The sequence below is a fragment of the Puccinia triticina genome, chromosome 8A (assembly GCF_026914185.1).
Source record: "Puccinia triticina chromosome 8A, complete sequence".
In the NCBI taxonomy this organism is placed as follows: Eukaryota; Fungi; Basidiomycota; class Pucciniomycetes; order Pucciniales; family Pucciniaceae; genus Puccinia; species Puccinia triticina.
In genome coordinates, this window is record NC_070565.1 from 672,777 (window position 1) to 733,724 (window position 60,948).

At 47.2% G+C, this 60,948-nt stretch overlaps 7 protein-coding genes across 7 annotated transcripts; all 7 read left to right on the forward strand.

Annotated features, from left to right (window-relative positions):
* Window positions 1–21,038: 21,038 nt before the first annotated feature.
* Window positions 21,039–22,390, forward strand: PtA15_8A74 (uncharacterized protein; the record flags this gene model as incomplete). Its single annotated transcript, XM_053172211.1, has 3 exons — window positions 21,039–21,126; window positions 21,207–21,360; window positions 21,457–22,390. The coding sequence occupies 3 exons, from the start codon at window positions 21,039–21,041 to the stop codon at window positions 22,388–22,390; spliced, it is 1,176 nt and encodes a 391-aa protein (XP_053022728.1).
* A 3,743-nt stretch (window positions 22,391–26,133) lies between these two features.
* On the forward strand, window positions 26,134–27,042 carry PtA15_8A75 (uncharacterized protein; the record flags this gene model as incomplete). Its single annotated transcript, XM_053172222.1, has 4 exons — window positions 26,134–26,406; window positions 26,493–26,642; window positions 26,731–26,930; window positions 26,997–27,042. The coding sequence occupies 4 exons, from the start codon at window positions 26,134–26,136 to the stop codon at window positions 27,040–27,042; spliced, it is 669 nt and encodes a 222-aa protein (XP_053022729.1).
* A 1,413-nt stretch (window positions 27,043–28,455) lies between these two features.
* Window positions 28,456–31,022, forward strand: PtA15_8A76 (uncharacterized protein; the record flags this gene model as incomplete). Its single annotated transcript, XM_053172233.1, has 7 exons — window positions 28,456–28,507; window positions 28,571–29,314; window positions 29,394–29,661; window positions 29,738–30,075; window positions 30,151–30,251; window positions 30,334–30,701; window positions 30,785–31,022. 7 exons carry the CDS (start codon window positions 28,456–28,458, stop codon window positions 31,020–31,022), a joined length of 2,109 nt encoding a protein of 702 aa, XP_053022730.1.
* An 899-nt stretch (window positions 31,023–31,921) lies between these two features.
* Window positions 31,922–32,242, forward strand: PtA15_8A77 (uncharacterized protein; the record flags this gene model as incomplete). The annotated part of the gene is made up of 1 exon (XM_053172244.1): window positions 31,922–32,242. The coding sequence occupies one exon, from the start codon at window positions 31,922–31,924 to the stop codon at window positions 32,240–32,242; it is 321 nt and encodes a 106-aa protein (XP_053022731.1).
* A 68-nt stretch (window positions 32,243–32,310) lies between these two features.
* PtA15_8A78 (uncharacterized protein) lies at window positions 32,311–33,682 on the forward strand (the record flags this gene model as incomplete). Its single annotated transcript, XM_053172249.1, has 6 exons — window positions 32,311–32,649; window positions 32,729–32,801; window positions 32,888–33,031; window positions 33,116–33,214; window positions 33,335–33,508; window positions 33,585–33,682. 6 exons carry the CDS (start codon window positions 32,311–32,313, stop codon window positions 33,680–33,682), a joined length of 927 nt encoding a protein of 308 aa, XP_053022732.1.
* A 1,816-nt stretch (window positions 33,683–35,498) lies between these two features.
* Window positions 35,499–36,732, forward strand: PtA15_8A79 (uncharacterized protein; the record flags this gene model as incomplete). The annotated part of the gene is made up of 4 exons (XM_053172250.1): window positions 35,499–35,759; window positions 35,852–36,143; window positions 36,235–36,300; window positions 36,365–36,732. The coding sequence occupies 4 exons, from the start codon at window positions 35,499–35,501 to the stop codon at window positions 36,730–36,732; spliced, it is 987 nt and encodes a 328-aa protein (XP_053022733.1).
* Window positions 36,733–49,803: 13,071 nt separating this feature from the next.
* Window positions 49,804–50,340, forward strand: PtA15_8A80 (uncharacterized protein; the record flags this gene model as incomplete). The annotated part of the gene is made up of 3 exons (XM_053172252.1): window positions 49,804–49,842; window positions 49,929–50,057; window positions 50,146–50,340. The coding sequence occupies 3 exons, from the start codon at window positions 49,804–49,806 to the stop codon at window positions 50,338–50,340; spliced, it is 363 nt and encodes a 120-aa protein (XP_053022734.1).
* Window positions 50,341–60,948: the final 10,608 nt, after the last annotated feature.

Genomic DNA, 60,948 nt, shown 5'->3' on the forward strand with positions numbered 1-60,948 from the left:
GGTCGTTTGAAGCATTTTGATGCTGGGTGTGGTCCAACACATTTATCGACTGTACATTTTGGTTTGTCGGACTGTGAATGATGAGGCTTGTATGTATTACCGGCGAGTTTTAGATTATTTATCCCGTCGACGATCTTTCCGCTAGACGAGAATTTGAATTCGTCGTTCTCATCTTCATATTGTTTGAGAGAACGGATTACCGATTGTGTGTTTATCGGTTTAACGTTACGCAGGATATGTCTAATTTCGACTGAGTGTGAGGAGTGCATCGAGTGAAGTAATCTACGTCCCATGGTTGATTCGTCTACTGTTCCTCCGCGATTGAAGAAATCGTTCTTTAATTGAAGAAAATTATCAATGTGTGTTGAGATTGACGTTTTGTAATCTTGTTTGAAGTTTTCGATTTTGTTTTGAACAAGATATAATGTTGCCTCGTTGTCGGCTTGGTGGAATTCTTTAACTAGTTCCCATAGATGTGCGGGTCCTCGTTTGACTGATGGTACTAATTTACCCTGTCTTGGCTGTGCGTTCGGATTTTGTGCGAGTTCTTCTTCAGTAGGTTGGATCATTTCTTGAACAAGGGGAATCTCGACTTCCAATAATGACGTTCTGAATCGAGCTGAATTAGTTTCATCCATTCGAGAAAATAGAAACTCCATGATGCAGCCTCGATTGATGTCGTTGATTACCGGTTCAATAGATAAATCGGTGAAGTGGATGTCCAAGAGATAGTTTCCTAGGAAGATAGAATTTAGAGCTCCACCTATTTGACAATACCATGTCGCGTAGTTTTTGTCCGTTAGATCGTCTATGCCTTTGATTTTGTTTAGTTGGGCAGACATCGCAAATGCATGGGCCTGATCGGCTCCAAGCACAAGACCTCCTCGATTGATTGCATTTTTGGAGGCGGTCTTTTGAGCGTTTCGGATTCGAGTCTGTTCCGCTTGTTGAGCGTTCTGAGTTTGGTCGGCCATTGAGCTCTCGCTACCATGTAAATTCTGGGTGAATTCGACCAGACGATCTTTATGATGAAGATAATATCCTTGATGAACAACGACTCGGACGACAACGACGACTCTCAAACACACACACCTTTATGATGAAGATAATATCCTTGATGAACAACGACTCGGACAACAACGACGACTCTCAAACACACACACCTGCGATAGCGCAGGGATATTTTATGATGATTTTTGATTTGATTTGGATGATGGATTCGGGTGAAGGACGCGCACAAGAGATAATTGATTAGTCTCTTCTTCACGGGTCTTTGTGATGTAAACGTGTGTTTTTTTTTTTTTATTATTGATAATATAGATGAATGAGAAATGAAAAACAATAAAATGTATAAACTAGCGAACCTTTATGATGAAGATAATATCCTTGATGAACAACGACTCGGACGACAACGACGACTCTCAAACACACACACCTAAGATACGATGACATGAAAAATATAGAATAAAACAGTTAGAATTGAGTGATGACGAAAAGAAAAGGATGAATCATATAAGATAGAAAAAGAGCCTACCTGCGATAGCGCAGGGATATTTTATGATGATTTTTGATTTGATTTGGATGATGGATTCGGGTGAAGGACGCGCACAAGAGATAATTGATCTACGTATAGGAAAAATGATAAAGGGAAAAGAGAAAACAAAGAGGATAGAAAGAGTTGTTAGTTTTTTTGTTGTTGCTGTTGAGGTTGAAGGTGATTTTACTTACTAGTCTCTTCTTCACGGGTCTTTGTGATGTAAACGCGTGAAGAAAAGACTAGCAGTTGGTGCGGGTCGAGTCGGTTTTGTATGTGGGGGAATTTTCGGATAGGTTAGGTTTAACTCGATGATATTCAAGATGCGAGTGAGAATTGATTTGAAAGCTTCATATTCATAATTCGAATATGCATATAATTCAACAAATGACTTCGTGCCTGAAACCAATCCCTTGGTTCAGGCGCCTGGGGAAGAGCTTAAATATCAGGCTCCCTGACTATCTTTTTCCCCGGCGGTGGCTCCAGCTCCACTGTTGCATTTGCGCAGTTTGAGCAGACCCCGTCCTTTCCCCCTCCACCTTTGCACTTGCAATAGGCCCAAGGGGAACAAATTTTTTTTACTGCCCTGTTGCATTTGCACAGGTTTTTAACCCCCCCTCCGTCAATTACAATTGTTTTTGACCTGAGGCGGACATTCTCTGCAATTGCGCGCTGAGCTTTTTTTTTGCCCCCCTCCTGCCCTTGCAATTGCAACAGGCACGAGGGGGTTGAATCCTGCCCCTTTTCATTCCTGGTTCAGGAATTGGGGGGCAAGTCCGAGGCATTTATGTTCGGGGACTTTAAATTAATTTTCTTGTGGTATTAAGCGTAATATGCTGATACCTGAGAAAATTGGAGGTTGGACGCAAGTGCTTGCCATTTGCGCACAGGGGGCTAAATTTTAAGCCCCTTTTCAGAAAATTGCAGGGGAAACCCTTGATCCCAATTTCCACGAAAGTGTGGATTTAATATACTTAGATATATACATGATTTTTGATAATGAATAAAGAATGTATGTATAATGAATAAAATAATAAGGAGACATGTTTTGGATAAGAAATAGTACTAGAGGCTATTCCTAAATTCATTAACTCTTTGCTTAATTGAAATTTTGAATCAAAAATTGGACTACATGAAGTCATCCATGCTTGGAAGAAGCTTTAAATTTTGCATCCTTAGTGCATGTGTAAATTGAGAGCTGTGGTTTTGGCATTAGTAGGACAAGCAGATTCTATTTCTATTCTCCTCCTAACTAAGTTTCATCTGGGAAAAATAAAAATTGTGAAATATTAAAAAAAAAACTATGGGTTTTTCAGCTATGTGGCATAGGGCATGTGTCATTGAATATTGTGACCTTGGCATGATTTGAAAAAAGTGAGTTAGTCCCATGTAAGCAGGAAGAATAGATTCTATTATAAATATTGTGTTATTTGGTGGTTTTAAAACACAATTGGAAATTGAAGAAGAGATTTATTCATAAATAAATAAATCATTTCTCATTGCTGCATTAATATTATGTGAGATATTGACTGTGTGGGTTGGCAGGCCAGCATTGCAGCAAGCACTTGAAATAATATGATCCCATGTGGCCTGGAACCAATCAATCATCAGATCACACAGCTACATCATTCCAAAGCACAGAAGCATGGTTCTCACTGTCATGAAAGATTGAATCATTCCTTGGAATGACATTTCTATTTTGGTTAACTCTTGAGCAACAATTTCAAAGGGTCACTCCAAATAGTACCTACTTAATTTGGTTTTGAACCAATGGTACTCAGAGTGACACAAAATATCTCATTCATTTGAAAGCATTGAAAATAGTTTCATGGCATACAAATAATGAATAATGAATTTGGGAATGACTTAGCTATCTTCTGACGTCCCTCCTGTGTAAAATGGGGGCACTGAAAATAGTGCACACATTAAGATGAAAATCAGGTAAGAGAAGAACAGAAATATAATTTACCTGAGTGAGAATGGAATCTAGTCCTCCCAACACAGATATTCCACACCATTGCCAATACCCCAGCTTCTCAGTTAGACATGTGCCAAGTATCAAAATTCTAGATCTTCTTCAAGTATGTATGAATTGATGCCCTCCATTTTTTGTATCAAAAAATCAGGTAATAGAAGAGTTGGAATGATATCAACTTATCCTACTCATTCACATCTTCATTGATTCTTGCCCTGACCAAGATGTTGATTCACGGTCACCAAAAAAGCACTATTCAGCATACAACAGACATTTTTTCCACTCCTAATACTTAGCACATTCAGGATGTGTTTTACCAGCCTTGAAATGCTGTCTGGCAGTGGTTTTGAGTGAAGAGTTACAGCTTGGCCCATCATTGCAAAGTTGAACTGCTTGGACGAGCCGGTCCAAGCAATTCTCGGATATGGCCGTCCGACTTGCCTGTCTGAGCTGATGGGCACGTCTGGTGACTGCTTGAACAAGTCTGTTTGACATCTTGTTAGACGTCCATGACCAAGAACTGTTTAGACAGACCAGTCCGAGGACTAGAGATGGCCCTGACAAACCCGTTGCGGGTACCTGCTAGGGTTGAGAATTGGGCCGGGTTGGCCCATAGGCAACCCGCGCCAGAGCTCTCGGGTTGGTGCGGGTTGTGTTTTTTTTAGGTCCCACGCCTAAATGGGCTTGCCCAATGGGCACCTGAGTTTGGATAGCGGGTTTTGGGCAGCCCGTGGGCACCCATTAAATTTCAGTGTGACTGGCGACGAGTCAACACCCAAGCTTCAAAAAGCAATGTCCAAGGCTATCACCCCCAATTTTGCTCCTGTGGCTGCCCCGTCTATTGTCAAGACAGTGCTGACAGCACCAATGACATCTAGGGATGAAAGTGGGTCGGGTCGACCCGGCGGGTACCCGGCCCGTGTCGGGTCTGGGGCCGGGTTCGGGTCGACCTTTGTCACAAAAACCCATTTTCGACCCGACCCGCCTCAGACCCGCCAGATTTTTGGGTCGGGTTTGGGCAGCCATTTTGGCTGTCGGGTCGACCCGCCGACCCGTTTACAGACCCGCGCAGCAGGCGGGTACCCATGTAAAACACGTGGCCCCGCGCTCCCAGACTACATCAATTGCGCGGCCGGCGCTCCCACTGGGCCACCAATCATAGTTTGCGGGGCCGTGGCCCGTCAGCACTGAATATATGTACATATACTCAGGCTGCTGCTCTCAGCTACCGGCCCGTTACCCACGACTTCACCATGGCCAGGACCCGCTCTCAACAAGTACGCCCCCTCAAGCGCAAGAAGCACGTCCCCTCCTCAACCGAAGACGATACCGGGGCAACTAACAACGCCGAGGGCTCTATTGATCAAGACCACCAGTCACCTGCGGAAAGTGAGGCCGAAGACGACATCCAAGTCCTGGACCCCAGTCAGCCCCGTGAATCCCAAGAAAAAGCTCCCCGCTCGGCAAACGAAGCTTCCCAAACCGGAGAGAAAAGTTCGTCTCAAGGCCAAAAACCGCGTAAAACCACGAGCGAGATATGGAACCACTTCAAACCCAGTGGGGAAGGTTGGTTGTTACTTTCTCTATTCTCTGAATCAAAAATATTCTAATGTTTATTTATTTTTATTTTGTTTGAATGTTGAAACAGGTGAAGAGAAAAGAGGACAATGTCGGTACTGCCAAAAGCTCGTGCGGAACAAAACACCTTTGGCAACACCTCGAACGATGCACCTCTTATCGATCACGAAGCAGGCAGACTATGCTGCAAATCTCGAAGAATTCGACACCGGCCAATTGGGTGTTTTCTCAGCAGAAGTCCCGCGATCTTCTTGCGAAGATGGTCGTTACTGACGAACGTTCGTTCAAGTCGGTCGAGAGTAAGCTGTTCAGGGAATTTGTGGCGAGCTTACAACCTCAGTTCAAACTCTATAGTCGAATAACCGTCAAGAAAGACATCTTGGAGATGTATCACTCAACCAAAGCCAATATTGCCCTTGAGATTGTCGAAGCAAATCAAATCGCCTTAACAACTGACCTCTGGACGACTTCAAATCAAACCCCCTACATGGTGATCTCAGCGCATTTCCTCTCGTCCGACTGGACTCTGAAAAAGCAACTCATCTCGTTCAAGGAACTTCCGCCACCTCACACCGGATTGCTAATCGCTGAGCAGCTCTTCTCAGTGATTGTTGAATGGAAAGCTATCGACAAAGTCTCTTTTATTACTGCCGATAACGCCGCTGCAAACGATGTTGCCGTGGCTTGAGTCAAACAGTTACTTCAAGACAAAAGTCAATCCCCACCGATAATGGAAGGGAAGTTCTTCCATGTGCGATGCGCCGCACACATCATCAACCTGATCGTCAAAGATGGTTTGCATCAGCTCTCTCCCGCCATCAGCAAGATCCGAGACTCTGTCCGATATATCAGAAGTACCCCCTCCCGAAAGCGACAATTCAAAGAGGCTCTTGAGTTGACGAATATTGGAAATCTAGCCCAGCCAGTACTTGATGTGCCAACGCGCTGGAACTCGACATTTCATATGCTCAATTCGTCTATACCGTACCGAGAGGCCTTTGAGAATCTAGCCCTGCAAGATGCGAACTATAACAACTGTCCTGCTGCCGAAGAGTGGGAGGAGATCACGGCAATGAAAGATTTTCTTTCAATATTCAACACTGGTTAGTTGACATATTCATTTTATTTACTCTATCCATTTGAATAATGTACTCATTTTCAATTGTTTATTCTCAAACCCGCAGCAACATTGAAGCTGTGCATGACTCATTGTCCAACAGCCCACATGCTTTATGTGAATATAGTTAGAATAAAAAAGAAGCTGAACGATGTTCTTCAATCCGGACCGACTGAACTTTGCGATCTAGTGGAACCGATGCAAGAAAAGTACGACAAATATTGGAAAAACCCTGAAGAGTTGGCCGCAATCTTCCTCGTCTTCGATCCGCGATACAAGCTTTCGCTCATCAAGTTTCTGCTCCTCGAAAACTGTGATTCGGACACAGACAAATGTGAAGTTCCGAAAAAAATTGATGGCATAACAAAACGACTCTACGCCTTGTTCAACGAGTTTGCCTCCAACGCAAAACCAAAATCAAACACTTTGGATGCCTCTCAAGGCTCTCAATCGATCAACAATAGTACAACTTTAGATTCTAAAAATACGTTTGAAGACATCGAGGAAAGTCGCTTCAAGGAGTACCTTGCAAGCAAGATGACAAAGACTGTACCAACAGTCACGGCTACGGCAGAACTTGATCTCTATCTGCAAGAAGGCACGGTTGCCGTCGATACTCCGTTGTTCAATATCCTCGATTGGTGGAAAACAAACGCAGTCCGATTCCCAACCCTTTCAAAACTGGCGAGGTACTTCTTAATAGCACCGATGACATCAATAGCATCCGAGTCAGCCTTCTCAACTGGGGGAAGAGTGCTCAGCCCCTCTAGAAATCGGCTGAATCCCGAAACACTCGAAGCCCTTGTCTGCGGGCAAGATTGGATTAGAACCAACAAGGGCCTCTCTGACCAACAGCCCGAAGAATCTGAGCTTGACTCCGACTGATATAGTATAAGTTCTGATGTTTTTTTATCCAACCTCTTTCACATTCATTGAAAAAATATCGATATCGTGTTATATATACAGAATTACATTGAATAAATAAGACAGAATTACTAAATAAGACAGAATTACTAAATAAGAATGAGATTGATTGAATGATTTCCATGAGCTGTTGGCATGGAAATAAGCCATAAATATGGCTTGACCCGAATCCTGACCCGCGACCCGACCCGCCCCGACCCGGACCCGACTTCATCACAAGCAGGGTCGGGTTCGGGCAGTGCTAACCTGAATCCGACCCGCAATTATACCCGGGTCGGGTTTGGGCACTGTTTTCCGACCCGAACCCGACCCGGTTTCATCCCTAAATGACATCTTAGCTTTGGAATTGCCCTTCTCAACTGGTCTCCGAACTTGCCAAGACAGTGCTGACGGCACCAATGAAATCTGTGGCTTCGGAATCAGCCTTCTCAACTGGTGGTTGCATTCTGGATGAGTATAGAAGGCAGCTCAATATAACCAGTCAGGTTTACTAGAGTTGAAGTCGGAATCCTTGATCTTTGCTGAGCTCACAAATGCTTGTTTGTGGGTCTGACCCGAGTCCGACCCGAGTCCGACCCGAGTCCGACCCAATGAAATCATGAACCCGGCCCAACCCAACTGTTTTGAGTTGGGCCGTTCCAAGAGTCCCACGGATCTTGGCCCATCCATTTGTGTTCGGACCCTTGTTGGGCCAAGCAAAAATCAAGTGGGCTTTTTTGGGCCGGCCCAATTCTCAACCCTAGTACCTGCTATCCGCTGGCGGGTCCCCGCCCATGGTTGGCGGGTACCCGCCAGTGTGTGCGTGTTTGGGTGCGGATGCTGGATTTCTGGGAGAAATCAAGCAGGTACCCGGGTATTCTAGCGGGTACCCGCACTTGTTTGGGCAGGTGGCGGCTGCCACAACAACCGGAAGGACTGGGAAGGCCTTCCTTCCGGTCGAAGAGGTTCTGTAACCCCTTTGACTGGAAGGAAGGCCTTCCAGTTGAAGAGGTTACAAAAACTCTTTGACTGGAAAGGCCTTCCAGTCGAAGAGGTTTTGTAACCTCCTCAAAGGCCTTCCAGTCGAAGAGGTTACAAAACCTCTTTGAGCGGAAGGATTCCTTCCAGTTGAAGAGGTTTTGCAACCTCTTTGACTGGAAGGAATATTCCTTCCGGTCGATTTTGAGGGGCAGGTACCCGCCGGTACCCGCTCTGACTGCCCCAGGCGGTGCGGGTGCGGGTGCGGGTGTCAAACTTTTGGCAAAAAAGCTGGCGGGTACCTGCATCCAAACAGGTAGCCGGATTCACAGGGGCCATCTCTACCAAGGACTCATCAGAACTACTGGTCTGAGCAGTTAATTCAGGTAGTGCATGTCACAAAGACTTGCAATAAGAAGGGTGCTGAGGGGCTTGGAGGATGGAGGTAGCCAAGCAAGATCTCTGGGACCCCAAGGAGTTATAGGCTAGTCAGAGCAAAGAGAATATTGATTGGCGACAAGTTGCATCAGATGACGTTGGTTGATGGGCACCAAAAAAAAAATCTTACCAGCTAGCAGCAACTCAAACACTTGCGCACAACAGTTGAACCTCAGGTTGTTATGTGATGATTTGTTTTCTTAGTGGCAATAGGTGGCAATGGGGTTTGGAGTGTGTGGGCCAGTTTTGAAGTGTAGGCGCGTTGTGAAGTGGCAGTCATGAGAGTCTCAGAAGACGGAAGTTGCGCGGGATTGAAGTGAGTTTCAAACAAGAGGGATTTTCGGCATCTCGCAGGGATTCTCAGTCCACAACTGGGCTTGTGTGCACACGCAAGCCCAGTCTAACACTGGCTGGTTGGAGGTTACATAGGTGACAATAGGTCCTTGTCTTACAGTGTCTGTGTGGCGGAGCTTGTCTTTTACGTTACTTGTGGCGCTTTTACTTTACCTTACGGTGGATGATACTGTATTTTGCTTCTTTACCTGTGTATTTCTTGCGCCTCACGGCTACTCTGCAGTGCAGAGTTTGGAAGACCCACTGGCCTTATCGAGCTACCCCAAAGGATGCGCACAAAGCATGGCTCTCTGCTCACATTTTCTTTTTAACACCCAAACCTGATTTTTAAATAATTATCCAACACAAGACATCTGACTGCCTTCTTGCAAGTGCTAGCAGATGTTTTAGTGCATGTTTTTCTGAAACCTGACAGCTGAACAGTTATAGATCCGGCCCGCGTTTGAAATGTATTGTTGCGGGCGAGGCTGTACGGTAGGATGCCTTGTGCAGCTGTATGCACTGGGTTTAATGGCTTAAAATCCAGCTAAAACTACAGTAAAATAGGGCCTCTGTTAGCGCCACTACGCTAATGCTAAGTGTCCCTGTAGCGTAGCGGCCCATTGTTAGCTGTAGCATAGCGTAATGTTAGATTTTTTAGCTATGCTATGCAAAAGTTACTGTTGGCGGCCGGAATTATCCGGCTAACACACCAGGGCGGAATGTGTGGCACTCTCTATGCCAAGACGTATGTTTTTTGGGAAAGCTTATTGATTTCAACTGTGTGAACATGTGTGATTCAGGCTTCAAATATTTTGAACTTATGTTCAATTAAGGCTGATCATAGATCCACTCCATGGTGTACGCACTGGCAATGAAGTGGAGGGTACCTCCACTTGATGCTTGGTAAACTCCTGGATTCTACACTTACTGGTGTGTATCAGCCATCAAGTTGAGACGTCCTCCACTCAATGATTGGGGTGTACAGCCATTGAGTGGAGATACTCTCCACTTTATGACTGTTGAAAAACCATTGAGTGGAGGGTGTGTCCACTCAATTCACATATGCACATTACCAGCTATCAAGTGAAGACATCCTCCACTTGATGACTGGTGGTGAATGCCATTGAGTGGAGGGATTCTCCACTCAATGAATGGTGTGTACCGGACATTGAGTGGAGGGGTTCTCCACTAGGTGATTGGTGTCTACCAGCCATTGAGTGGAGACACCCTCCAATCAATGACAGGTCACTGGGCTGGGAATAACCCGCCTCAATTACCAGCACTACATGGGAGTCATTGAGCCTTGCCTTTCCATGTTTGACGGAGGCATACCTACTGGAGGACTTCCCGTGCGATCTGGGACTCTTGCAGATGTCCAAATAGACCCAAAAATTCTAGATTTTAACAGGGAAATCTAGCCTTTTGGGGTCCAGATCATTTCTGGGAGACCCGCAGATTCCAACGGGAAGCCCTCCACTGTACATCGCGCTGGGAGAGTCCTGCCTCAATGAACAGTACATACCGTCCATCCAGCTGCGCTTTTCCAAGCTAGGTGGCCAGTATATATATGCCTACCATGCTTGGAAAGGTTGGCTCAATGAACAGAATGTGCTGGTCATTGGGCTAGGGCTTCCCTTGCTTGAAGATCAGGTGCTGGCCATTGTCTTTGAGTTTGGAGACGTCGCAGATTGATGACTGGGGCATTATGGACGTCAAGCGCGGCCTCTCCCCACTTGATGACCAGTTTGTGCTGGCCATTGGGCTTGAGGAGGCCTAGATCAATGACCAGAACTTACTTGTCATTGATCTCGGGTTTTCCGAGCTCCGTAGGCAGCACATACTGGTCATTGGGGCTGGGAAAGCCAGGCTCAATGACCAGTATGCATTGTACTGTTGAGGGTGGGGGCTTTCCCAGCTTGATGATAGCAAGCAGTGTTTGGAAAGTCTGGGTACATCAGCACATTGCAAATGTCCTCCCTGATGTTTGGCTGAACATGACGGTGGACATTGCAAAAAAAAGCAACACTCCCCGGGGGGCACACGGGGATGCAGAGATGATCTCTGTTGTCCCTCTGCAGCCGCTGTTGACTTATGCCCACCTTGAAACTCCCTGATTTTTTTTGTGCTTTTCACCACATATTCATGGGTGCAAATGCTCCTCCTCCAATGTGAATTATGTTGATTAGTCTGGATAAAGCAGGTATTACTACAAAGTGCATCAGTGTTATCTAAGAAATGAGCTACTATGTACCATGTCATAATAGGTGCAGACTGATTCTTATGGAGGTTTGTCAAGAGTTTTCCAAGATTCTACAGAGCTCACTGATGTCATCTTGAAAAAAGCTCCACATCCCTCTGCGACAAAGATGAAGGAAAACAATGCCCAATAATTGGATGCTTTCTATCATCTTGGTTTCCTCCTCATCCCGCGTGGCAACAACCTCCAGAAGTTCTTGATCGACCAGCCCCGCCTCCACCCCTCGCTTGCCGACCTCATCCCTCCGCATCCTCTCCCCCGGACTAACTGTTGCCGCCAGGGAGGCACACGAACAACTTGGCGAAATCAGATTGATCAGATGGATCACATAAACCACACGTGCCTTCATCATCCGCTTCTGCCATCTCGTCTCAAAGGGCTACTCTGCATAAATTTTCCTCTTGTTCATTGCCTACATCCTCATGCACCTCACCTCCAGCCTGTCAATGATGCCTATGAATACTCTCGCCAGCTGCCGTTGTGGTGCTCCATTCCAAACCATAAGTGGTATTTTATTGCTTTCCTTTACATATATTCATCATTACATTGCCCATTTCCCCATAACCCTTCACAAATACCTCATTATTATTGCATATTCAGATTCTACGCCAAATTTCATCTATAGTCACTCATACATAGTACCCCCTTATCTTCAATGGTTCAATAGTTATAAAGGATATAAGACTTACAGAAAACCTACAGTCTTCATTAGTTACAATACTCATTTCATTAGTAACTTAGCTGAATCATTACATCACATTCTTTTCACAGATATTTTCTCACATACTAAACCCTTTACATACATTACTCATTATGTACTATGCCTATTGTACACATTACATCATTGGATCTGTGCTTACCTCTTTTCAGTAGTGCTCATCATTACAAGTTGTTACTATGTTCACACCATCTTCCCCATTTGTAAAGTCTTTTCTTCCCATAGCCAGAACCCTTCCCCATTTGTACAGTCTATATTCCCATAGCCAGAACCCTTCCCCATTTGTACAGTCTATATTCCCATAGCCAGAATTCCTCATTGTCTGTGCTCATCCCTCCTTCATATAAAGAACTGTCCTTCCCCCCTCACTTGTACCCCAGCAGACCCTAGAGCAGAGCAGAGAATTATATGCAGAGACCTATATGCATAATTTATAGAGAATTTTAGATACAGAAATTATAGTGCCCATTCTCATCAACCCATTGCCATTGAATCATTTCCAATTGCTTTTCCCCTTCAACTATTGCTCCAACCCTCTCACCTTCAGTAGGCAGTAGTCAGCTCATAGTACTAGCTCCTAAGATCAAGTAGAAATCAGTCACACCTTTTCTTTCTTTTTCTTAGTGTTACTCTCATCCCCTCAGCATTAGTCAGGAAGGCAGCCTCATCAGCACCCTTGCATAGCTTACATTAGTACTAGTGTTGCTATCCATTTCCCTTCCAAGCTCTATTCTCCCCATTGAGTAGTTCCACACCGTGCTATTCTTGTAGCATTTCTGTCTTGAGCCAAACCCACTCTGTTCAAGCATCTTTGTCATCTGGTGGAACAAGCCACTTGAGCTCTCAAAACTTGAAGACATTGTCTGATATCCTCCAGAGCAACCAACCTCCTTTGGTGCAAATTGCCCTGCCCAAAAACGCTGGGCAGGATTGTCTCAAGCCAGGGGGAAGGGAATAAGTGATTTCTTTTGCAGTGTAGCACCCACACTTGGCTCTTCTCAAAGATCCGGCTGGTTCCTTGCAAAACTCCCATCTATCCGGAAGACTCTCCAATTAACAAACCAACAACTTTACACTTGAATTTTTTGAACATGGGTATCATCCTGCCCGTGCACTTGAGTGAAGACTGTGGACCTGTCAAACTTGACATTGAGAGCTTGCCTCACTCCTCAGAATCTACACAGGCTTGGCTGAAGTTGCTGAGGTTGGATACCATAATTCTCAAATAATGAAGAGTTGATTTTGAACCCGCCAAGACTGGAGCTACGCTCAACCAAAGTAAGAAGAAATGCAAGCCCTTGGGTGTGAATGATCTTGAATTCCATCACATCAATAGCCAATCAGACAACACCCTTTTGTCAAGGAAGATTCTGAATGTTGGAAAAGTCAGATGTGCACTCATGGAGTCTGAGAAACTTTGAGGGATGAAATGGATTCACAACGTAAGTCATATCACCTTTCAGTTTGTGGATAACTGCGCCTAATCATGGCTTGGTTCACCAAAGGTTAATACCACATTAACTACAAATCCTCATATTACACATCAAGTATGATATCATGCAAGTCTGATATTTTCTCTCTACTGGGGCTTGTGGTCTCCCCAAGTTCCCAAGGCCGAGGGGGTATTGGCTCCAGACTCACCAACATGTGATCCGCAGACGGGACAGTGGACAGATCCCCTCCCTCCCACTTGCTGGTGCCCTGCGAGGGCAAACAAGCTGCCAATATGTGCAAGCCCTTGGCCCTGACCATCCTTGCGCTCTGAATTCAACAATCGCACACAATGCTCCTGTTTTTGCTCTCAGCTCTTGATCAGGCATTTGTATCAATCCTTAGCCCTGCAGAGGCTTTCAAGGCATGTTTGGGGACTACAAAGAACACTGACAATCAAGTTGCCCTAGACTGAACAAAAATTACTGTGAAAATCCATTCCCTCCACCCCGCCACCCTTCTTGCCCATACCCTTTTGTTCTGCCGAGGAGCCTCTACTTCAGGTGCGGTGAGTGAAAAGCCTGTTGCTTGCACCCTCCGGGCCACTGTTGAAGTACACTTGGGCAACCCCCCAACAGTGCAAAGCTATCTTGTCCTCTCTCCTGCTCCTCAGCACAAGCTGGAAAATGAAAAGTGCTCATGGCATTGGAATGTTTTCTGTTGAAGTGCACTACTTGTTTGGTAGTTGTTTTGCCTTCAATTTCTTTGTCAATATTTTGAAATTAGAAATTAGCCAAATATCAACAGGATAGTGTGCTCAAACAACCTCAAAGGTTGTTATAATAACACAAATTGTTGTTACATTTGCGTCCCTGATTCTATTCAAAAAGTGAACACATGAACTACTAACATTGGGCTGCTAGGATCTGCAGCGGCGCAGCCGCCTTGGCCTCTAGTAGCAATTAACACCATGTTGTTGCACAATGCCCATTGTCATGATGGTACCACTACCTGTAGGAAAAAATTGGGGGAAAAATTCAGGGAAAAGATGTGAAGATAATCAATTTACAAGACCAAAGGTTTTACCCATGCTGGGATGTGCATGAGCATTTCAGAATTCACTGTTCACCTTGGATTTCTCAGACCAGTTTCTGAAATTTGTTGCCTGCTGGTTCCAGGATCACTGAAATATTGATGAACCTGTTGATATCCACCGATCTACCCACTTTTTCTTGAGAAACTTGATTAATTTCACAACTGGCCATATTTTTTAGTCAGGTGGCGGTAAAACTATGGAAATTTTGCAATGTGTATTCTTGTATGCCAGGTGTGGTACAAAAAAAACAGCTGATGACACTTCAAACTTTAACTTTCATGAGTAGTCCATCCTTTGTTAAACATGGTAGGGAAAACAGCCCCCGGTATTGTTCACATTTCCCTGCATTGCAATGTGGAAAGTTATAAGTTACACAGCTTTTCCCAGCTTTGGAACTGTTTGATACTCAAAGAATAGACATTTGGTTTTAACATCACTTACCTCCCAATTTGTCACAGGAATAGGCATGACAGAAACATGTCGGAAGGATTCATCTACCACTTGGTTGAGACTTTGCAGTTGCTACATTTTACAAGTTTTTTGCACAATCTCATTTTACATGTGTTTTTAATGAATGAAATCAGCTCTCCAAAATATTCCTTATCACTTAGTCAAGGATATTTTTAGCATAAGTATAGTCAAATGCTTGGCACCACATCTTGTTCATTGAATTTAACATCCAGAATGTGATCAAGATGGACCAGAAAAACAATTTCACAAGAGAGATTTTCATGTTTTGGCGTTGAGGAAGATCAGTTGGAAACAACTTCATCTCAAGTTACGCTTGGATTGAGAAGAAAGTTGATCAAAGGTTTACAGTTGACACTGAACTCACATCAGACCATTTGACTGATAAAATTACAGTCTGGCACTCTCTAGAGAGTGCCACGCATTCCTCCCTGGTGACACTACTCAAAATAAGGAAAGCACAAAAAATCCAGTTTAGCATTAGTGTTTTTTTTAACAGCTGCTAAGGCTACATTTTTTTGTGTGTAGCATTAGCATCTAATGAAGATACAGTTGGCATATCTTTTGTCTTTTCTAACGCCTCCTGAGCATAAGAATGGGCAGAAACAGCCCAGTCTTTTCCCCATGCAACTAGGAAAGTGACCATTGGCAGAAATAACAGGCCAGTTTTTTTTAGGGAGTTGAAAAATCAACTCCCACAAATTAATTTATCGACTCCCAAAATGTGTTTACGTTGCGGGGACCGTCTCACGACGTCCACCCCGGGTCCGTGGGACCAAATTTTGACGCGCGCGGATTTTGGGAGTCGGAAAATTAATTCCGCTACCCAGAATGGGAGTTGGAATTTTAATTTCACAAAAAATGCCCAAAAATAAAGAAAAATTTAAACCTCCTCACTGGGGCGCCTAAAGCCCCCCAACCTTTTACAGCAGTCATAAAGTGCTCTTAAGAGCACATGGTGAGCTGCACGGCAGTAGCACACCCCAGGAAATGGGTGTGCTACTGTGGGTCTAATTTTGGGGATTTCCTACTAAGTAATTCCGCCAAAGCATTAGCTATGGTGCCCCAAAGCCCCCCAAAATTTTACAGTGGGCAGGAATACCGCTGGAAAGCACCTTGTGAGCTTCTTGGCAGTAGCACCCCCCAGGCAAGTCACGTGCAACTGGGGGCCTAATTTGGCGGATTTCCTACTAAGGATATCCGCCAGAACCAGCTACTGTGCTTCAAAGTGCACCAAATTTTTGATCATCAAGTTAAATAATCTGTACTAAAACATTTAGCTGCAAGGCAGTAGCCCACCAACAGAAATAATTTTGATTCAGCTGGGGCTTTTGGTCATATCTACGACTAATTGCCTCTGCCATAGTTATTAGTCCCTCCGCCACAGTTATTGGTCCCTCTGCAACAGTAATTTGTCCCTATGCCACAGTTAGTAGTCCCTCCGCCAAATTTAATAGTCCCCCACCGCAGTTATTAGTCCCTCCGCCACAGTTATTAGTCCCTCTGCCACAGTTATTAGTCCCTCCGCCACAGTTATTAGTCCCTCCGCCACAGTTATTAGTCCCTCAACCACAGTTAATAGTGTGTCTGCAACAGATATTAGTCCCTCTGCCACATTTAATAGGCAGAGGGACTAATAGCTGGTGGAGGGACCAATAACTGTGGCGGGGGGACTGATAACTGTGGCAGAGGGACTAATAACAGTGTCAGAGGCACTATTCAATTTGGCGGAGGGACTACCAACAATGGGCTGCTACGCTAAACTACGCTATTTTAGCCCTAAAGTTTAGCGTAGCGGCAAAAAGTGCCAACCTTTTTTGAATAGCGTTAGCGCGCTGTTAGCGCCGCTACGCTTAGCTGATTTTCAGAGGCGCTAACAGCATACCAATTTTTGTTTAGCGTTAGCGCTGCACTAAAGCCGCTACGCTACGCTGCATTGCACTAAGGCGCTTTTAGCAGAAAAAAGGCACTTTTTTGCCGCGAAAAACGCTTTAGCGCAGCATAGCGCGCGCTCTTTTGCGCCTTGCGTGCTTAGCGTTAGCGCAATTGCGCGCATCTGCGCTAACGCTACGCTAAAAGCTAAAATAGCTTTGCATTTTTTGCGCGTAGCGTTAGCGCAGATGCGCGCAATTGCGCTAACGCTACGCTAAAAAATAGTGCATTTGCGCTGCGCTACGCTACGCTAACAGATATGTTAGCGTAGCTGACTCACTGTTGGGACTACTAACTGTGGTAGAGGGACAAATTACTGTGGCAGAGGGACCAACAACTGTGGCAGAGGGACTAATAACTATGGTGGAGGCAATTAGTAGTAGATATGACCAAAAGCCCCAGCTGACTCAAAATTATTTCTGTTGGTGGGCTACTGCCTTGCAGCTAAATTTTTTAGTACAGATTATTTAACTTGATGATCAAAAATTTGGTGCACTTTGCAGCACAGTAGCTGGTTCTGGCGGATATCCTTAGTAGGAAATCCGCCAAATTAGGCCCCCAGTTGCACATGACTTGCCTGGGGTGTGATACTGCCAAGAAGCCCACAAGGTGATTTTGTAGCGTAGTGTAGCGTAGTGTAGCGTAGTGTAGCGTAGTGTAGCGTAGTGTAGCGTAGTGTAGCGTAGTGTGGCGTAGTGTAGCGTAGTGTAGCGTAGTGTAGCGTAGTGTAGCGTAGTGTAGCGTAGTGTAGCGTAGTGTAGCGTAGTGTAGCGTAGTGTAGCGTAGTGTAGCGTAGTGTAGCGTAGTGTAGCGTAGTGTAGCGTAGTGTAGCGTAGTGTAGCGTAGTGTAGCGTAGTGTAGCGTAGTGTAGCGTAGTGTAGCGTAGTGTAGCGTAGTGTAGCGTAGTGTAGCGTAGTGTAGCGTAGTGTAGCGTAGTGTAGCGTAGTGTAGCGTAGTGTAGCGTAGTGTAGCGTAGTGTAGCGTAGTGTAGCGTAGTGTAGCGTAGTGTAGCGTAGTGTAGCGTAGTGTAGCGTAGTGTAGCGTAGTGTAGCGTAGTGTAGCGTAGTGTAGCGTAGTGTAGCGTAGTGTAGCGTAGTGTAGCGTAGTGTAGCGTAGTGTAGCGTAGTGTAGCGTAGTGTAGCGTAGTGTAGCGTAGTGTAGCGTAGTGTAGCGTAGTGTAGCGTAGTGTAGCGTAGTGTAGCGTAGTGTAGCGTAGTGTAGCGTAGTGTAGCGTAGTGTAGCGTAGTGTAGCGTAGTGTAGCGTAGTGTAGCGTAGTGTAGCGTAGTGTAGCGTAGTGTAGCGTAGTGTAGCGTAGTGTAGCGTAGTGTAGCGTAGTGTAGCGTAGTGTAGCGTAGTGTAGCGTAGTGTAGCGTAGTGTAGCGTAGTGTAGCGTAGTGTAGCGTAGTGTAGCGTAGTGTAGCGTAGTGTAGCGTAGTGTAGCGTAGTGTAGCGTAGTGTAGCGTAGTGTAGCGTAGTGTAGCGTAGTGTAGTGTAGCGGCCTACCGTTGCTCTGGACTTGTTTCAAGAATACTGTGGAGTGTAGTGTACAGCAAAAGCAAAAAAGCTTGCGGGTGTGGGAGGCTGAAAATTGCCTGCTGCATTTCAGCCACACACCTGTACAGCTCCACTTTACAGGATGTCACATTGCCTCCAGGCAACTGGTTGAGCTTGAGTTGCAAACTTAGCTAAGTCCCTCAATTGGAGGCGCGCGAGCGCTGTTGCAAAGCAACCCTCCGAAGGAGGGACTTACGCCCTACCTCACAAAACAGTAGGCAGCAGAAGGGTGTTTTGGACGTTTTGTTATGTCTTGTTCTGTAGCAGCTACACAAATGTAATTGAGGCCAAGTGAGTGTTGCGAGGGACTAGGGGAGAAAACCAAAGTCCACCGTTGACAGACAAGTGACACTTTGGGAGTGAGATATATGTTCTGATTCACTAAGGATCAAACTCCAGGCGCCAATCTAGTGTAGACTAAATACAAGATTGGCTGTGTTTGGTTGAAGCATACAATGTACTAAATATAAGCATATATGTATCTCAACAGTGAGCTACCCCAAAAGATGCGCAAGAAGCATGGCTCTCTGCTCACATTTTTTATATATTTTTAACACCCAAACCTGATTTTTAAATAATTATCCAACACAAGACATCTGACTGCCTTCTTGCAAGTGCTAGCAGTTGTTTTAGTGCATGTTTTTCTGAAACCTGACAGCTGAACACCACCTCCTTGATAATCACACGCATTGGGTTGCACATTTGTATTGATCTGTCAGACTCAAGGGATGTTGTACATAAGACCATCTTTGGCATGTGTCAAAGTATGGATTTACCCAAGGACCTGTGTTAAGAGCGCTCACAAATTCCTGATTTCCCTTTTCAGATTCAAAGGTGGAAATAGAACACCACTGCCTCAGGGAGGTGGCCGGTGGAAGGGCGGATGTAGGCGGACAATTCTGTCTCCTCAGATTTTCAATACCTTTTACCTGAGTTGAGATATAAACAGTTGAATTTTTTGAAAATTTTCCCCAGCCAAATGGGATTTCTGCTGCCTACTGTTTTGTGAGGTAGGGCATAAGTCCCTCCTTCCAAGGGTCGCTTCGCGACAGCGCTCGCGCGCCTCCGATTGAGGGACTTAGCTAAGCTCGCTTGAGTTGCGCGTTGGGCCGACTATTGGGTGGGGCAGATGGTCCTGGCCAAGTGGCCACTGGAGGTAAAATTGCACCAGGATTCCAATGGTGCAACCCTCAATACCTCAATGTCAATAATGAAGGAAATAGCATTTTTCTCCCAATGATATTCCGTATGCAGCTTGGCATACAGGACCTATACAGGCTTGAAGGGCAGTGGCTGAGATTCCAAAATTGGGCCTGCCGGACCGCAAGCTTTTTCGCTTTTGCTGTACATAGCAAGGTGTGTCTGGCGCCGCTCGGCGCGCCGTCTGGTCCGATCGTGCCGCACGGAATCCGGATACACCAGGAATCCGACGCGCATGCATATCCAAGTTCCAACTCGCCCCGCTGTGGAATTGCATGGATTTTTTCCGAGCCAGTGACCCACAAGTCGGCCGATTTTACGGCCCAACGGGATCTCGATGCTGGCCTTGAAAAGGCCTGCCCTCAGCCACTTCCGACGGCACTGCCCACCATCCACCCCCCAAGGCATTCTCCATTCTCCTCCAGCGTCAGTCCTCCGTCAGTCAGGCATCACCCTGAAAAGCCCAGTCGCGGCCGCCGAACAGGCGTCCAGGCCGCCCGAGGATATTGTAAGAATCCATTCCATCCTTTTCTGGTCAGAGCGAGACGCTTGTGATGATAAACGAATAACATTAGATGACGAGTCTGAATGGTCATTGACCCTATGAGGATTCCAAATCGCTACCTTATCTACATTATCTGAACCGTCTTGCTCAGGCCTTCCTGTTCAAAGCTTTCCCTTTTCTCATACCATGAGTTGCTAACAATAGTCTTGACTCTCCATCTGCTTGTTTAGGTACCCGACTCGATATCGGTTCCGTCCCCTGTGATAGAGTTTATTGTCCCCTGTATAAACTTTGTACTGCTTTATCTCGCTAAATCTTTGTTGTTACTTGTTTTCCTATGTTAGTTATTATGTTGCACTCAATGTAGCAATGACGAGGGTTTTTATTTTCTTTCCTTTTTGAGACCTGGTGAGGTGATCAGGCAGTGGAAAAAGCCAAGGAGAGAAGACGCCATGCTCTGGTTATGGTCCAGCCGAGATATCTCGTGGCCCAATCGGCGGAGGTAGTAATAGTTCGTTTGGCCAAACACTCGTTCACTGAGTTGTGGCCAAGCAGCCTGGATCACAGCCAAGACGCTTGCGTTGGACTCTGGCGAATTCAATGCGATGATAGCCGTGAGTCCTAGGATTTGATGTCATGTTGGACGGTTACCTAGCATCAACTGCTGGGTATCGTTGGAAGCTGTTGTCCACCGCAGACAATCCATTTAAATGCGGCAGAGATATCTATACTCCGAAAACATGCTTCGCCGGTAGACCAAGAGAGTAGAAGCTCGAAGTTATGTCGAGTATGTAAAGAAATTGGCATAAGGCTTTGGGACTCTCAGGAAAGGATTATTAGAGAACGGATGCGGTGATGCAGTGACTGCCCCGGGTGGTGAACTGAAACCCTGCAGTTGTTGAGCTGCGATGTCCCCGTGGCACCCGCTCGGGTGAAGAGAGGCGTTTGCTGTACAAAAAAGCCTCCCAAGACGGAGAAACCGTGAAGACGAGCCATCGAGCGATTCACGGGGTACTGATGGAAGAAGAATTTGTATCGGTCAAGGAAGTTGTGGGATGGTTTCGATTAGCTCACCCAGATGGAGCACCAGAGAAAGAATATTATCGTGAGCAGACTTGTCCTCTTATAATTGACTTGGCAGGATGGGGATGCCGATTGGAAAATCTCTTCGCAACTCCGCTCCAGATATTTGTGCCACAGCCGCTGGACAAATTCGTCAACGAATATACATCCATCAGAGGGATACCGATACGGATGATAATAATCAGTTGGAAGAGGACTACTGGTTACAATTGAAAAGTATAATTCCGTACAAACTACGAGAAGTTATCTTAGCCAGGTTGTTCGAAAGGCTACGGTTATTATCGATCATGTTGAAACTATTTGATTCCGCTGAAAATAATCCAACCTCGTGGTACGAACCATTCTTAAACAGATTGATCGAGGTCGATGAGCTGTTGGAACAAATCAATTCATCAACACTGTCAATCTGGACCACATACACGCCCGAAAAAGGATCTCGAATTGACGACTGCGATGCAGAACATTTAACCCGTTTCAGAGCCCACAAGATTGAAGATCTTCTTGAAGACCTCATGGAACATCAACTTAGGGATCTGTTCCGCGAATGCGACACCCTTTTCACCGGCCTCCATGCCGCAATCTCCTCTGATAGCGTGTCCTCGACTGACTTCAACCCCGGCCACATCATCGCAGACATCACCAGACGCATCCCGCTGATCGTTGACCGCATCAATCTTATGCATGAATACCTTCAGAGATCTATATGGAGCGTTTCAAAAGATAACTGGAAAAGTCTAGCTAAGCATTTTGACAGCTCGTTGGTCACCTTAGTCGAACAGCCGATGCGCTTCGAATCTGAGGCAAAGTTTCTTCAAGCCGTCACAGCAGTCATCAAACTGGCTCGATTGTATCTCAGGAGACTTTCACGATCAGGCAATGATCGGCCCATATTTTTTTTCGGGCCGTCAATGGAACTGGAAGTTGATCGGTTGAAATCAGTCGTCTACTGTACCGATCAGGCTGACCGTTGGTTGCGGTTTTTGGCTGACGAAATCGCAAGTGAAGCAATCGATTTTCATGAGGCTGCGACTTTCTTAATCCATGTTATTCGCGGATGCTACCAATCCTCGGTCGTCTTGGAAAAGTATTGGGACTGTTTGCTCGAAAGTGACAATCCACAGCTGGATCGGGAAATGATTGCAGCCGCTCGTCAGTGGCTCAACTCTTGGACTCCCGCATTTACTGTCGCCGCTCGCATAGCGATGAAAGCCACTGGCCGTTTACGACCCGATCACTTCAATTTCGAACTTCGAGACGCTGACAACGACAACTTGCTTATGGAGTAATTCAAACCTTATGGCATCTCTTGTTTTCATTTCCCAGCCTCTCAACAGTACTTTCATTGGTAAGAAGATGCGAATTTTTTTGTGTTATGTACACCCTTTATGATCTTCCTTTGGGTTCTTTCGATTTTTATGTTTTTTCTCCTCATTTGTTTCTTCAAAAAGCAATATACCATCCATTGGGGAGAATTTCGCACAAAGCAGATGAGCAATCCTCAAACTTGAAACTTTAAACCACGCAAGAAAAATACAAAACTATTGCTCATGAGTATACAAACCAGGCCACCATGGTGGCTGTAGTTTTGGTACCACAGGTCAGTCAGTGTTGACCAAATGACAGTGGTCATTGCCGGCCAGCTTCCTTCGTAGACGCAACCGGCGATGGTCCACAGAATTCCCGTAAAGACCTATTATCCAGAAAGGCTCAACTCTTGGACTCCCGTATTTACTGTCGCGGTACCGGCCGTTTGCGCTCGGATCAGTTCAATTTCGAACTTCGAGACAACGGCAACGACAACTTGCTTATGGATTAATTCGAACCCTGAAGCATTTGTTTTCATGTCCCGGCCTCTCAACATTGTACCGTACTTCCATTGGTAGGAATATGTGAATTTTTTTGTGTTACACCCTTGATTCTTCCAAATAACTTGGGTTCTTTTGATTTGCACGTCTTTTCTTCTATTCAAAAAAACAAAGCATCATCCATTGGGGAAAATCTCGGACATACCAAAGAAGATGAGCAATGTTACTCTAAACCAACCAAGAAAAATACAAAACGTATTGCTCACGAGTATTTAAACCAGGCCACCATCGTTGATGCTGGCTGTAGCTTTGGTACTACAGGCCAGTCAGTTCTGACCAAGTGACAATCTTCATTGCCGGCCAGCCTCCTTCAGACGCAAGTGGCGATGGTCCACAGAACTCCCATAAAGACCTATTATCCAGAAAATTGCACAAGAGGCTATTTGTATCGAGACACCCTTCTCAGATTTTGATGGGACCGAGGAGTGCAGGCTAGCATGCTCAAAGAAGAAAAAAAAAGCAAGCCAAGACATGTCGCTACATATAGCCACTACTTTGCTACTTCATGGCGTCGGAAGTCCTTTATACTCCGTTTACACAAGCTCTTAATATTATATCGAATGTCCAGGCCATTTCATCATGATCACCCAGGATAAGACAACGTTTGACTCGGTCTTTTGTGCATCCACGATGATACAGTCTGTTGAAATACAAACGAGCTTGAAATGTACCCTCAACAGCATTTCCTCCCGATCCATGTCATTATTCTTCTAAATCTAGATGTCGCAGCGACCAACTGCGCTTGTCTTTTCAAATTTTATCTTGCACCAAATTCCACGGGTGTGGGCAGGCGTCTATGAATTGAGCTGTACTCAAATTATGGCGCAAATCTGGGAACAAGAAACGGGTCCATGGGCGCGACGTAGCCGCGAAATCCCTATTAACAGTAAGTGTTCCACGAAAGATGTGTCCAAACTGTTCCCCGCTGGTGACAGTGTGATTCAGGGGCCTCTAGCATTTCGCATCGTAGCACAGAAAAGTGTATTGAAAAAAGATGAGATGTCGGAGCTCACAATCAGACTCGAAGGAAGAGAGAAAAATTTCGGACCTGGCACACAAATCTCTCGTCGCAAGTGCAGCCAGATCATGGAAAGAGGGCTTCTTGCTGCGGACTTCGTCCCCTCCAGTGGCGGACTTTGACATCCTGCCGGAAAGGATTGGCCAGGCTCTGCCGGGTTTGCCAGACAATTCCAGGGGATATGAAGTCTCAATTTCCTTGGTAAACGCTGAGACGGTGTGGTAGCTGCCGTCCGCCCAGAACGGATAAGAGAGACGGCATCCTTCAATTCATTAAGTTTTATGGATTGATCAGAAAGTAAAGCCTCGATACATAACTTCGTCCAATCTGCAGAGCACAAAGGGAAACGTGACTCTTTGTTCAGCGTAGAAGCTCAGTCTTGCGCTGTATGCAATCCTCAGTACTTTAACCGCGAAGCCTCCTAGCATTGCTGCCAAAGTCGGGCTCATCATTCATGAAAGGTATAAGTAAGCGTACGGTTCCAGCCGTGCTACTACTCATCATCTCCCCAAACCCAGTGTCGATATACCCCCTTCCCATCTCACATCTTCCCAGACTCTAGCAGTTGCTCCAAAAAACTTCAGCCTTTGATAAATACACAATATGAACCAAGAGATCTTAGAGCCAACCGGAGAGGTTTTGTCCGACCTTGCGCATGCGGATGCTTTGGTTCTCCGGAGGATTTCGCAGAGGCCTTGCACCATCTAATGGAATCAGGTAAGCTACGCTTCCAGTATGTGTTTTTTTATAAATTCTATGGACGATTCTGATTTCACCTTTGGGAGAAGCTCGGGCTACTGCCCTCGCAAAGCGAAGAAAGCAGGTTCAAGAGCTACTGAACTCTTTTCCGAACACGACCGCTGCCACTTTGACATTGAGCAACGATGGCACAGCTTTGGAATGCACAATCTGTGAGGAGGAGCTCTCTCAAGTTGGGCAAACAGTCGTTCAGCTCCCATGTCATCCAGCACATCTTTTTCACCGAGGATGCATTCAAGTAAGCAACTCTTTTAGCCCTAGCATCCATAGTCCATTACTGATTTCAATACTTTTCGGATTTAGTCCTGGATAGAACTAAACACAAGCTGCCCCATGTGACGAGTTGTATTCCAACTACCACTACCCTCAAACTCGGAGCCCGCTGGTTGAATTGGCGGAGCGGCATTCTGTTTTTGTATCTCTTTCTAGTACGAACCTTTAGGGTACAATACTTTCTCATTTGGCTTTACATGGATTCTTAGAATAGTAGCAAGTAATGCAGATTGCCTTCGGTTAATATCGCGCAACAGCGCAAGGCACTCCTTTGACTTGATCCGCTTCCTGCGGTCTAGGCAGATCCAATGACAAGATGGAGAAGATGAATATGAAATTAGGCTCAGCCTTTGTCGTGAGGTAAGAGACCTTGTGTTGAGTTGAAGACGACATCTCTCTTCTAAAGTTTTTTTGTCATTAGATCACGTTTTACATATTCAAACGTGAATAAATGTTGAAATATACCCTCAACAGCATTGCCTCCCAAATTATTATATTTCTCTTTCAATCCCAGAGTTGATCACCAACTGCGCTTGAGGAAAGAGTCTTTCCTTCCAAAAGTTGTCTTGCATCTGAATTCACGGGGTGTGGATAGTGGCGTCTAAGGATGACCTGTAGAGACATTATGGCTAAGAACTGGGAACAGACGGCTCATTAAACAACAAGAAGCAGCTTCATGGGCGCGGCGGAACACCGAAGTCCATATCATCCTCAGAAGGATGTGTGCAAAGTTTTGCTCGCTCATACCACAATGAAGACTTATTACTTTAACTTGGCACACACGTCTCTCCTCCCAAGTGAGTTTATAAATGAGTGCCTCCTGCCGAGACTTTGTACCCTTGAGCGCCGGGCCTTTCCATCCAAGGAAAGGATGGGCCAGGCTCTGCAGACGAGTCCAGGAAATATATAGTCTCAATTACATTCGCGTCTTGCAGCTGCCGCCCGACCGTAGCGTATAGAGAAACCAGAGCCTTACGATCTATAGCTTTGGGGATTGATCAGAAATAAAATCCTGGAAGTAAAATTTCACTCAGTCTGCTGAGGACAAAGGGAAACTAGAATTCTTGTTCAAAGCAGGCGGCTTGACAGCGGAGAAAGGCATAGCAACCCGCAGATGGTCTGGAAACTAGGCTTCAAGTCCGCGCCTTTGTCGAGCAAGCTGAGCCTCGCGCTGTTGCAAGCAGCAGCAGTCCTCAGCAATTCAATTCAATCGCAAAGTCTCCCCTACGTGCTGCTGAAGTTGGGCTCAGCATTGATGTACGGTATAAATAAGCGTGCGGTTCCAGCCGTACTGCTACCAACCATCTCCCCCAACTCACAACCACTCTCGCCACCACCTCCCCATCCCATCCCCTCCCAGACCCTAGCAGCTACTCCAGAACTCTTAGTCCTTAATAACTAAACAATATGGATCGACAAGACCTGTTTGAGTTGGACGAAGAGGCTGAGTTGGAATTGGCGCCCGAAGGCGAGGCTCAGGTCTTGGCAGACGAGCACGACGAGTGGGCTATGCCCGCTGTCCCGGACGACTTCGACCTGGACACCACTTCTATGGAGAACCTCGAGGTGGGCGCGGCCTACCTAGTGGAATCAGGTGAGATGTCACCGGAGGAAGCCGAGGAGGTCTTGGCCAGTCTAAGGCAATCATGTAGGTCACGCTTAGATCATGTGTTGTTTTCACGGCTGATTCTGAGTTTACCTCCCGAAAAAGTTGCCTTGGCACAGCGCAGGAGGCATGTTCAGCAGGCACTGGACGCTCTTCCCCACCCGACCGCCCCCACTGCGACACCGAGCCAAGATGGCGAACCTGAGAGCTGCACAATCTGTCAAGAGGAACTCTTTCAAGTTGGCCGACCTGTTGTCCAGCTCCCATGCCATTCTTCCCACCTTTTCCACCAAGACTGCCTCCAAGTAAGCAAATCTTTTTATCCTCAATCTGGATTGTCAATGACTGATTCAAATTCTTTTCTATTGCAGCCCTGGATCGAGCAGAACTCAACATGCCCACTCTGTCGCGTTGTAGTCCAGCTATAAACGCGATCATCGGGCTCGGAACTCTCCTGTTGAACCGGAGCTCCTGGCATTCCTTCCTTGTATTTCCTTGTACTTGTATGAAATTTTAATGTACAATCGTTCTCAATCTGTATCTCCATTGGTCCTTAATAGCAAGGAATCTCAATCATTTTGCAACTCAAACGCGCGAGAGCGCAAGGCCACTTTTGTTTCTCCGCTTTCCGGGCTACATATATATCCATTGCCCATGTAGAGAAGATGAAGACATACATACAAAATGAGGCTGAGCCTCTGTTGAGATGGAAAACAGTCTTATGCCGTCCCAAAAGACCAGTAGCCTCTCTTTTATAATACCGTTACCATTAGATCACGTGCGCATGATGTTGCCGAGTTGGAGTCTTGAAGTCGGATGCTTGCCACGGTCGCGCCCCGCGCAGTCGCGCAGCCGCCTAGCTCAAACTCGGCGAGTCGGCTGGCGGGACCGGCGCTGCCCAAGCCAAATTTGAGGCCAGGGCTTGGGCTTAAGTTCAACCTGCTTCAACTCCGAGAACTAATTAGATAAACCAAAATTAAAGGCCAAACCTCAAGCGGGTACTTAACCTGCAGCGCCTGCCCAGAAGCAACAGGGCACCATCCCTGTTGCTCCTGGCTAATCAAGCTTAGCCTACTGAGAACACTGCAGCCCTGCTTCTTGATGGCGAGACATCTCAACCCGCAATGGCTTTTCAGGCGCGGAAAAAGACTTGGTTTCTATGTATATCCTGCAGTGCAGCCAACAGCCTGGCCGATTCCTACAAGCATCTGCGCGGTTCTCCTCAACAATCCTACTACAAACAGAGAAGACTTTATCTAAGTCTTCCAGAAGAGCCTGTCAGCCCTTGAGACAGTGATTCGACGGAGACATGTGTAGCCTCGCTCAAGGGCGGCTTACTGTCTGCCGTGTTCCTCTTGTTGGAATGACAAAGTAAATTCATCGAAGCATTTCGGGATAAACCCCAGCTGATTGGAAGAACGTTATTTCCCAGGACCAGAACGGATTATCGTGTTGGGTCAAGTTTGAGGGATGTGATCCATCGGTGGTGTTGAGCCGGAATCGCCCCCAGGCAGGTACCTCGGATACATCCAAATGTGCATCTTATCAGACAGACAGTGATATGATGTCTTTTTTGGAAGCTCGTGTTGGGAGCCATTGAACATTAGTGGAATATTGTGCCTACTCTGGGGGTAGTTTGAGGATCTGAAATCGTGCGACTGAGTCCGAGTATTTTAGGAGTTGAGTGAAAGTTTCTCGAAGCCAGGCCTTGCCGGGTGGCCCGTGCCTGGCGGGACGCGAGCGGGTAGCCCCGATGGGCGGCGCAAGAACGGCGGCGATCGAGCGCAGGAGAACAACAACCCACTCACGAACACCATCAACCAGACAAGGATGGCCAGGAGACCAACACCAGCATTCGCAAGCGGAGGATCCTTCCAGGCCTGTGAGTAAACTACCATGCACAGAAACAACAGAGGAAACTGCAGACTGACATCCTCAGCGCCAGTGGCAATCGACACCGAGGAGGACCAAAGCGAACCATCGGAGGGAGAAGCAGACGAAAACACCCCACCACCACCACCAGCAACAGCCACAGCACGGAAAACAGCCAAGAAAAAGAACGGGAAAACCAACAGAAACAAGAACTCAGCACTGACGACTGCCACCAGCACGAGCACGAGCAAACCAAAACAACAGCAGAACAACCCATCCAGCAAAACAGCCACGCCACCAACAGACAGGAAAGAACAACCAAAGCAGAACCATGCACTCAAGAGCCTCACCATCCCACCACCAGCCGAGCCGATCGAAACACTCCCACTCAACTCCGACTCCACTCCGATCACCTCCCCCTCCATCAGCACCACCACCAGCATCATCACCTCGCCAAGCACGACCGACTACGACGAGCAGGAGGAACTCCCCCAGCCCGACGAACCCACAGCCCAGCACGAGAAGCTGGACGAGAAAGCCGATCGGGCCAACCCAGCCGACCGTCCCTCCGACCCCAACCCTACACCCACCACCGCCCATCACCCCTCGATCCACTCTCATCCGACCAAAAGCCCCCAACCCTCCCCCTCGCCCACCCCCACCCACCAATCCCACCGTCTCCCTAACCCTGCCGACAAAAGCCAGAATGAGCCCGCCGAAATCAGCCAGTTCGGCGCCGATCACACGCCCGGGAAGAAGTGGCAGACCGTGCTCACCCGGGTCTTTTGGAGCCTGGTCATGGTCACCGGCTTCATCAGTCAGTCTCTCTCTCTCTCTCTCTCCCTCAAATCGACCATTTTTCTTCTTCTTCTGACTGGGCCTCTCTGTATTTTAAGCTTTGATGGCCCTCGGCCACCTCTACCTCATCATCCTCGTCTTCATCATCCAGCTCCTCGTCTTCCGTGAAGTCACGAATCTCTTCCAGGTCGGATACAAGGCCTCTGCCCGCGAACACGCTAAAGCCCTCCTCGCCCAAAACCATCCCCACCACCCGCACCACCATCACCACCAACAGGGGAGCGGCAGTCCGACGACGATCGTCAAAGAACGGAAGAAGGCCAAGGAGCCCGGCCACAAGAATCGATTCAATAAACTGATGAGTTGGTCAGTCCTCTCCTCTCCGACCCCTTACTCTAACGATATTCAACGAGCTCACGAAACGCGTTTTTTTAACCAAAAGGTATTTCTTCGGGGTGGCGAACTACTTCTTATACGGGGAATCGATCATCTACTACTTCAAACACATCGTGTTCATCGACGAGTATCTGCTGCCGTTTGCCCGGCACCACCGCTTCATAAGTCTGTTGATGTATCTGATCGGCTTCCTGGGCTTCGTCACCAACCTCGACCGCGGCCATCTGCGCAGACAGTTCGGTCTCTTCTCCTGGATCCATATGTCTCTCTTGCTCATCATCGTCTTCGGGCAGTTCATGGTCAATAATATCCTCGAGGGACTTATCTGGTTCTGGGTCCCCGCTTCCCTCGTCATCATGAACGACGTGGCCGCTTATGTCTTCGGTATCCTCCCTCCTCCCCCTGTCTTCTTCCCATATATATATATCCGCACTCACCTCCCTTACGTGTTTTTTTTAGGTATGATGTTTGGGAAACATCAGTTGATTAAACTCAGTCCGAAGAAAACCGTCGAAGGATTCGTCGGCGGGTTTTTCATGACCGTTATTTTCGGAGTCTTGGTAAACAAAAGAGCCCCCCGATTTGGTTTTAGGAAGGGCGGGTGAAATCTGACATGAATCTTTCTGTTTTGGGGGGTCAAAGTGGGGCAGTTTATTTATGGGGTGGAACTACATGATCTGTCCGGTGAAAGACCTGGGTATGACGGCGTTTTCGGAGGTGCGATGTGAGCCGAACAGTGTGTTTAAATGGCGGACGATCGAAGTGGGTCGACTGATTGGGGAGGCGATGGGGATGGGGGGGATGGGCACGGAGCTGGTGGGCCGGGTGGTGCCCACGACACTCGTCTGGGCACCCTTCCAACTCCACTGTCTCGTCCTCGCTACCTTCGCCGGCCTCGTCGCGCCCTTCGGCGGCTTCTTCGCCTCCGGATTCAAGCGCGCATTCAACGTTAAGGATTTCGGTCATACTATTCCTGGCCATGGGGGGCTCACCGACCGGTTCGATTGCCAGTTAAGCCCTTGCTCCACTCCCACCACATACATCAGCCTCCTTCTAAATCTCTTTTCATTTTTTTTTTGTGGTGGGGTGACAGGTTTATCATGGGCCTGTTCACATACTTCTATTATTCTTCGATGATCAAGGAGGACGACGACGGGATGATTATGCGCTCGATCTTCTCGAACAACAAGGGACTCAAGTTCTCTCCCCACTCCTTCCTCCAACTCATCCTCCTCCACCTCGACCTCCCCCAACAGCTCCAGCTCTTCCATCTCCTCCAGGCCCATCTCGCGTCCCGCTCCCCCATCCCTCCTCCTCCTACAACCTCCTAATCTCCCCCACCCCCTACCATTTGCTCACTGGTTTTGCTTTTATCTTCTTCTTTTAAAAAAAAATGTTGGGTCGAGTGCTACAACTTATATTTATTTACATATATCCCCTACCCCGATGCCTCCCTTTTCTTGAAGAGAGAAGAGACGCACACAAAGAAAAGAGAGAGTGTGTTTTGTGTGCGTGTGGTAAAACATTCGTTGATAAATTAGCCTGATTGTGTGGTGGGAGGGTCCGCGCCTGCCTGTGTAAGACTGCATATATCCATGTATCGGTCTCCCCGTGGCCCTCGCAAAAAGACGTTTCAATGTCCCTTGATCTTGGTATTCATCAACTCTTGAAATCTCGCTGAGGGAGAGTATCGTTTTGCTGCCTCCGGTGGATGAAAAAAGAGTCAAAGATCTCTGATCGAGAATCCGTCGCATCTTTTCATTGGCTGAAAAAAAAACGAAACTTGTTTTGATGTACTGACCGGTTTGGCTTGGTGGCTTGGGCCCTCTCTTCAGCTCTTCATGAAGAATTCACGAAGGGTTGAACTCTTGTTCGCGGTCTTGGAGCGTGTCAGATTTTTTTTTGTTATGTGCTGTTGACAGAGAATCAAGGGATATCATTCCAGCGGCAGAAGAAATAAATGATCGGACGCGCCAAGAACGTTTAAGTCTCCCCGACATTCTCATCATCCTTATCTTTGACTTACCAGCTCCCACAAACATGTTTTTCTCTTCTTATCCGAAAATTAACAAGTGGAATCCCCCATCATGATTAATCTAGACCACGGGTTTTCATTATTAGAAGGAGGATTGGACGACGAGATCAATGGACGAAAGGTCCAGAGTCGCGTTTCGAGATTGGTATCCTAGCGCTGGACCCGGAGGGTGTGCATATAGACACAAAAACACCGATGCAGCAGTCCATGGATCCTCAACTCCGCGCGCCTGCGTCGTCCAATCCATTCGTCTCCCGGGCCTCGTCTGCCTCTTCCCTGGCAATGGCATGGAACACCGAGCATTCCGACTTTCATTATACCACTGGCACAATGCTGTGCGCCTCGGGCAATGTGCTCTGTCAGGACGGCCTTGGTTTTATAAGTCCTGCTCGTCCGTCACCGGTCCCCCACCCACACACACACACACTCCCCCTGATTATAATCGGATCCAATCAAGACTCACCACCATTCCTTTTACGTCTTTGCCTTTTTTCCGCAAGTGAAGGCAAGCATTAAATTATCACCAACTCCAACTTTTACACCAACCGACTCTCACACATAAATATATATATAAATCCAGCGTGATGAAGCTATTCGCCGGAGTGATCGGGCCAGTGGTATGTCTAGCACGTCAGGTTGCGGGGGAAATGGGAGAGACGGCGGCGGCGCCGCGGAGCTCGTTCGAGAACCAGCTGGTGGCCCGGCAACTAGGCCTCGACTTCGGATGCGGACTGAACCTGAATGCCTTTGGCCGGGTGGCACCTCTCAAGGCGTCCGGCCAGGCGAACCTTTGTCTCCAATGTCGCTTCAACGTCCTCGGGATCATCTCCTTGGACTTCTCTTTCCTCAACTCTTTGACTTCGACCATCAACACCAATGGCGTCTCGGCCTCCGACGCGTCTGTCCTGCAGAGCCACTTGCAGGTTAGCTGTGCCTCCCTACCACTACCCTGTCACCGATCCTTCCTTATCCTTGGTCCTTTTTTTCTGATTGTGAATGTAGGGCCTGCTTCAAACCAAAGCCACTCAGCAAAGAACCAGTGCCGAATGCCAAGCAGCTTTTGCCAACGATAAACGTAGCGTCTGGCTTCCCCTTCCTGGATTCTGCGGCTTTGGACCACCCGATTTTAATCTGGCTTGATTTTGCTTTTTGTGCATGCAGGTTGCGCTTCGTCCAAGTTTGTTAATGGTCGATGCCAGGCAACAGCGATAGATTGTGTCAGGAATAACAAGAATGGACCGGTTTTGGCCCAAGCCTTTCAAAGTTTATTTCGGACTGGGGGGCCCTCATATTGCTCTATCTGCTGTAAATCCCCTTTTTCCATCCCCAAACAAGCGCTTAATCGAAGCTGATTTCATTTACTTTTTCTACTCGTTTTATTTTTCGAAGCGGGCGATAAGAGTTGTACTAATCCTAGCGCTAGGGCTCGACGAAGCTTGCCTGAAAAAAGCGCGGCATACAAGCCGAGATGTCCGAGTGGCTTGACAGGTAAGTGCCCCACTTATCATTCGCTGGCCGTTTTTTTTTTTCCTGAGAGAAAAGTAGGAATGAAGCGCGGGGAGTGGCTAGATTGAATCGTAATGCTTCGCCTTTTTTCTTACTTTGTAGCTTGCCCGATCTCAGCGGTGAAAGAGTTCATGCCCTCGACGCCATACGAATGTCTGGATACCCAGCAAGAGATCAACTCGTGCGGTGGATGCGTGACTCTCGGCAACGGAACTAACTGTGCACTCCTACGAGGCGCCGGGATGTCTGGGTGTTCTGATGGAAAGTGCACGATTTGTGAGTCTTTATTCCTGTGATCATCGCGTACGCAGATTTTTTGACTCGGTTTTCTTTTCTCATTTCCTGTTGGCAGTTTCTTGTGCTAGAGGATTCAAATACTCCAAGCGGGACCAGTCTTGCCGTAGAATGCACCCTCAACACCAATCATTATCAAGGTCTCATCACTCTTAAAGCCCTCCAACAATCACGCGTAATATGGGTTTCAAGCATCGTGAATTAGTTAATGGTCACTGAGGCTCCAGATAATCATTCTCATTTTGATCTTTAATGTTCTTTGGTTTTCATTACGCAACACAACCTCACATAATGCCCATCCATGAAAAACCTCAAGTCAAAAAAATGCTTTCCTCATGATATCTCACTCAATATGTTGTCTATATTTTAACATACTAGATGTATATAGTACTCTTTTTTTGCAAGCCATGCATGGACCTCGCCAAATCATTCTGGGCCCGGACGTCTAATTTTCTCCTAGCTAAACACAAAGTGCCAGGCGCTATAGACATCACTGACCTTCCGATGAACCAACTTGTGATAAGCTAATGTTTTCATCTAGCTCTGGAAATGAGACACACGTGTTGCCAGGTAGATCGCAGAATCTCAAGGTTGGTAAGATGCATGGGGTGGAAAATATCTAGACATTTCTATAACAGTGACAGCTGGTAAGTCTGGTAAGAAGCAGTCGCGTGCAGAACGGAAGCACATTTACTAGTTGCAGGGCGACGAGAGATCCGGCCGCGGTATCAGTGTCAGCGCAATGCTTCACTGGACTCGAGATAATAACTCTCCAATTGTGTCTGGTCAACCTTTGCAAACCCGGCCGGTATCATCGAGAGGCTTTGTCGGAGTCGAGAAAACACCACCTTGAGCTCTGAAATCCGGCAAGCATGTAATAAAGTCTAATAGATAAACCCTACATCGTTGGAGCAATGCGTGTGTACAGAAACTTGAATTCTAGTTCTCGAGGCGTCATCAGTTCTCTATCAACTCATGGATCAGAGTTGAGCCTGAGGATTGTGCTATGGAACCATGTCGGCGTTTCTTCACTAGTCAACAATGTCTCGTGACCCGTCTGGTTCAGCCTTGCTCGGCCTGTGGGTCTATGTGCTTTGGCTGGACATAACCTGCCCGACTATCTAGTTCCGGGAGAATGATACTTGCTCGTTGTAGCGTGACAAGCTGCCCTTCATACGGAAATGACACACGACGAGAAACACGCCCGAGTCGGCTCAGATAACGCTTGGTTTACTCGTGCTCTGGATCGTTGTTCCTGCTTACAAAATCCGAAAAGGGAAACGATAGCGTCTAACGAATGCTCTTTCGTGAAGAAGGAAGTACAGCCCAAATTATAGATTTTCCCTTGGGCGGAGAATTGTTTTGCCTTAGCTCGGACAAAGCACGACACTGGTCGAATTCAACCGGTCCCTTTCCGACCCACCGGGGCTCTCACACGTGAGGTAATATCGCCATGCTCGGATCGGGCAGATGTTCTGCCGAAAAGAATCACATCGCCGGTCGCGGGTCAGCTCGGAGCTTCGGGACGAGATTTTGTTTTACCTTTGCCTTGTGTAGATTGATTCGTGCTGCCGAATGTAGGTACATATATTATTATGAAGAAACCACCTTCGATACTCCCGATCAGACTGTTAGAGACTGACCAGTGTTAGTGTGGAAACATGTCTGGTAGGTTTTGCCATTGGATGGCCCATGTGCTTTGGTTCCGGTCTCTTCAGGCCCCACTTGCTCCTAACTCATGAGTCAAAAGATGGAATCGTCGATGAATAGACATCATCTTCACTTCAGAAGTTTCAAGACCATATGCCTCGATATCTTGCTTCGTAGCGTTTAGTATCCTCAACGTGTTTCATGTTCTTGTTTCGGTCAGTCGAGCTCACTTCCACCTCCAGGACCAAGTCACCGCTATAAATAGTCGGCATCCCCAGCCCTACACTCCGTCCATCAGCTACCTACATCGCACACATCCACAATGTCTGCTATGTATCGCCTCATCCTGGCAGTCTTAACTCTTGTGAACCTCTCACCCGCTACATTTGCCAACCTGGGCCGTGACCTGTACATTGGTGACAAAGATCTTTTCGGTGATCGTCTCTACTACCCATATAGAGATATGTCCAAGCACTTTTCGGACGAAGACACACACACTGTGCACGGCGCTCTCCCCCTGAACCCCGGTGATATACATCCTCCAGCCCCAGGCAAAAAAAGACTCATTGTTCTCGACAACGATGTGAGTCATCCTACCCCCTTCATGGATCTACATATCGATGAGTCACTGATCCCATTGGAATCCATGAATGTCACAACCATATTTTGTCAAAGGGGGTACTAGTACAAAGAAACGGACCCACGGCGGAACAGGCGGCAACTCTACTGAGAGCTTTGATCGCGAACCCCAACAACGAAGTGTGGGTGAACACTGCAAGAGGTCTTGCTGGTGTAGATAGTTACCTGAACATTCCCGGGCTCAACATAGCGGCGGAGCATGGGACGATACTGCGCGTATGGAGACCTAACACGGAAGGACAGGGGGGAGAACACGAGATCTTGGGCGCTTATCACCCTCAGGGCCCATCGATGCGAGATGCAATGAAGGGAATCGAACTCGAGTATGGTACGTTGGCCTCACAGGCTACAAACCGGTGGCAAGAAATCAAACCGACACAACTTTTGTATAAACCCATTTCCATTCGTTATTCTCACAGAACACATTGGCATGGAGGTGTTCGACGGCCCGCACAACCTTGCGGCATATAGGTACGAAGCACCATGTGAGCCAACAGTGCATACCAAACCTCCCTGGGGTATCTGCTGAATTGTTGATATTCATCACAGACCAAACTACGAACGCTCACGTGAAGGCTCGTGTACAGGGAATGCTGAGGGAAAATCAATTCAAAGAATTTGAGCTCCGATTGGAAGATGGGCGACGCTATGGCGAAGTCAAGCCTAAACGCGCCGATAAAGGAAATCTCCTCTACATGTTGGCCAGGAAGAAGCGGTACGACCGGGGATTCATAATGGGTGATCAGCCTGCTGATGAGGGCATGTTCCGAGCGGTGATTCCGGTGAATGGGAACAATAAATTCTTCCACACTGTTATTGTCAGTGATGAACCAAGCCAGGCAACGTCTGCGCAATACAAATTGCGAAATCCATGGGAGGTCCACAATTTCCTCGAAGAGTTGTCACGAAAGCCATAAACCTCGCAGCTTTTTCAGTGTTTATAGTGTACGGTTGGGTTGCAGACTCACGATTATTATTTTTCTTGGTAAATATTAAACGCATAGATACGCAATCACCAGTCTATATTGTCTCTCTCGCTTGAAGCTTGGATCGGTTGCTTTTCTTATCTCAATTTATTATCTCTTTACTTGGAAGCACTGTGAACTAGTGTGAACTTGAATGGTGCCAGCTGGAGTGCTACATAGGCAGTGCTCGAAACGCTGAGTCCAGTGCATAGTGGCCCCTGTGAGAGGCCTGAGTGGAGGAATTGTAGGCTGTTGGGATTGATGTGACGTAATCCTTTCGCCGATGCTTCTCTCGACGATCTTCGCCAATCATTGGACGACTTCCCGTCGAGTCTGGGAGCCTCCCAGATCTCAATTTACACACCCAAATTCTTAATTTTTGACAAAAAGAGAAGTGTTTTCCCAACCCTACAATTTATTGATTTCATGTGCACTGGTTGATTCTTTGATAGGTGTTTTAATTTAGGATTTAGAGGGGCATCTAGAGCTCTCTAAATGACGACGGGAAGTCATCCATTGCATTCGGTCATCAACGGTCATCCCCGAGCTTAACTAAGCCTCTCGATCGGAGGGTCGGGGGGGGGGGCCGACCCCGCGTCCCGAAGGGACGCTCCCCGAAGGAGGAGGGGACTTGTGTTAAGTTAGGGTCATCCCGGCCAATGATACTCGGCAGTCATCGGCTGTCCGTCCTCAACGATCGGGTAATCGCTCTCTCTCTCTCTCCGACCTATGGTCCCCCAATCCCTACACTGTAGAGGTGGGAGGAGGTATGCATGCGAGGACAGCTCTATACTGTCGCTTGCTGTGAATCCCGGATCCAATCCTGATCCCGGAATCCTTGATGTCCGCCTCGCCCAGGCGAGCGCCCTCAGATTTTGGGTTCTCTACACCGGTAACACTCCAAATTCAACATATGTATATACACCTATGTGAATAAACAAACATGTACATACCCGCAGCTCGTACTGTCGGATTACACGTAATCCGTAATCCGACAGTAGGAAAATCCGACTGAACGACCCTGCGTCTGCCTCCACATTGTGCCCGGGTCGGTCGCGTTGGTGCGCGTCCCGACATTGAAACCGGTTCCCCTCATCCCATTCGGAAGTTTGGGTCTGCACAGCGGGGACTAAAATTAAAGCACTCCGTGCTTGCTAACACCCAAAAACAGACCAAGGTGGTTCCTGGAAGGTGACCGGACCGCTAGGCGAGGTCAACTAGGTCCAAGCACGCGCGAGCAGATGGAGCCAGGCAATATCGCGGGCGAAGCAGTGCTGGTTGGGCCCGGGACGCCCGAGAGACATGCAGCAGTCTTGAGAAGACTCGGGTTGACTACAACCTGACTCTCCCCCGGGCCCCTGCTTCCCCCTAGTCAGAAGCTTCCCCACTCTTGTCAGCTTCTTCCCTCCTCATCGCGCTATTGCCATTTACCATTTTCATCGACGCGCACTGCCTTCTTTTGCGGACCTCTCACCCACCTTTTAGAGCCGCATAGGCGCGCAACAAAGGAGGCGCTAGTGGTAGGGAGAGCTGCATCGGTGCACAAAATAGGAGGCGCTAGCGGTAGTGTAGGTGTAGCACTACCCCCTATATCTTTGCTGCTTTATCAGCGGCCCCTTGTTTCATCTCTGCCCCAGGAGGAGAGTCTTCATCAGTCACCAAGAGGCTTGTCAGGGAATCTCTAAAGTGACCGTACTCTGAATGACAAGATACTGAGTATTGAATGGACTAGCGCTGGTGAAGCGCGGAATATCTAAACAGTAGACCAAAGTCTTTCTCTACTCAACCATCAATGCGGGAGGAGTAGCCACACGTCTTGGGTAAGAGGGGCCTAGCAGGGATCTATAAGATCCTTACGTCGGAGAGAGGAGAGAGGAAAAAAGGAATCTGGACGGGCTTACCAATACCTGGTCGGTGGCTCAAAAGGACCCAAAAGATGATTGAGGCAAGGGAGCCGAGTAGGCAAGCGCGACAGGATAGAGAGGTGTTGGTTTATTGAGGATACAAAGAAAGGAAGTAAAAGGTGTTAAGTTTTGATGGAAAGGCCTCAATTGTTGTTGAACAACAATGTAGACAGGCTTTTTACCAAAAACAACTCTGCGGGAAAACTCTCTCCAAGAGAAAAACCCCTAATATATGGGAGAAGTGAGTCTTGGATCTTTGCCTGAAATTCTCCCATCTTTTTGCCTGCTGCTAAGCAGGCATAAAACTCAACCGCAAAATAAACACAGATACCCTGCCGGGTACATTGTGGCAGTGGTCTCTACTCCATGGCTTACTTGAGATATCACCAGTGGTATCATTTCTCTGCCACATGTACATCACGCAGAGACAACAAAGAACCTGACCAGCTTGTGAAAATTGGTATATCTAGAAAGATAGATGTGCGGAGCAGCACAAGGCTGCCAATGATTGCCACTATGCGAGCATGTGGAAGGGATGCAATGAGATGGGTTTGTTTGTATGCTGCTGTTGACATGATTCTGTGTTTTAATTTTGCAACATCCACAAATTGGGCAAAGGATGTGGCCTGCCAATGTCCATACTGAAGTGTCTGCTACTATCTGATCTGGATCCAAATATCCAATTGAAAGTCCTATACAATATTGGCTGTACAATGGGAAAATTCTTTGAATCTCGGAAACTGTTGACTGAGCATCTTCCTAGGATGAAGTTTGCCACAGCAGTCTTTCATTTGTATGTTCATGACTGGCCCTGTCAACTCAAGTTTAACCCCCGGTACAATGAAGGATAGGGCCTAACCAATGGTGAGAGAATGGAGCATGTTTGTGTTAAGAATCAAACTGAAGGCAAACACAACATAGAAGAGCACGACAAAAAGATGAGATGATATAATGATGAGGAAGAAAGAGTTGAGTGAGGAAGTCTTGAGGCTTTGAAGAATTTGAAGACTGATTGGAAATGTTGTCTTCTGGAGGAACGGATAGTCAGGAAGCTTGAAGATGTTTTGAGACTATCAATGATATTGTTAAGAGATGAGTCAAGCGTGTTCCCCAGAGGAAAGAAAGAATGAGTGAGAGATGTCAAGTATTTAAAAGAGTCAAAGTTTGTTGGATTTGGTGATGAGAAATCTTCCGGTCGAGTTTGATGAGCAAGGACTTGAGTTGGAAACAAGGATGAGCAAGACAGATTTGAATGTTTTTGACCAGGATTGTGAGATGAGCCAAGGAAAATTTGAGAGTCTAGAGGAAAACCAGGAGACAAAGCGTGTCCAGTGATATTTGCATGACATGTTTTGTTTTGAGTGGCAGTAGCTCAAGTCGAGGGACGGACTTGACTCTCAACACTTTGGTCCTACAACTCTTGCCTTGTGGTTCCGCTGCAACAAGCAACACTTAATCATTTACTTGTGGCACTCAATCATCACAATGTATTCCACAATTTTCTTGGAATAGAAAAACTGTGTGTGTATTTTATTACCCTTCAAATCAATTATACGGTACATCATACCATAAGTTAATTCATTCTGTAGGTTTGACTTTGGAAAGGAAAACTTGTGATGCTTTCATTTTCCAAAAAAAAGCCCAAAGTAAACTAGGGCCCCGTTTGGCTGCCGCGTTATACAACATAAATGGTCAAATTTATGATGCGCTACCCCCTGCGGTTTCAAAGTTTTGGTGGTAACAGGGGGCAAACTTTGGGTCTTGGTGTCATAAATTCAACCATTTATGACATATAACACAGCAGACAAACAGGGCCTAGATGATTTTCTGCAAAATCCAAACCCACACATACGTGGTGCAAACTTTAACAAGGCTTTCTTTTGAGAGCAATGCCAGGCTCAGAAAGAATTCCAGTTCAATCAAAACCACAAAGAGATTACAAGCAGGAGGGGCAAGCTCAGTTCTTTGAGCGAGGTGAAACATTGAAGGGCTTGTGTGCGTTAACCAAAAATCAACCAAAAAACACTTCATTTACTAACTTCTCCTTCACCTTTTGACATTTCTTTTTGTGTAGTGAGACTTTTTCCTTGGGTTTGCAAATGGGGGCTCACTCAGATTTGATGTGAATGATCAACCCGTTGCACAATATCCAATCACTTCAGGCTGCGCAAGATGCAGAGGCCCAGAAATTAGGCTCTCACTTTGCAGCTGCTGAGACGGAGAACAGTTAGTGATATGCTTCTTATCTGCCTTTGTCTTATTGTGGAATGAAAGGTTTCAACTGACATTTGTTGTGACACAGCAGGCTTGAGTGACTCTGAAATGGTAATGAATGACAACTTGGCATCCAGGATTGGATCCTGGATGCTGAATATACCACTACTGTGGCAAGGTTGAGCATGTGTATCCCCTTGGGCTAAAACAATATTGACCTGCATTTTCTGTGCATAGGAAAAACAGCGGAGACTGGCTGCTTTGGAGTGCTAAAAATGCACTTTAAAAAGCTGCTGTTGAGATACAGGGAGAAATGCAACCTTTGTGTGATTCAAAAGCTTGTGGAGAACGGCTGGGGACCATACTGAAGGAGAAGATCTTTGATGCCCTCAATTGCCGTAAAAAAGCAGTTATTACTGTGTTGAACACATTCTTGGCCCGGCATACCAACCATAAATAGCACCACTGCCCCAAACAGCTCAATCTGCCTGAAAAAACCCCAATTGACTATGCACAATTTACAAAGATCCCTCTCAATGACTCTTTTTGGAACAATAGCTACATTTGCGTATCAAAGGACCCATGGGCTCTTGATCCTACTGTACAAAACAGAATTCATGCTGTGTTGGTGTTAGACCGTTCAAAAGAGGAGCTTACTCAATTGAATATTAAGTTGCAAATGACTGTCTTGTGGGGGATGGCTCATAGAGATCAGCTAAAATCCTGTATCAATGAATGTGTTCAAGGTAAATTTCCTGCTCATTTATTACATGATCTTAATTGAATTGACCAACACAATCATAATCTCAGGACCCTTAAGTACCAAGCTGAAAGATGCTATGAACAATGTGTTGGGCAAAGATGGTCACAGCGCCATGACTTTGCTAAGTGGCAAGCGTTTACTCAGGGACAAGCTGGAAGTGGATCAAAATCAGCACAAAGCTCTACTTATCAGATGGGCCGGAACCATAAACAGCATGCTAGCCAAGTGATTAGTGAGGCACAAATTGCTACCGGACATGTGGTTTGTCCTGATTGAATTCCTTGAGTCAAATATCTATAACAAGCACATCTCATCAGATCTTGATCTGATCTTGGAAGAAGAAGTACTCAATGATCAAGACTCAGATGGTGAATCAGGTGCATTGGAAGATTCAACTGAAACACACATGATTGAAATGGCTGGCCATGACCATGAGCTTATGGCAACACTGGGTTGCTACGCTAACCATAGCGGTTAGCGTAGCGTAGCGCAGCGCAAATGCACTATTTTTAGTGTAGCGTTAGCGCAATTGCACGCATATGCGCTACGCGCACGCGGTGCGCAGCTATTTTATCTGATAGCGTAGCGTTAGCACAGATGCGCGCAATTGCGCTAACGCTACACATGCAGGGCGCAAAAGAAGCGTAGCGTAGCGACTGTAGCGGCGCGCTAACGCTAACAAAGAATTGGCGCGCTGTTAGCGCCGCTGAAAATTAGCGCAGCGTAGCGGCGCTAACAGCGCGCTAACACTATGCAAAACAGATGGGCGCTTTTTGCCGCTACGCTAACACGTAGCGCTGAAATAGTGTAGCGACCCAGTGTTGCTTATGGACAATCCCAGAAGCAGCCATCTCATCTGATCTTTCTCTTTTACTCCTTTTACGCCTTGTTCTGTTTTTGTTTTGTATTATGGACCAATATTAACAAATAATATAATTTCCTCACAAAAACATGTGAAACATGTGAAAAATGAGAGTGCAACGTAACAAGCTTAATAATTATGTGCAAAGGGAAAAAAAAATGAGTGAGATGAAGGACTTGGTCTTGAAATGCTGATTGACCTCCGATCTATTCAGAGGACATGAAAAACTCCGGTGTCAATTGTTGAGGGGTGTCGCACACAGGGATCCAGGATGTCACAGGCTCTGGGTTTGGATTTGGAGCGTCGCGGGTGTGGGCTGGGTGGTAGTCCGACTCGTCCGAGTCTGAGGGGATACAACATATATTTACATAATACATACAAGGATTCCGGGATCGGGATTGGATCCGGGATTCTAGAGCAAATGGCCGTAAGCTCCAGTATAGAGCTGCCCTCGCATGCACAACCCGATCCCACCTCTACAGTGCAGGGATTGGGGGTCCATAGGTCCTCTCTCCGGCCCTTTGCACAGTCCTCCTCGCCCTCGTCTTTCTCCCTTCCTTGAACCAATCTTCCCTCGCCAGCAACCATCAGTCTCCCTTCCAAACTCCCATCTTATCCTGCCAAGCTCGACACCCAAGTCTGCCTGCACGCAGTGCGAAGTGGACAGCTTCGCGGCTCACTACCGCTCCTCGCCATGAGGGCTTGCTAAGCTCAATAAGTTGCTAGTAGGCCTTGCTGAAATTCAGAATTTCTTGCGCTTACCACCCCGAGGGAGGCCCAGTCGGTTGGGAACTTGACCTGCAAACGCGTGCCAAGCCGTATCCTTTGTCAAGCCTGCGTCGAGCGCAAGGCCAGAAGAAGAACAGGGCAAATCGTTTAATGTGCCCTCGGCTCGGATAAACCATGCCACTCATCGAATTCAATCAGTCCGTTCCCTTCCTGTTACTTTCCGGCTCTCTCCCACAAGCGGCACGTATCATTATGCTTAGGCCGTGGTTCGGTCGAAAAGAGGCACATCCCCGGTCAGGAGTATGTACTCAGCTCGGGGCGGATAGCGATTGATATGCATATCGGGACAAGAAATTACGAATAAAACCCCTCCGACACGCACTACGGATTTTTTAGAGACCAGTGTAATGTAGAATAATGTGCCTGGGGGTGTTTTTTCTTTTTTTTTTTTTTGCCGAGTGGGTCATCTGCTTCGGTTCGGGCCTTTCAAGTTTCCAAGATGAAATCGTCCAAATCAGAATAGACATCACCTTTAGTGTCCTCAACGTGTTTCAAGTTTTTACTTGGAATGAATCCGAGGACCTCGGGCACCATGTCACCTCTATCAATTGTCCACATACCCAGCTCACAAGCGCCTCCGTCAGCTATCCTCACCGCACACATCCAATATTGCTTACCAAGTATGGCCTCATCCTGGCAGTCTGGAGTCTTGGGAACCTTTCATCTGCTACATTTGTCAAGGGGCCGGTCATTGTGCACACGCATTTCGGCGATGCCTGCATCTTCAACCCATACAAAATGCCGACGCACATCAAGGGATTAGCCAAACACACAGTCGCCGACGCTATGCCCCATCCTCCTTCTTTCACGCCTAAAATCAAATGGAAAACACTGATTGTTATTAACGTTGATGTGAGTAAATCATGCTACCCCTTGCTTAGATTTACACGGTGAAGAGTTGCTGATCCCCAAACAATCCATGAATGTCACCACCACACTGTGTCGACAGGGGACACTTATCAATAAACATTCTGATTATCCCAAAGCCAAAAGGGTGCTGACAGATTTGGCCAAGAACATACAAAAAAAAATTTGGGTGATCACTGACAAAAATCTACAGAGCCTAGAGAGTACAAAGATATTCCACACCTCAACTTAGCGGCAGAGCACGGGTCCGTACTGCGTATGTGGCAAAATTACGGGACCACAGTAGAGAAGAAAGCTGTGCTTCTGCATGTGAAAGCTCTTCCTTTACTGGAGGACAAAGCTTTGCGCAAAAATGGGCCTATACTATACTCTACTATAACCGGGCCTTTCTGTTATTGTATAGGTCTGGTTGTACCAACCTATACTAATAAATGTACTAGTATTGGCCCGTATAGTATTCTGTGGTTTTTCTCTGAAACAAAAATACAGGTATAGTAACTTTTTTTAAGAGAAAAGTGGCCAAGGGCCTGGGACTGAAGAAGGGTGAGCTGAAGAAGATCAGGAGCACAGAATGCTCAGTTTCAGCCAGCTACTGTATTAGAGCTAGCTGAACAAATATAAAATAAACAATATGTATCCTTTTGTAAAAAGAAGAAAAAAACCCTTCCTTTACGCAAATAAAGGTGAGTATAAAAAAGGAAGAAAGTGCTTCCTTTACCTAAAAAAGAACCTCTCTGCTCAAGTAGCGCACAGATGCGCAATAAAAACTTGGAAGAGCTATAATTTAGTATCCTTTGACAAAAAACGTGTTTACGCAGTAAGAATACTTCTCACTTATGCGCGAGAAACTATAGGTAATATGATCAAAAGTAAAGAATACAAGCTCATCCTGAAAAAAAGGAGGAAAGCGCTCTACCTGCGAATTACGCTCATCCTGGGAAAAAAAGAGGAAATAGCTCCACCTGCGAATTAAATTGCTCATCATGAAAAAGGGAGAGCGCTCTACCTAAGAATTGCAAATACAAAGCGCTCATCCTAGACAGAAAAAATAATGATTCTTCCCAATAATGCTGAGCCTCTAGAGAAGAAATTGACTATAAATACAAGGATTATTCCTGAGTAAAAGGATCCCCATCTTCATTCACCCTGACACTGAACATTGCACCTTCCCCTTGATTATACCTTTGATTGAAAGTCCACCTGCTCCGTTGTCTGACTCTGTGTGAAGTGTTAGAATTTAGTCTGAATTGCTGTAAAATGAGAACCAGGCTAAAGAGACAAGATTAGATCAACAATGAGGAAGAAAAGGATAAAAAGAGAAAAAGAATTTACCACCACGAGAGATCTGATAATCTAGAGACAACCTGAGACAAGAGTGAAGAGACAGAGTAGGAGAACAAGGACACTGAGATGACAGAAGGAATAAGATGAGAAGAAAAGAAGGGAGATTAGCCGAGGACGGGAGGACCGAGGATGTCGTCAATCTTTTCTCACCAAATTGAGATTTGAGCCAAGAGAGATAGGGAAGAAGTCTTGAGCGATGTCAAGACTTGAGGATTGAGGTCTTGAGCGATGTCGAGACTTGAGGATTGAGGTCTTGAGCGATGTCGAGACAGAGGAGCGAACAGAAGAGATAGTTGAAGCGGACAGAAGAGCACTTGGGCTGAGAAGTCTCAGGCCTTTCACAGGGCTGTTGCGGCGAAAACTCAACATGAAGTTCAAAAAAATTTTCAAGCGCTATTCTACGACTCGCTGAACAAACCCTTGCGGTTCCCTTCCAGGAAACTCAGTACAGACTTCCCATAGGTAAAAGTATAACAGTAAAACTAGTGAGTCTTCCTAGTTTCCTTCTCATAGAAATCCTTCCTCTGAAGGTATCTACCAGGGTATCTTGCAAACCAAACCTGATTACCAGGCCCCCGCTTAATCAGGCACTCCAACACCCCTGCTTAGCAGGCCCTGATAATTTACGGAGGGCACTTAAATACCCTTAGCTCTTTGAGTTAAGCCCCTCCGTGATAAAAATATATTCTTTTTAAATTAGATTTGGTATTTTATCCATTTCATCCTTGCGCTATTATCATATTTTGCAGCCTGCGTAGCTAGAAGACTATCACCTTGGCATCGCCGCCGCTGACACTCAGGGACTCAGAACAGCAGATCAGAAGTCTCCAGAGGAGCAGGTCAGACTACTATGGGCTCGGAACTAAGTGGTGTCTGTATTTCATGTGGGGACAGATGAAACATATAGAGGAAAAGGGGCCTAAAGAGGGGCTTAAAGAGGGGCCTGGGTGGCTGAAGGACCCTGATGGAAAGAAAAGGAACAAAAGAGAAATAAGCCCTCTTCTGGACATGGGGCATAATACTAATGTTTTTTGCCCCTGGTTACCACAATAGCGCACTTAACCAGGTGTAAACATAAGGCAATTACATGTGGGCTCCTGATGATTGTACAGGCAAACCATGCCACCTACCTGGTCCTTGTGGTTATAGCAAGGGTTTATTTAGGAACACCAGGTAGGTCTTGTTCTGTTGAGAGATTGTTCTCTGTGGCTCCAGACGTGGTCATCTGTTCCCTTCAACTACTTCAAAATCCTTCAGCAGCCTTATGTGACTTTGTGAGGATTTTCCCCTCTCAGGGGACTTTGCTGAGGCTGGAAAGGCTTTGGGTGCTCTGATCCCCAATCCCAAGAAATAGATAGATTTCATCCCTACTGAGTAGTGGTACTGGATACATCTGGCCAGTATAGTATTGAATTTTTTTTATTTCTTCCTTCATTTGGATATAGTATTTTCAAAAAAGAAAATCCTCATGTAATTGGATATAGTATTAAAAATTCATTATGGAAAATGAAAATAAAATTACTTTTATTGGACCAGAAAAAATACAATAACTATACTATACCATAAGGAATGCCTTCGGGTACCCCATGGGGGGTACCTGGCACCCGCAGGCAGGTACCCCCTCACACCCGCCTTGCACCCGCCAAGCGGTGCCGGATGCGGTGTTGGGTGTCTGTTTTTGGTGAAAAAGTGCCCGGTACCCAGATACCTCTAGGGGTACCCCCCCGTACACCCCGCCCCGCCAGGGGGACGTGCAGGGGGGCGGGGTATATGGGTTGGGGTGGCTGGTTGGAAATTGGATAGATATCAGCAATATCCCTTCCTTCCACCAACCTCCACTGACATATCAACCACCATGCGACCAACTTGCAGCCAACAGAGGCTCCAGAAATCAGGAACAAGTTCGAACTCATCATCTCAAAATCCCCCTGAAAACCTAGACGACGACGACCCAGCCACATCAGGAGGACTTTGCCCAACGACGGACAAGGAGGAGTTAAGTAAGTAGGCTGATTGATTCTTTTGAGTATCAAACCCAAAAAGGTACGGTGTTGACCGCAAGTTTTACCTGGATGAGTCCAACTTTTTCTTGGCACGCCATTTGGTTGAGGTCCTCAATCTCTTCCATGAGATCACTTTACAGGTATCTGTATCTGGTTTGGCATGTTTGGAAAATATAGTTGTATTCATCAACCAAATCACTGAACACTTATCAACAACTATCAAGAACAACAAGGAATTTCCTCCAGCTTTGAGGAATGCATGCTGAATTGGATTGAAGATAACAAACAAGTATTACAGTTTGACCGACTCATCTCCTCTCTACAGAATTGCGATTTGTAAGTCTCTTGTTCCTTGATTATTTAAAGGTTTAATATTTATTGACTTGCAGTTTTTTTTGGCGGGGTTCAGTCCTACACCCCTCGTTTTGGGACAAGCACTTCAAATTAGCAAACTGGGAGCCTGATTGGATCTCCAAGGCGATACGCCTTGCACGGGACATGTGGGTTTCTCATTACAAGCCACGAACATTACTGACTCCCTCTGCTACAATGGATCCTGCCTCCAAGGTAAGTCCCAAACTTCATTCTTAATTATTTGTTGAACAATTGATCTAACATCATCTAATATTTCACAGCCTAGGACTGGTATGCTTTCTGGCCTCAGTGAAGCTGCGGCGGCCCGAGGCGGCAATAGGTCATCCAATGCATTGGATGTGTGGCTTGCTGGAGGACTTGTCCTGGAAGGTAACGAATCTGTAAATCCACTCCAGTGGTGGACCCAGCAGAAGCGTGCCGGCAACTCGCACGGTGGTCTTGTCCACATGGCACTGGATGTTTTAAGTTGCCCAGGTAAGTTTCTCTCTGTTCATTGTGGCTTTCATTAACTAATCTCAGCGCTTCTCTCAACCTCTCAGGAACATCTGTTGATGTCAAGAGGTCATTCAGCTTTGGAGCCAGTTATGTTACATCACGCAGGCACAGGCTTACAGCAAAGTCAGTCAGTCGCGGGATGACTGTTGCTTTGTACTTGAAGAACAACAAGATCAATCCAGAAGCTTTAGCCGATTGGAAAGGAGAAATCACTTTGAAGAAAAAGATGCAGCAGAAAGCAAAAAGAAAGGTGGCAGAGGTAGATGACAATTGACTGCCATTTTTTTTTTTTTTTTTTCATTTTTTTTTCTATATATATGAAATTAAGCGCTCTTTATGCAGTAAAAAGTGGGGGGTACCCCCCAAATACACCCGCCGCACCCGCCAGGCGATGCCGGATGCGGTGCCGGGTGTGGGGTTTGGGTCAAAAAACAACCAGGTACCCGGGTGCCAACGGGTACCCGTGTTCTCTGGGGCATTCCTTACTATACCACTATCTGTATAGTAAAAACCCATTGTTGCTTTGAGCCATTGTACCTTGATCCTCTCACAAGGCCTAAATCAGCGGGAAGAATTCTAACTGAAACCAATTGGAAATCATTGTCCATTTGTTGCCCTCACAGCCAAATGGGAGATGGAAGTGGTTCTTGGAGAATGCTCTATAACATATCAGCAACGGTGTAAGCGCTGCGCAGCGCTAAAAAAAGCGCGGATATAGTGCAGCGCAGCGCGACCCCGCTACAAGGCAATCCAAAATAGCGCTAGCGCTAGCGCATCCCGCTATCGCTAGCGCTATAATTAGCGGTTAAAACTTCCTCCCAGATCCCCAAAGCGCAAGCGCAGCGCAAAAATCAGCGCTATCGCTAAAAAACTGCGCGGTAAAAGCGCAAGCGCGAGTCAACGCGCTACATGATAGCAATCAGCGCGCTTCACGCTATCTCCGCGCTGCGTATTCCGCAGCGCGCTTCAAGCTATCTCCACGCAGTGCATCCAACATTAGCCCTAATGGTAATATAGTTATACTAGCACGGTTCACATAGGCAATTTTTAACCTTGCTGATTTTATAAATCAGCAAGCCTTCCCAGCCAAATTGGCTGGGACCGTGGGATAAACTTTATTTCGGTCTTGCTGATTTCGGCCCTACGTGAACCGTCCTACTCCCTGGATGAATTAGGTTTGCTTATCAGGGCTGATTATACCGGTTACATTGTGAGATACCAGCTAAACGGACCCTGAGATAACACCTACCTTACCTTGCCCTGCATCAAATTCACACTTTCTTTCTTAAATTTTTGATATCCCACATACTTCCCTTCCTCCAAACCCATCCAAGATAACCGTGGCAATGGTAGGCGAAATAGAAGAAGCCCCATCAACTCCCCCAAATAATAATTAATCCAATCATCATGGCTCTGAGACAAACTCTGTTCGCCGTGAATCCACTCGTCTGCGCACACCTATCTCCCGCCCTGGTTACATAGCCACCTCCCATGATTCTTGCTGTGCCGTTATTGCCCCAAATAACCCCAAGAAGAAGAAGAAAGTCCCTGCCACTGTGATCAAGGTCCACGATCCATCTGATGCTGAATCTGAGCCAGACGATATCACTGATACTGCTACCAAATCTGGTCAAGATATTGAAAACAAGGACGGCCAGCAGGTGAGTTTATCACAAACTAGCGGGAAATCCATATTGCTTTTATGTGTATTTTTTTTATATATTTTGTCTTATTTTGCGATATTTTTAGGTATTCTCAGGGGTGACGCAAGTTTCCAAACGCACTGGACAGAAAGTCCGAGTAGATACCGCACAGGACTCCGATGATGCAAATTCAAAGGTGACTGGTTTGAAAAAGGAAGACAAAGATGTTGACAAGGATGGATATCAGCGTATTAAGCTGTACTTCTACCCTCAGGGCAAAGGTCCAAAGCAGGTAAGTTGATTCTAATCTTTTGGATTGTCTAACTGATCAGATTGATAATTTTCATAACCACAGGAGGCTGGTTCCGATGCATTCACATGTAAATGGTGCCCCAACCAATTCAAAGCATCATCCTGATCAAACTACAACCTCAAAAGTCACAGGGATGGTGCCACTTGCGGTAATTCTCGACCCCGATCGGCCTGTCCTGGGAGTGCTAAGGCCATTGAAGCTGGTGCCTTACTTCCCCCAACTGCTGTTGAGATTGCTTTGGAAAAGGTCCAAGAAAAGTTGTCCGGATCTGGTACTCTGGTTGCCTACACAACGAAAGGCAGATTTGACAACAACACTTTGAACAAGCTTCTGGTTGTCTGGCTTGTCCAACAGTCTCTTCCTTGGCTCAGAATTGAAGATTTTCTCTTGCAGGTTTGTTTTGACTTTTGTCTCAGCAACACACAGTTGAATTCCCGTGTTTGGGCTGCTTTGCATGCCCATCAACTCTACATGGAGCAACACTCCATGGTCATCAAAAATATTCTTGTATGTATCTTTATTTTTTACTCCGACTTTGGTGGTCTTCCACTGATGTGAACTCTTATTACAGGAGTCCAACTCAAAAATATCAATTGTATCCGATGTGTGGACTACTAAGGGCAGCCACAAAGCATTTCTCGGTATAACCTGCTGTTATATTGATCAAAGCTGGAAGTATGTATGTTGACATCTTGCTATCAAGTATGTTTCATGGCATCACAATGGCAAGTATTTGGCCACCCCGTTTGCCAACGTGCTAGTCAAGCACAATCTGCATCATAAGATAAGTCATTTAGATTATTTTGACTTCTTGATCATAAATAAACTAACCATACTCAATTAATACGTCATTGCCCAGACAACCGATTTGGGAAGCAACAATTTCACAATGGCACAAGGGGTAGCCAACATATTTCGTACTGTTGATTCAACCAATTGGGAAGTTGCCAGCAATCATCATTGATGTATATGTCACGTGATTGCCTTGATCCTCGGAGCTGGATTGAAGGCGCTCAATATCTCAAAGAAAATGGTCCGGCCAGAAAAGACCAATAAGTATTTCCCAGTTGTTGGCAGCATTGCTGAGGAGGATGAGACTGCTGGGAACAAAGAACTCACTGAAGATATAGTTGAGGTTACAACTGAGCTCTCTGAAGACAAGGATGTTGATCCGGATGATGCCAAAAAAGTGTCTTCCCAACCCGGATGGGAGAACAAGGATCAGGATGAGGATCTCAACAACAATGAATTGGGTATTGGTTTCACATTAAAAAAGGTAAGTAGGACTATTTGCTTCACAACACCGGTGCAATAAATCATCAAGCTGATATCAAGCTACTATAGATTGACTACATATGCCGTAGGATAGCTTCCTCCTCTCAAAAGCAGGCTGAGTGGAAGCTATGGGCTTCTAAGCTGGGCTACGAAGGTCGTGGAGTGATTGGTGGCTATGGAATTCAATGGAATATAGCTTACGACAGTCGTCAGCGGGCTTACAAGGGCAGGAAGGTCTGCAAAATGATTCATCTAATCTGATTTGATTGTTCAAACTTTCTGACTTCAATTAATTATCTCATCAGGTGATCAAGCAGCTACTTGATAACGAGTTTGAAAGCTGCATAGGCAAACCGGCCAAGAAAAACTTCTTCCGGTCATACGACTTGACCACAAATGAATGGGAGGATATCAATAAGTTAAATGGTGTCTTGAAGGTTGGCGGTCCTTTTATTTCTAGTAGATACTCACATTAATCATCACTGATTTCACTTTTGAGTTGAATTCTATATACAGGACTTTTTGGAACTGACCAAAAGGATGGAGGGCGACGGGCCCAAATTGCCGATGGTCATCTACGAATACTTGCGAGTGATTGATTCCTTGGAAAAGAAGAAGGGAGCGGCAATCTTGACCGCACTTGAACCCATGTTTACCCCAATGCTCACGGTGACTAAGAAGTACCTTGACCTGGCTCTAGCTTGCAACACGGTGTGGAACTCCGACCGGTGCTGGGCCGTCGGCAGTTACTGGAAGGGAGAGTTGCGTTGTGCGCTGCCTTCGCGGTGGTCTGGAAAAGAGATGAGGAATTGAGGATAGCGGAAGCTGGAGGGGGGATTTGTTGAGAGACGACAAGGTGTAGATTCCTGTTGGCGGTAGTTTGTTGTTGAGGATCTGAAGGGGAAAAAAAGTCCGGCAAAGAGGGCCGGAAGATGTGATCTAAATAAGGGATTCGGGGAAATGGGACTCAAAGTGCTGAGAGTTTGAACTCAGAAGACACACGGACTCAGAGAAGGATCAATAAGATCAAGATTCTGGATGGATGATCTGAAAAGCCAAAAGAAAAGGGTTCAGACGAAGTCCATGCCGCCCCATCATCTGAGTTCAAACTGAACTCAGACTCTGGGAGCTGTGACATGTATGGACAGGTCATCATACACCTGCGCGCCTCTGCGCACGCAAAAACAAAACAAGAAGGAAAAGAAAACAACACTAAAACAAAGAAAACACACAACAACACACCAACCCACCACCTACATCTCCATCCAAAAGCGCGCATATAAGAAAAAAGAAAAGACAAGACAAGAAAAAGAAGGAAGAGACAAAACAGACAAAAAGAAGGAAAAAAAAAGGGGGGGGGGAGGAGATCCTGAAACGTCTTGAGGATCTTGAGGACTGAGTTCTTGAGACTGGGGGATGAAAGCTGACTATCTTGAGGACTGGATACACTCCACGCGTTGCGGATTTGATCTGAATCACCGCCTGTACCATTTGGTGCACCACAACGGTCATCATTGTCACATTCCTACATCCGGCATGGCGCATGATGCTTTTCACAATGCAACTCAAGACACACTTTGCACGGATCACCAATTTAATCAAACAGACGTTTGAAAATTGCAAAGCATATCTCAAGTCGATACAACCCGAATCAACCCCACCAAAGACGACCCAATCAGATACCAATGCAACCCCCTCTGAGTCAGAAACCGACGGGGAAGATTTTAACTACTACCCTACTAATTCAACTACAATTGAGATTAATACCGAACTCAAGCGCTACAACAAGGGAGACTTCCCAATGGCAAAAAAAGGGGATATTCTGGCCTGGTGGAAGGTGAGCATGAAGTGTTTCCCTGGCGCGTTGATTTTTACTGATATTGTTTTGATAGCTGCATACCAAGGATTTCCCGGTTCTAGGATCTCTGGCAAGAGATTACCTATCCTGCCCGGCAAGCTCGGCTAGCGTGGAGCATACCTTCTCGGCAGCCGCAAGGGTCTGCGCTTCCGGGAGGTCAGGCCTTGCTATACAAACAATAGAAAGTTGTATAAGCAGTCACATGTGGCTGCGTAATGGGGTGAAACTAGCTGGGTCTTTCTCGGATCGTCAAGATGTCAAGGGTGAAAGCGCTGCGCTTCAAAAAGCGCAGCGCAGCGTGAAGCGCAGCGGTTTTGGTGGCCGCTGCGCTGCGCTGAAAGTAGCGGCCCCGCCCGCTGCGCTACCGCTTTTTGGGTCTGGCAAGAAGCAGGGACCCGCTACTTTCAGCGGTAGCGCAGCGGAACCATCGCTGCGCTACCGCTTTTTGAGCTGGCCGCGTAGCGCTCCCCCGCTGCCAGCCAAAAAAGCGCAGCGCAGCGCAAAGCGCAGCTGTTTTGGTGGCCGCTGCGCGCCGCTGAAAGGAGTGGCCCCGCCCGCTGCGCTACCGCTTTTTGGGTCGGGAAAAAAGCGGGACCCCGCTATTTTCAGCGGTAGCGCAGCGGGACTGGCGCTGCGCTACCGCTTTTTGGGCTGACCGCGCAGCGGTTCCCCGCTGCGCTGCGCTAAAAGACCGCTTTTTTGTAGCGCAGCGCAGCGTTTCAGCCTTGAAGATGTGATCAACCACTCCGAGCAAAACATAAAATTTCAAAGGTACAAAAACAAGGGCATCCAGAAATGCCATGCTGCTAGAACTTAATTTTGTTTCTTGCTTTTCTCATTCTTCCATATCTGAAATCGAGATTTTCTGCGCTATTTTTAGCGCTAAGCGCGATTTCCGCTTATTTGGACCTTGAGAATTCAATAGCGGGATTTTTATTGCAGCGCTTTATTTAGCGCGAAGCGCGCTTCTTGCGCTAAAATCAAGCGCCGCACCGCTAAAAAAACACTAATTTAGCGCGCTACCACTGTGTGGGTTTTCCACCCGTGAACAGATAGCGGCAGCGCTAGCGGGCCTTGTGCTATAGGAAAGCGCAGCGCAGCGGCTCAAAATCCCGCTGCGCTACCCGCTTCGCCGCGCTACAGGTAGCGCAGCGCTTACACCGTTGATATCAGCATAAAAACAAAGACCGTGAGTCAATGATGAATACAAAAAAACTCTGAAGTATCTCCAGAATTGCTGATATTCAGTTATAGATGAAACGGTTGAAGAGTGGGTTGATGATATAAACAAAGAGTTTGGTATAAGTCACCCTGACCTGGTGCTTAGAGCAGAAGTTCTGGAAGGCCGTGGTGTTCTTAGAAACAAGGAATCCAACAAAGGAAATCTTGTCACCCACTTGTTTGCAACCGGCCAGTAGCATGCGGGAATCATAATTGGACATTGGGAAACTGACAAAGGCATGTTCAAAGTGATGAACTATGCTGCCCAGCTACCCTCTACACCATCTTAACCGCAAAAATAGGACAAGGCTTGAGACTTTAACTACAACATCCAAAATGTTGACAAGGCTCAAGATTATGTTTACAGCTTGCGCAATAGTGACAAGGCTCCAGGAAACAGATCCAAGAGAGAATCATTCCGTACTGTGATTGTCAGCCAGAATTCCTCCCAGCCAACCTCTGTACAATACAAATTGTGTAATATTGACAAGGTTTGAGATCTTCTCAAGAAACACCAAAGCAATTGGATATATTAAAAGCATGCATAATTATTTACATATCCCAGGGTTACCAATTATAAATTTTTCTATGCAACTACATATTTATGTGTTTCAATTCCTCCACAGCCTTGAGAAAAGGCACTATCAGATCCGGCTTTTCTTTCAAGATAATTATATTTGAGTGGTATTAAATTTTTTGTAGCAAAAAAGACAATGAGAAAGATTCCAAGAATTGGTTTTTCATCTAGTTCATCAACATGAACAGTTAAATTACCCAGTATCACATTGGTTTCAAGAGTTACAATATCACTGGACACAAGACAAAGGAAATGTGGTATACATTGCCTTTGTTTTGGGTCCGGTGGATACAGTTTTATCTAGCATGAACATAGTTACCACACAGTTTTGCACTGTTCATGCAGTTGAAATGCAGATCAGCATAATGTTTTAGTTAATCCAAGTACACCACAGGGCGCTGTGGTGATTTATATAGGCGAGCGCGGTAGAATGTCCACGCGGGGATAGCGCGGGCGGGGAATGCACAAAGCCGCTCAGGCAGAGTGCATTCCGGTGACATAAGCACTGAGGATGAGGTCAGGAAAGCACGCTAGGAAAGCTTACGGAAAGTCACGCGCGGATTGGAATGCACGGATCACGGATTGCGGATTGCGGATTTCGGATTGGGTATTTGGATCGGAGCGGAAAAGACAGGGCTGGACTGCGGCGGGACTACACACGTGGACTGGTAGCAGCGGCGCGTCAGCGGGTGAGCCATGACAGCCAGAGCAGGTTCCACCAGCGGGTGGAACCGGGGTGAAGGCGGTGGCAAGAGAACGACTGACGGGGGCTAGACAGAGGACGGTGGGAGGACAAGCGTCGGAGAGGAGCGGAGTCTGGGAGAGTGACGAGCGGGATAGCGGGCGGGGCTGGAGGACTAGTGCGGGAAAGTGTCAGGTGTGCGGGATCGGGTGGGAACAGTGACATGCGTGGAGGGAAGGACGGGGGTGGCTCAGGGTTTTTCTCTCTCTTTTCTATGATTGGATTATCTTTATCTTATCGAATTATTACGGATATTCACTCATCATTGTACTTACAACTACGGACGTACAAGCGTTATTGGGAGATTATCTGTGTTCTTATTCTTATTAGAGAGTTACTGCGGATTCTGGTGCTTACAAAGTGCGGAGCTTTATTCACTTGCGGATTATTACGCTATAGATCAGGCTTGGTAGAGGAGCGCTGAAGGCTAGCAGAAAGTAGCAGTGCGGAGCCGAGTTACCAACAATCACACAGCCCAGACATCAATATTCTTGAAGAAGGCGGTCAGCGGACATTCTACACTAGCTAACCACCCTTATTTCTCACAAGTGGGGGTCTGGCCGGGAAACCCAACTTTGTGTCCTTATTGGATACTCGGGAACTAGACTTGCGCGGAAACGTTGAATGAACCCTTTCGGAAGGCAAATTCTTTACTCCAGGTGACGAAGAATCTCAGATCGGATCAGGCGGTTCGGACATTGGAGACACAGTAGTTGCGGCAAACAGAGAAGGTTCTCCTTCAAGACCAGCCAAAAGACAATTGTGGTTGGGATCAGCGGGAGGACCAAGACTAGGACAGATATCCTTTTTGTTGGCGCGGAGTCAGTTTTCACCTAATCAGTCAATCGCAGCAAGGAGGCGACAGTTGTATCAGCGGAGCACCCTGAACAATCGACCAGCGGTGTCAGCGGGAGGAACAACAAGCGGAACTTACGGAGTTCGACCAGAGGAGACAGAAGACGAGACCATGGAAGAAGCGCTAGGTGGACAACGACCTGCAGCTCCTGCGCCGAGCGGAGCAAAGATACGGCCCAGGGATTATCCGCACCTTAAGTTTTCAGAGGCAGAGGTGGAGCGTTTTATCGACCGGTTCAAAAGAGCGGCTCTGCAAGAAGGTCTGACGGATGCGGATAAAGTGTACCAGGTGGTCAACTTCTTTCCAGAAGGCAAGGACTTGCGGGAAGTTGAGGACATGAAGGGGTTTGAGAGTAAGGATTGGACCAAGCTCAAGGAGGAGATACTTGAGAGGTGGGAAGATCGAGGACCCAGGTATCGGGAGAGTGACTTGGAGAAAGTGGCTTTGGAGCGTGCGGAAAAGGGCGGTGTGCGGACAAGAGCGGAGTATGTGTCCTACATTACCAGTTTTGACCAGGTTCTGCGGTATCTGGAGCGGAACAAGATCGTGACGGCCGATATGGGTACGACAAAGCAGATTTTCTTGAAGGGATTCGACCGGACTTTCACGGAGAAGGTGCTTCGGGGACTTAACAAGCAAGGACTGATGGTCAAACCACGACTAGGTGGGCCAAAACTGCTGCCCAGCATGAAGGAGCTGCGCTCCGCTGTCAAGGCAGAACTCAAAGTGTTGGAGCTCATGAACAACAGCCAAGGAGATGCAGTTGTGAGGGCGGAACCGGCTCCGCAGGCGCCGGTGACGGTCAAAGACGTGAGTGACCTGGCGGATACACTGAAAGAATTGAAGCTGTTCATGCAGAAAGCGGCGCACAAGCAACCAAAGGAACAGCAGGCGGCCGTGGCACCAGCAGCCGCTCCCGCGGCTCCTCAACGGACGGTGCTCCGCAGGCTGGCGGGATGCCGCCGTGGAGGCGAGGACCTCCGGTGTGCGACTACTGCAAGGAAACTGGCCATATGCGGAATCAGTGCAAGTACTTCAAAACGGATTGGGCTGCGGGAAAAGTTTCCTCGTGGGGGCGCGCTTTCTTTTGGCCGGATTGTACGCCAGTGGATGGAACGGTTCCAAGGGATGTGGTGCGGGCCAGGCAACCTTTGGCAAAAGGAAAAGAGGTGGAAGGGAAAGTGAATATTGGGATGGTCAAGGGCATGGTGTGGAAGCCGCCGGCAGTGGCCAGCAGTGTGAAGTGCGTGCAAACGGGGGAAGTCTTCTTAGGGGAGCGTTTGGAGAAGATGGATTTGGATCCCGTTCCCGCTCCTAGAGCCAGACCGGAGCCGGTCAAGCAGCTTCCGGTAGCTCCGGTGGCGGGGGGCAACAAGAAAAAGGCGGCAGAAGTTGCACGGCAAGCAATGGGTGCGGAAACCACGGTAGCCCTTACCTTGAGGGAGCTGGCGGCAATTTCCCTGGTGATGGCGGATGAGATGATTGGCGTGTTGAAAGAGGCGTCAGGTGAAAGGAAGCCAGCAGCAACGGCTGTCACCACTAACGCGGAAACTGCGGAGGTTAAGTGTGCGGAGTTTGGACACTCGCTGGACTCAATTCCCGTTCTACCATCTATGTGCGTGTCCTGCCCACTGGGATACGTGAGTATGAGGGTAGGAAACGTCACAAAATGGGCTATGATCGACACGGGGTCCATGATCAACATTCTCCCGGCGGATTTGGCGTCGGAGGCTAACTTGGTGCTGCGGAAGACTCACATAAAAATCCGCACGATGGGCGGGTTTAATTGTGAAGTGGACGGGGTAGCAGAGGCAGAGACCGTGGAGGTGGCGAGAGTGGTCAAGAAGTTATTTTTCTTGGTGACTAGGTCTCATAAGATCATCCTTGGTCGACCAGCGCTCTTTGCATTTCGAGCGCAGCTGCGTTTCTGTCCCGCAAGGCAAGAGGAAGTGATGCGGGTGGAAGGGACTCACAGGAAGCAGTACGAGACAATCATCTGCCAGCCTCAAAGCGGAGATTGGGTGACGGAGGTGGGCGATGGGGCACTGCATCACTGTGCGGAGCCTCCCGCGGAGGATTTTTAGTTGTTGGCCGAGCTATCCGGGCGGAGGAGGCTTTGACTCAGCCTGGACGGTCAACATTTAAGAAGCGGGAGGGTATTGGCGAAGGCACGGCGGGGCAGTTCAATACCAAAGTGAGCTTTCCATTGTGTGCATCTCTGAGTGTGGAAGGATCAAAGCACTACCACAGTGCCACTTTGGTGAGCCGCTACTCTGCGACAGGGACGAGCGACAAGTGGAAAGCGGGAATGGACGAGTGCGGAAATCGGGAGCTGCGCGGCAGAGGCAAGCAGTGTACAAGTAAGTCCTCCCAAGTATGCACTTCCGAGTTGGCTTTCTACGAAACCCTATCATTGTGCCACGGTCGTGAGCAAAGTGAGACGTCCGCACAGGGGTTTGATTGTAGCCAGGACAATTGGCGGCGACGGTGAAGCAAGAATGAGCCGAGTCAACGGGGGAAGGTATAAACCGGTGGCGAAGAAGGTGCGGCCGCGGAATGTGGCGATGCCGCAGGAGCTCAACCCGCCATTGAGGGAGATTGAGTGGAGCCGGGATCCGTTCAAGACACCTCTGCACTGGGTCCCGCCAAGGTTTGAGCCGACGATGCGGATTACGGCGGAACGGTTGGCTAGTCTCAACTTTGGGCCACCGGGATGGCTCCACAAGGAGGAGTTCCACTTATTGGCCGAAGCCATCACGTTGCGGGACAAGGCGTTGTCATTCGGACTGGAAGATCGGGGCTTACTCAAGCGGAGTATTGGGGATCCTGATCAAATACCCACGGTTCCGCATGAGCCATGGCAGATACGGCCCATCCCTATACCAGCGGCAATTCGGGGAGAGATGACGGAGCTGGTGCAGGAACAGTTGCGGACGGGGTTGTATGAGCAATCATGCTCCAGCTATTCTAGTCCAATCTTTGCGGTAATTAAGCAGGACAAGAAGAGTCTGCGGATTGTGCATGACTTGCAACGGCTTAATTTGGTCACTATACGGGACACTGGGTTGCTGCCACGCATAGAGGAGTTCATTGACACTATGGCGGGGCGGGTTTGCTATGGTCTGGTGGACGTAATGGGCGGATATGACCAGCAGGAATTGCATACGGAGTCAAGGCCGCTGACGGTGTTTGAGACGCAATTGGGGCGCTTGCAGCTTACTTGGCTTCCGCAGGGGGCTACGAATTTGGTGGCGGTGTATCAGGCGCAGATGTCCTGGATCCTTCAGGATGAGTTACCTCATACGGCGCAGATATTTATCGACAATGCGGCTGTGAAAGGACTGAGGAGTGACTACGGCGGAGCGACTTTGGCGGAGAATCCTAATATTTGTCGGTTTATCTGGGAATACGCGGTGGCTCTGGAGCGGGTTTTGTTTCGGATTGAGGAAGCGGGCCTTATGGTTTCAGGAAAGAAGTTTGCGGTTTGTGTACCGGCGCTGGAGGTCCTAGGGCACAAGGTGTCCAAAGACGGACGGCGGGTCGCAGAACCTAAGCGGAACAAGATACTGGATTGGCCAAAACCACGCACGGTGTCTCATATCCTGCAGTTCCTTGGGTTATGTAGTTTTGTGCGCATGTTTATTGAGAGGTTTGCGGAAATTGTGAGTCCGATGCGGAGATTGACACGCAAGAATGCGGAGTGGAACTGGACCCAAGAGTGTGATGAGGCGTTTGCAATGCTGAAGGACATAGTAGGCCAAAAGATCCTATTAAAGGAACTCGACTATGATAACGGCGGAATTTGTCTGGCAGTGGACTCCAGTGAGTTTGGTGCGGGCGGAGTACTCACCCAGGAAGAGGACGGGAAGGATTGGCCCGTGCTGTATGAATCGGTGATGTTTACAGATGTGGAGTCGCGGTATTCTCAGCCGAAGTTGGAGCTGTGCGGAGTGGCAAAAATTGTGCGGAGATTGCAACACATACTGTGGGGCGTCTATTTTGAATTACTGGTCAATGCGGAGGCGCTGGTGCGGATGATCAACTGTCCATTGTTGCCTAATTCCCCA